At 31.9% G+C, this 60,948-nt stretch overlaps 2 protein-coding genes and 1 long non-coding RNA gene across 3 annotated transcripts in view; all 3 read left to right on the forward strand.

The window, feature by feature from the left end:
* The window catches only part of LOC143246503 (uncharacterized), a 272,362-nt gene extending 246,023 nt beyond the window's left edge, over positions 1-26,339 (forward strand). The window contains exon 2 of the long non-coding RNA XR_013025999.1: positions 25,720-26,339. This is a non-coding gene — a long non-coding RNA (uncharacterized LOC143246503). The remainder of the gene's footprint in view (positions 1-25,719) is intronic.
* Positions 26,340-27,574: 1,235 nt separating this feature from the next.
* Positions 27,575-38,096, forward strand: LOC143246504 (uncharacterized). The gene is made up of 5 exons (XM_076493329.1): positions 27,575-27,830; positions 32,379-32,461; positions 34,124-34,195; positions 34,632-34,782; positions 37,794-38,096. The coding sequence occupies exons 2-4, from the start codon at positions 32,418-32,420 to the stop codon at positions 34,702-34,704; spliced, it is 189 nt and encodes a 62-aa protein (XP_076349444.1). The 5' UTR covers positions 27,575-27,830; positions 32,379-32,417; the 3' UTR covers positions 34,705-34,782; positions 37,794-38,096.
* A 178-nt stretch (positions 38,097-38,274) lies between these two features.
* Positions 38,275-44,698, forward strand: LOC143246498 (solute carrier family 23 member 1-like). The gene is made up of 3 exons (XM_076493325.1): positions 38,275-42,228; positions 42,512-42,686; positions 43,971-44,698. Exons 1-2 carry the CDS (start codon positions 41,994-41,996, stop codon positions 42,667-42,669), a joined length of 393 nt encoding a protein of 130 aa, XP_076349440.1. The 5' UTR covers positions 38,275-41,993; the 3' UTR covers positions 42,670-42,686; positions 43,971-44,698.
* Positions 44,699-60,948: the final 16,250 nt, after the last annotated feature.

Genomic DNA, 60,948 nt, shown 5'->3' on the forward strand with positions numbered 1-60,948 from the left:
ATTTGAGATGCAGTTAAAATGAAATAGTACAACATAAAACTATTATACGCTTGTATTTCTAAGGCAGTTAACTCTTAAGTTACAATACAGCATTTCATATGAACTTCCAGAGCAAGAAATAAAAATAATTTTCTCTTTACGCAGATCAATTCCGAGGATGCTACGAAATTACACCTAATTTTTAAAATACACCTTGAACTTTTCTTGAATGTTTTCTGATATTAAAACAAAGAGAAAGAAAATTACAAACTTCCAAACAAATGCCCTGGAGTAACATATGATCACATGATGTTCAAGAACTTTAGATAACAGAAGAATAGAAACCCTTTAACCCAAGAGATTTTGAAAAGTGGACATTTCTTCTTCAATTCGCCAATGAAGAAAGAAGGTCCACCATTATTAACACTCGGATTATAGGATTTCCGTTTCATCAATATTAATAGGTTGCTGAATATAATAATTCCAACACTATTCTAAACAAAAGTATGTAAATTCTCAAAGTTAACTGTTCTATGTTATTTTTAATATATGTATAAACTATTGGTATACACAATACCTTTCAGTATCCTAATAATTTACTATCGCTGTTGTTGTTCTTTAAATATATCCATAAAGGTATTTAGTTTCTTGGAAAATATAAATCACCCGAACGAAATGCGACAGAACAGATGAGGTAGTTGACATGTTTATTTTATAAACTAATCATGTTTACTCCTAGACAACCTTTAATTTGAACTCTATATCTAATAACTGAATATCACGATTGTTTTGCAGAATCTCTTTAGAAGGCTACGTGAGTTGGCAACGTAATACCTTAGTTAAGAAATTAACAATATTAGAGGAAATAAACATTCATATATAAACTGTATCTTTGAGATACCTAATTAATGCGAAAACATCATACCATATGTAAGACAAAGAAAGAAACAACATTAACGCATGATCTAAGCAATAAATTTATCACTAAGCGGAAGTTGTACTTAGAATTTGTTTCTTTTTCAAAACGGCACGACATGGCCAGCTGGTTAAAGCACTCTACACGTACGTAATCCGAGGGTCGCGGACTAATCTCCATGTTACGCCAAACAGGCTCGCCATTTTAGAATGTTTTAGCCGTAGGGGCGTTATAATGTTACGGTTAATCTCGCTATGCGTTGGTAAAAAAGCAGCTTAAGAAATATGCGAAGATAAACAATTTTAAATGTAATTCATTGAATAACCTGAGCATTTGGAAATATAAAATATTTTCGACTATTTACTTTCATTAGAGGATTATATCATTGATACAAGATTTCGTGTTTGAGACATTTTCAGGCTTCAAATGTTAGTGACACTGCACAGTTGAAATTTTGGGTTCGATATGTGACATCAGATCTTCAAGTGGATTACGACATCCAACATGTGGAAAAACATCTTTGAAAAAACATCTGTTAAAAAATTCAATCTGGATTTTAAAAAATTGGTTTCTGTCACAACAGACGGTGCTCCCACCAAAACTGGGGCGAAATTATAATTTTTTTTCTCTTTTGAAGCAAAATTTAATTAAAAATAATATGAAGTCAACGAAGAGGTAAAATAATACGCGAGCAATCACAGTCTATTCATTAATTTCAATTAAAACTAAACCTTATTGTGGAACAATTACAAAAGCATGATTTCACATATTTGGCAAAGTTGAGTAATTTTCTAGAAATAATAAGGACTGTGATTTCTCTGATGCTAAAGATGATCTCTATGTAAACTGGATCAAAAATCTTTCTCAAAAATTTGAACTACAATGGTATTATTTTGTTTGTTTGTTTGTTGCTCAGCAGAAAACAGTAAAATGATATATTCTTGCTTTGCTCAACGCAGGATGAAATTGCTCTTTGTGTAGCTTTTACTCTACAATAAAGAAACTAAATAATTAAACATGTATTTAATAGTATGCACAATAAAGTTACAAACATATTATTAACCAAATTATAGTAGCTCGTTTTACATTATACGTGAAGTAAGGTAGAATTAAGTCAAGATTTTATCTAAATCCATTCTGGTGACTATGTGGATTATATTCTTGCCTGTGTGTTGCACATGTTCCGCCTGTTCTCCAAAGTTGTAGAAGGTTCGTAAACGTAGGAATCAACAATGTTTTCTATACTAAAGCGTGCTATAACATTTTTGAAATTTCTACACACTCAAATGATTCTTATAAAAAGCAACTAACCGAGAGACGGAAGAGGAGTATTATTATTGGTTGGTCAGCTACAGCCAGTGTGCTATAGGCCTTGGAAGCTATAGTTGTGATGAATGCCAAATAATCGGAAAACTACAGAATTTGACCAGGAATATTTATATATTTCAACTTCAATGAATTACGTCGGACGTTATTATATCTTCAAGAACAATGAATATCTTCTTTGCTGAGAAGTGAGCTTCTCTTCGGTGATGGGTTGGCCAAGAAAGACATCGTTAGCTTAAGTGCGGTTCATGACAATATCTACTCATAATTAATTTGCTTATCATGGACCTGGATCATCGATAAAATATTCAGTTCTAGACTAAACAGTATTGTTTGTAAGTTTGTAAAACTCTTGTATATAAACCATAATTTGTAATAACTATTAGTAATAAATATTATTATAAATGGTATTGTTTTATGTTGGTATATTAAGATACAGTTGTGTTTAAAAGCGAATTTGTGTGTATCAGTATTGTTGGCAAGTAACAAAAATTTGATACATATTAACATTTTATTAACTTGTATATTTAAATTAAAATTTCTCGTCTGAAATAAATTATAATACGTAACAACACTTTGCACGCAGAATTGTCACATACAGGCCAGTCAATAGATTTGGCATAAATCCTCAGTTGTAACGAGTTTTCGCACAGTTTAATAATGTGCCAGAATACTTAATAGCAACTAGTATAAAAATGTTCTCTAAAATCTACATCTGACACAAATAAATCTATTGATCCTAAACCACAAAACAAGGTAATCAACAGTAAAAAAATTACAATTTCTTTGCTCAAAATACTCAGATGCACTGCTTTAGTTAACGATTTTGATAACAAAAAGAAATCCCTGATATATCATTTATAAAATCATCCGAATTCATCATTTTCTAAGTGAACTAAGGTTAAATAGTGGGTTTTAGGCGATACAGTTAGTTATGCTAAAGATTTATTATTTGGAAGGCTGCGATAGTGTCTGGATTTTACATTTTCTATATAAGTTTGATTTTAAACTAAATCAAATATTTTATACGAAAATCTTGATAAATTCCTAAGGTAGTGTTATAGTATACGATTCTGTATACGATCCAATATAAATATACTTAAAATAGGAAAATATAATGACATTTCAAAATCCTCACTTTGGTTTGGAGAAAATATTGGTATAGTTTTTAGTTCAAGTGCTTATATAATCTGAAGCGAGAGTTAAAAGTGTCATAATTGTATCAAGGATAATATTTATGTAAATAACTCTTGAAGTTTTTTCATGTGTTTAAAGGATTAATTAACACTAAACATCCAATATTACTTACCAAAATTCACGTGACGTTTGAAGAGTGTAACAGCCCTCTTTTGAAATTACGAAAAAGAAAAGTTGGAATATGCATTAAAATTATTTGAAACGATTTCATTTGCTCGTGCGAATAATATATACCAAATAAAATAATAAAAGGTAAGACATGTTCGTTGACAGACTTACAACTTTGTATAACAAACATAGTGGAATGGTTCAATACATATGTCTTTTCGTATAAATAAATAATACTTTTTAAAATTATTTTAAGTTCGAACGTTGGATTGTGCTGCTTCATGATGACGAAATATTTTATGAATAATCTCAAAAGCAACAGATATAGCTCTGGTTGGGAAGTGTTTCTACCAATCTTAGTGAAGCTGTTGCCAGATATCATCGGAAGTGACGAAAATATCTGTAAGTTCTGAATTTCATGCAAGGCTACACGAGGATGATCTACGCTAGCCGTCCTTAATTTAGCAGTGGAAGACAAGAGGGAATTTACTAATTAAATCCATTTTCTCTGTTTAAAGTAAGAATAAAAAACTCTATTATATCTACAGATTTGCATTTAATGGGTTGCTGGGGTTGAATTCACGATAACTTCTTTGGTATGTTATAAACGAATTCTTTTTCGTTGTTTCGAGATATGTATTCCTCGACTTCTTAGGAATTAGGCTCAATTAATTATCTAGGAAACGTGAATCAAACTCTCTTCGTGCATCACATTAAGAAATTTGAGACTGATATTTGTGATTAGATAAATATGTGTATTTAATGATACATCTAGAGACCAAACTACAAAAAAAGGTAAACGTTTTTGTTTTTAATTTCGCACAAAGCCACTCGAGGGCTATCTGCGATAGCCGTCCCTAATTTAGTAGTGTAAGACTAGACGGAAGGCAGCTAGTCATCACCACTCACTACGAATTCTTGGGCTACTCTTTTACCAATGAATAGTGGGATTGACCGTCACGTTATAACGCCCCCACGGCTGAAAGGGCGAGCATGTTTGGTGCAACTGGGATTCGAACCCGCGTCCTTCAGATTACGAGTCGAACGCCTTAACACACTTGGCTATGCCGAACCCCAAAGAACTGATATGTTGCGATATCTTTACATCCGATTGCGCTTTACCTTTTGCTCACTGTTGTTGGCATTTCTTTTTCTGTGATGTATTTTTCGTTCTACATATAAATATTTACACATTTCAATACGTCAAACAAATTCAGAAAATTTTCGTTATCTTTTGCTAATCCTCGTATTCACTTGTCGTGTTCTACTTATAAGATTATAACACCAACAGTATTCAAATCAAATGTTGTTTTTTTAGTTTTATGAGTTAAAAAAATCTATAATAAGACTGAAAAAAAGCTCCATTGTCTCAACACGTGAGAAAATCTGAATTGGGGACCATTATTAACAGATGCTTTTCAGTATTATTGTTGTTCACTACGGGTGCCTCTTTGTTAGAATTAAAAATTTAAACACAAATATATTAAAAGCTTATATTTCTAAAACAGCCCTAACATGGCCAGGTGGTTAAAGCAATCAACTCGTAATCAGAGGGTCGTGTAGCTTTGCGTCAAATTAAAAAAAAAAATTCTGAAGTAGGTGTTTTTACATTTCTTTTGGATCAAATAATTTGATTTTTTGCCTTTTAAATATATACCGATACAAACTTAATTCAAAGTTGATCTTTAAGTATTAAAAAATCCTTAATCTCATACTTGTATTTATTTCAATTTGTTCATTGTTTCACTTTTTAATACTTTATGAAAACTTATACCCGAGTCGCGCCAAACATGCTCGCCCTCCCAGCCATGGGGGCGTTATAATGTGACGGTCAATCCCACTATTCGTTGGTAAAAGAGTAGCCCAAGTGTTGGCGGTGGTTGGTGATGACTAGCTGCCTTCCCTCTAGCCTTACACTGCTAAATTAGGGACGGCTAGCAGAGATAGCCCTCGAGTAGCTTTGTGCGAAATTCCAAAAAAACAGAAACAATGAAAACTTATAAGTTTTAATTTACCCGAACCATTCGCATTACGATATAGTTGTGTGTTGTCTGTCAGTCAGTCAGTAAACACTTAAATGACACCAAGTAAGGGAAGCTAATTGTTACAGGTTGATAATGTCGCTACGTCAGTTAAAAGTACACGTGCCACGAATCACGTTAATAATTATGAATTATATAAGTTACAATATAGTGTTACATATGAGCTTTAAAAACAAGAAGTAAAAATATTTGCTCCTTTATTTTGGTCAAATTTTCTCTTAAAACAGAAATAATCCGATGACGCTGAGAAAGTACATATAATTTTTAAAACATACCTTAAACTTTCGTTGTTGATTTTTAAAATATTTAGAAAATGTCGATATATGTAATAACATTCTGTTTCCTAATAAATAACTTACCTTTGCTGTTATTAAATGAAGAATCCACAAATGTATTTGATTTCTTGGAAAATATAAACCACTCAAACAAAATGCCATAAAACATTTGAGGTGGTCAATATCTTTGCTTTACAAATCAGACATGCCGATCCTTAAGAGTTGTAAATGAAACAATAAACACTGTAATTCGTATTACATAGTATAAAACGCCACGCCCAGCATCTGAAAACACCAAACTAAACATTTAATAGATTGAGATAAATCAGAATGAAGAGTCTGCTATACAATCATTTTTCACATCTTGAATATCAATCTGAATACAAATGTGACAGACATTTTAAGCCGTAACGAGTTTTCGTGTGTTCTGACGATTCATAAAAAAAATCAAATTACTTAATGAGTAGTAATTTAAAAATGTTCTATGAAATCTAATCTGACGTGAATGATTCCATTGATTTTACACCTGAAAACAAGTTAATCATGAGGAAAAAAACAAACAAAAATTATTTGCAGTCTTGTATCTCAGAACGACTGGTATGGATATTAACACTTTTACCGATAAGCAGAGAATAATGTTTCAGCCTTCCTCAGTCATCTTCAGGTAAAGAAAGAGAATGTTTGTAACTGACCGTTGCTGGGCACATATCCTAGAGACAGGAGAATAAACGGGCAAGGGATTGTAGGGGGCGTTGCAGTGAGATGTTAAGTTATTAGTTAATTAGTATAGGTATAAAAATGTTGCTTTTTATTGGTTTAATTTTGGTTTTCGTTGTGGTATAAGTAGGGCTTTGATTTTGCGTTTGTTTATATTGGTTTCTCTACTAAACATCTGGGAGTTTTCTATGGTTATGTGGTTATGTTGTGTTTATTTGATTTCTAGTGTTCAGAAACGTGTGAAGGTGTTTTTCTTTTCTTTTTTGTTCTTTGAATCTGGTTTTCATTTTTCTACTTGTTTCTCCAATATATAAGTCATGGCAGTTATCACATTGTATTTTATAAATAATGTTTGTGTTCTGTTTCTCAGTGTAGTTTTTACATAGTATGGACTTCAGTTTTGTACATGGCTTTTGATTAATTTTGGTATTTACCGAATGTTGTGTTTTGTTACATTTTTTTTCCGAAATGTTGGTTATTTTTTCGCTGATGTCAGCAACATACGGTATGCAGCAGTATAAGGTTTTGTAGTTTGTTGTATCTTGGAATTTATTACTTTTTGTTGGTTGTTGGTCTAGGTGTGTGCGTATAAATTTTCACAGTTTTTGAGGAAATTTGTTGATGTTGATGAAGTGTTGTTTTACTTGGTGGATTTAATTAGTAATTTTATCGGGTGAGTATAGTTTTGTGGCTCTATTTATTCGGTTTCTTGATATGTTGAGTTTTTGTTTTGTTTCATGTGCTGAGTCCCAGAGAGTGTATAATCCAGTATGTGTGATTTTTCTGTGGATTTCTGTTTTGAATTTTGTATCAGTTCTAGTGATCTTGAGGTTAAGAAATGCTGTTTGGTTAGACTTTTCCTGTTCACAGGTGAACTTAATGTTGGAGTGTATGTAGTTTATGTGATTGAAGAAATTAAGTATGTGTTCTGTAGATGTGAATCCAGCAATTGTATCATCAACATACCTGTACCGTTATAGTGGTGCGTATAAGGCTTAATTGATCTTTTCAGTTTTGGTCATAATATTATTTACTCATAATTGTATAAATGAGGCTCGTTCGTGAACATGCTTACAACATTGTATAATACATATAATGTAATGGTTTAATACAAATATCTTTTCGTATGAATAATTGAATCTTTTTAAAATTACCTGTAATTCGAAAGCTAAATTGTTCTTTTCCGTGATGGCGAAATATTTTATGAAGAGTTTCAGAAGTAACAGATACAAATACTGAGGGGACATATTGACCACAACTATGGAACTGTGGACATATTTTCCAACTAATTTTAGCGTAACTGTTGACTGAACTAGATGTATCGCCTGTGTTTCATATATATATATATATATCAAATTTATGATATTGTCCAAAAAGAATGATAAACGCAGTTTTCTTTCTTAACACAAATATATGTTAATATATAAACAACAAAGCAATTGATTGTAACAGTTATTACAAATAGTCATTACAAATAATGATTTATATACAAAAGTTTTATAAAGCTACAAACAGTACTTGGTGTTTTATCTAGTCTGAAACTGAATATTTTATCTACAGTTTACAATGAGCGAATTTCTTTCGAAGGCATATGAGTACTGTTCATTTACAGGTAGCAGCTAGTTCTGTTCTTTGCTGCTTTCACGTAAGTTTTTAACAGCCGAAGTTACATAATAAAATGTATTTCTTAAGCTTTATAGTTTATAAAGTTTTTCTGCCAAGAAGCACTAAAACAAAACACTCTAGACGTTTAATACTATTGATAAATCTTCATATATTAACGGTACTATAAAATATATTACATACTGAAAGTTGATAGTGTGTTTGATTGTTTTGACTCAGAGCACAAAGTAACAAAACGGCTGTCAATGTTCAGTCCATCATATTTCGGAAACTAGATTCTGACATTGTAAGTCCGCATTGATACCGCTAAGCCATACTAAAGGATAAATAAACAGCTTATAAAATTGTCATGCGATTCATATTATAACAATATTTTGCTATATCCAGAAACTAGTCTAAGATAAAATCTTATACTGATAATCCTACTTATACAGCGGCATTTAGTGGCAAAGGTTACAAAATATTTATGTGAGTTTTGAACTGTTTGTTGCTTTGAACATAAATCAGTTCCAAACGTACTCAGTTGTTCAAAGTACAGTGGTTTTGAAAATAATACTATAAAGGAAAAAAATATGCTAAAATATTATTTGAGGTTTACATTTTTGATTTTCAAGTATTAAATTAAAAACTGCTTAATCAAAGTTTCCTATAGGTTTGTTGCCAAATAATCACGTGTGAGCGATTTACTAAAGTTTGAAAGCTAGCCAAATTTTAGGATTATGCTAGCCACGGCCACAACACAACGATTCATTATTGGTATAAAGTTTGTCTTTCACCAAATCATTCATAGATTTTTGTTGCTCGTCCGGTGAAACTACTAACACCTGGATAAATTTTCTAAAAGTATTATATGTTCTTTGGAAATATAATAAAATGTAAGATACTCTGATTCCTAACCTTGTTTTTGCTGTTGGTATAGTTTTTATTACATTATTTAACTTTGTAAATATACAAGACGAGATTTAGCTATTTGACACACAAGCGATATTTTCTACTTGCTCTTTTGCAATTAAGTATTCATGTAAAAAATAATAATGTTATGTATATATATATATTTATAAAGTGGATAATAATAATTACTGTGATAGAAATGACACAGTGATAACAGGATTTTAAAAGGGATACGAGTGTCATCTTTATTGGGTGCAAAACCATTTACTAGTGTTTTCTTCCGCAGTTCTACCTATGACTAACAAACTTACGTAGAAGTTTGATGTTCAGAGATTATTAAATACTATTAAATGAGTCATTAACTAAAATATTTGATAATTATAATCTTTAATAGATATATTAAGTCGTAAAACAAGAACGATCTTACTATGTCTCATTATATCAAACCGATTATACATTTATACTGACTGATATGTTAATTGTTGTAACTGAACAAAAGACGACCGTATCGTTACATTACAGAGTCAATGTTATGATTATTTTTCTTTTGAGATTTAAATATTTTAAATAATGCTCTCATTATTTAAGAGTTGGCGGTGGTTGGTGATGACTAGCTGCCTTCCCTCTAGTCATCACCACCCACCGCCAACTTTTGAGCTACTCTTTTACCAACGAACAGTGGGGTTGACCGTCACATTATAACTCCCCCACGGCTGAAAGGGCGAGCATGTTTGGTGCGACGGGGATTCGAACTCGCGACCCTCAGATTACGATTTGAATGACTTAACTATTGTGAAGTAGAAGCTGTACAATGAGTAATTTCATCAAAACAAGAATCTTTCATTTTACTGTGAAGAGCAACAAACAAAGAAATAAAACAAGAACATTGTTACAGATAAGATTTACTTCAACATCCGTACTGGCCTGCATACAAAACATTACAATCGATTCATTATCTCTAACTAAAAATCACATCAATGTAAACTAAACATTGTAATCACGTCGTACGAATAAAATTTTTCCGAGTCATCATTGACATGCTGAAAGTATGAAAATTAACAACGAAAATCTAGTTAAGGTTACCATTAAATAATACTTTAGTAAAGTAATTAATCATACTATCAACTGGTGGGTATACCGTAACTGTTTTGTTGAAATTTCTAGGAGAGAGTGATCGCCTTTAGGAACAACTTTCTTAGAACTTAACCCGAAATGTTTGTCTTACAACTGTTTGAAAAAAGCAGATTTTAACTCTATTAACATAACGACGAAATCACACATCATACAGAGAGTAAAGTAAATTTTAATAAATTAATTACGTCTGTATATTTCAGGCATATAACATCAAACAAGAGTTTCATTGTCTTTTGACAAAGAAATGAATTTCTAAGTACAACTTCTGCGAAGTGATAAATTTATTTGCTGAGATCGTGCGTTTATTTTGTTTCGTTCTTTGTCTTAAATACAGAATAATGTTTCGCTTTAATTAGGTATCTCAAACACGCTGTTTATATATGAATGTTTATTCTGTTTAATATTGTTCATTTCTTAACTTGAGGATTACGTTGCCAATTCATAGCTTTTTAAAGAGTAAACATATAAATATATAAAATAAATTTGTTAACTACCTCATCTGTTTTGTCGCATTTCGTTCGAGTGACTTAGAAACTAAATACCTTTATGAATATATATTTTTAAAAACCAGCGAATGTAAATTATTGAGAAACTGAAAGGTCTTGTGTATACCAGTAGTTTATACATATATTAAAAATAACACAGAATAGTTGACTTCGCGAGTTAACATTTTTTTAGTACAGTGTTTGCATTATTAATTCAGCAGCCTATTAATACAGATGAAACGGAATACCTATAACCTAAGTGTTTACGAAGGGTGAACCTTTTTTCTTTAGTGGCAAATTCAAGTAGGAAGGTTAACCTTTTAAAATATCTTAGGCTAAAGGGTTTCTATTCCATTGTTATAAAAAATTCATAAAAATCATGTGATAATATGTTACTCCAGGGCATTTGTTTTGTGGTTTGTTATTTCCTTTTTCTTTGTTTTGATATCACAAAATCTTCAACAAATGTTTAAGGTGTATTTTAAAAATTAGATACACTTTCGCAATATCCTCGGAATTGATCTGTTTCAAAAGAAAATTATTTATTTCTTGCGTTTGAGGTTCTTATGACACGCTGTACTGTAACTTACAAAGTTCACTGCCTAAGAAATACAAGATTATAATAGTTCTATGTTGTACCATTTTATTTTAATTCATTACAACTTTTACCGAAAATTGATGCTTCCTTATTTAAATATGTAGACCCCGCACAGCCAGGTGGTTAAGGCACACGACTCGTAATCCGAGGATCGCTGGCTCAAATTCCCGTCACATCAAACATACTTGCCATTTCAGCCGTGGGAGCGTTATAATGTGACGATTAATCCCACAATTCGTTGGTGAAAAAGTAGCCCAAGAGTTGGCGGTGAGTGGTGGTGACTAGTTCCCTTCCCTCTCGTCTTACACTGCTAAATTAGGTACAGCTAGTGCACATGGCTTTCGTGTATCTTTGCGAGAAATTCAAATAAAAACAAACAAACTATTAAAATATACATTTCTTAATAAACAAGTAAGTTGGAGACCGTTTCTTAATAGGCGAAACCAAATCCAGCTACTATTCTTTGTTAATTTGTTGTGCAATTTTAACGCAAGTTAGTCTTTCTAACTGCCAGAGAGAATGCACTTTAATGGACCAGAGTGAAATTTGGGGATACAATATTCACCCCATCACTTTTACCCAGAAATTCACTCACTAACGAAATCTGATGAGCTAAGTCTAATCAGATATTTTGAATGTGTTTTACTTTGAACAGAGATATGTTTATATTTTAACACGTCTTTAAAAGGGAAAAAGGCAAGTGGGAACGAGGTTGAGCAGACAACAGACTACTATACAATGGTGCAATTGTTTAAAACAGATGAGTCCTTCAAATAGTGTATGGTCTTGAAGCGGTCTTTTGTACCCTTTCGGTTAAATTCAGACTAAAAATTTGTCATAAAACTTTGAATGTGGTTACAATGAATAAACTGGAGAAAATACAACTTTAGGATTAAGGTTACTTTATTTTAATACTTAAAGATTAACCTATAAATCTAATGTTTACATAAATATAGATTTAAAAGACTGAAGATCGGACCAAATAGAAAACTCAGCACTGTTATTATGTTCATTGATCTATTTCAAAAGGTATTTATTGATTTATATCTGATATGACATTTATTTTTAAAAGGCATAATATTTTCTCCTATTTCTCATGTGTAGGTAATGAATATTATACACATGACAGACAGGTCGTTCTATAGATTAGACACTTGGTAACAAAAAGGAACTAAACAGACTTTCTTCGATTCTATATCTGTGGTCAGTAAAAACATGATATAATACACGAAAAATAGAAATATGAAGGAAAATTAATTTCTTGTATGAAAGAGGTTATCTTAACTTTTAATTTTCTTTATTATTATGTACGACTTTATACAATGAACTATCTATTCTGTGCCAACTACATATATTAAAACCTGATTTTTAGCTCCATCAACTATCAGACTTAGTGTTGAGTCTCTGGAACTTTTATTTTCTACTTTATTTTAACATGAAATAAATATTATGTTAAAGGACGGTGAAGAGGATTCGTGAATATTTTATAAACAGACTTTTTTGATGTTTTCAAATAATACATGTAAGAATGAAAAATATAAAAGGAAAGTTATTTTTAGCGAAGAACTGACATGTATTTTACTTCCAAGTGTTTGTGTCAATATTTCTTTTTATTTTTGTTCATCTCTTCTCAATCACTCACGGGTGTTCGAGTATGTTCGATGTTTTCGCCGAATAAACATCTATTTATATAGCCACCTTGTGGCTTATACATAAACATGAGACGCTAAAAATCGTGATTTGAGACCCATAACGATGGTGTTAATCTTTCTCATATTGTGGATTTAAACATTCAAATTATTTATAACGATTTTATTTTTTCATGCCAGGAATATACACCAAATGAAATTATACAGTACATACTCGTTCGTTAACACGCTTACATTGTTGTATAACATACATAGTGTAATGGTTTAATACAAATACTGCTTCGTATAAATCAATTAAACTTCGAAAGCTGGATAGTCCCTCTTCAAGATGACGAAATATTATATCAACCATTTTAAAATTAATAGATACGTATACTGATATGTTGTCAACAACAATGGAAGTGTGTGCAAATGTTCCCACCAAACTGAGCGCACTTGTTGACAGAACTGATTGTACTGAGTGTTTTTCACATACTGTTGCGTTCTTGAGCAGTTAGAAGATAGCAGAAAGCAAACAAACGTAATATCAACACATGTGACAAAACTATATCTCATAAAATTTAAATTTTGTTTAACTTAGAAACAGATTTATGTTTTGGTGATGATTGAATATTGTGATTTATCTAATATATCTATTTTAATATCGATGGTTCTTTAAGTTAAACATATATTTAAAAAATGTATTTAACTTATATTGTTAAAAGTGTATTCAAAATTTCCGCCTCTTCTCCAAGTCTTTAAATGTTTCTCGATTGTAAGAATAAACAATGTAATGTGAGTGTATGTAAATACTAGTGACCGGCAGTATTGTTCCAACCCAAGTAAACTTCTCTGAACTTTCAACGTCACGTGAATCTTGTTAAGTAATTTGAGTTGTTTAGCATTAATTAAACATCGAAATAGAGGGTAAAAATTTCAAACATTATTTACACAAATATTACCCTTGGTATAATTATTATACTTTCAACTCTCACTCAAAATTATATTAGAAACTGATCTGAAAACTACGCCTATATTTCGATGAAATCAAAACTGACTAGTTACTTGGTAAATTTGAATTAAAACGTTTTTTACAAAGTATTAAAAGTTGAAACAATAAAAAAATTGAGAAAAGATGCAAGCATGAGATTAAAGTTATTTTAATACTTAAATATTAACTTATAAATCTAAAGTTTGTATCGATACAGGTTTAAAAAGCTGAAAATCAAAGTACTCCTACTGAATAATATGCCCCTAAAATAAATGTAAAAAAAAAACGCTTCGTTAGAAATATAATCCTGCAATGTATCTGGGTTGCAAACTTTTAATTTTAATTTAATCAAACATTTTAGCTAAAGAAATGTCATACATTCTAAACGCTGATTAGCAAGCGATAATATTTATATTGGAACAGTGGAGACTGTGTTGAATGTTATGCATTTAAAAATTCATAAAATTTGAAGAACACTTGCTTTGAATGCTGAGATGTTTACGTGAATATATATTTTAAAACAGAACAACATATGTGGGTACGAGGTTTAGTAAAATAAAATGATTTTTTAATTTTTTTTTACATATTAAAATATATATGTATATGCATTTATACTTAGGACGAAACAAACAGTGCAGAGAAGAAATTTCAAAAAACTATAAGGAGATTCCATTAGAGTGGGTCTGGCATGTAATCCGAGGGTCGCGGGTTCGAATCCCAGTCGCACCAACCATGCTCGTTCTTTCAGCCGTGGGGGCGTTATAAAGTTTTGGTCAATCCCACTATTCGTTGGTAAAAGAGTACCTTAAGAGTTGGTGGTGGGTGGTGATGATGACTACCTGCCTTCCCTCTTGTCTAACATTGCTAAATTATGGACGGCTAGCGCAGATAGCTAGCTTTGCGCGAAATTCAAAACAAACAAACAAACCATAAGATTGTCGAATTCATTCCGGCAAAATTCTTTCAAGGATCTAAATGAAGGACGTTGCACATAAGAATTTCAACTAGCCTAAAACTAAGTTAGGCTAAGATTTAAGATTTAAACTAAGATTATTTAAATGTACAAGTTAGACAAATGTCGATGTAATCTAATTTGTACTATTTGATAACAAGATTCATACACACAGTTTTTAACAAAAATATATGTTAATATACAGAAAAGTGAATTTACAATAATTGATATTACAAATAATGATTTACATAAAAAGGTTTTCACAACTTCCAAATAATAGATAGTCTTCCAGGCCTTGATGAACGAATTAATTTCAAGTTGATGTTGATACAATTCACTTAACAGAAATCAAACTAGATTATCGTTCTTTGGTTTTCACACGCCGCGTTTTAAACTGTTTAGTCCAGGGGTGTGCAACAGGCGGCCCGCGGGCCACAACCCGGCCCGCCAAGCCATTTAGTGTGGCCCTAGTTGTTGTAATCTAACCATGTGGCCTGATCTGTAATCCAACGCAAATGGAATATTTTTAAAAGCATCGATCCTACGGGATTCCCAGGCTTCGACTCGACAAACTTCTAAAATTATCTTTGCTAGAGAGGAGCAGGCCGAATTCGATTGGTCGGCCTCCTTAGGGCATGAATAGGTGACGTGCACTAGCACTATTGTCTACGACTCAACGTCATGTCCTGAACCTCGCCTTCGCCCGCTGGCGACAATTTTCCCTAACCTCTGCTGTCCGTCATTCATTATTGGTGAAAATTTTATTACCTTTTACAGTTACTACAAGAGATTGAAGGTAAATTGATTATTATTTAGCATATTGTTGTGACTTTACTGAATTTATTAAAATTTTTGCTTTCAGATGCATCTGATTCTATGTACAGTGTGACCTCGTTATTCGCGGGGTTACGTTCTTTACCCTCCCGCGAATAGCGAAAACCGCGAATATTGGACGCAGTTTTAAAACGTATATGTATGCGATTATATACTATATGAAATGCTTCCCAAACACTAATGATACTTATACTCATTGATGCAGTAATAATGTAGCAATATTGCATACTGTTATGTATTTCACTAAATTGTACCGTGCGTTACCGGGCTGTGCTTTGCCGTTTGCGTTGTTGGGAAGCTGAGGCAGTCAGCCAATAGCAGTCAATCTTTTTGGTGAAGACGACAATTGATAAAACGGCTTGATTGAGTAAATACAACAGAAATCTCCTCGAAAAGCCCTTTCAGTCTCTGTGACCTACAAAACGCAGTTCGCGCATAACCCGCGAATATGCGGGGCCGCGAATGGCGAACCGCGAATAGGCGAGGTCACACTGTATTTTGCTATTCTCAATTAATTTAAGTACCGGAAGGCTATGATCAGGATGCCAATTTAGAAACATGTGTTTCTGTCCATAAGAGGTTCCATGTGTAAATAAATTCTATGTTTTTTCTACTTTGCTATTTTGTGAGAATAATTTTTGTTTTGATTTCAGGGCTAGTAAAATGTCAGCAGTTAAGAAACGAAAAATTGATGATGAGGGAAGGTTATTCAACAGTGAATGGTGCACAAAATATCTTGTTGTCCCACATAATCAAGGTGTTGTCTGCCTCGTCTGTCAAACTACAATTGCAGTCATGAAAGAGTACAATATTAAGCGACATTACGCAACTAAGCACTCCTCCCAGTTTGATGAAATTGTTGGTCAGGCACGAAAGGACAAAATTGAACATTTAAAACATCCATTGAAAAGCAAAAGGTGTTTTACCACTTTCAAGAAAAATTCAGAACTGGTGACAAAACTGAGTTTTAAGCTTTGTGAATGTATGGCAGAAAAGGGAAAGCCTTTCAGTGATGGAGAATTTATTAAAATTGTTTAACAATATTCACAGAATATGCATGTCCAGAGAAAAAATATTTGGTGGAGCAAACTAGCCTTTCCGCTTTACTGTCTCACGCAGGACAAAAGATCTTTCAGAGGACATCAAAGAAACTTTGAAAGAGAGATTGAATTCGTGTGAAGCTTTCAGTCTGGCTTTGGATGAAAGCACTGATATCAATGACACATCCCAACTTGTCATTTTCATCAGAGCTGTTACTGCAGGCTTTGATGTTTTCGAAGAGTTTTAGATATGGCAAGCCTTTCCTCCACAACCACAGGACAGAATATTTGTGAACAAGTGCTTAAGGTTGTAGAAAAGTTTGAACTGAATCCTTATAAATTATGTGGTGTTACAACAGATGGTGCTCCTTCCATGACAGGTAGGACAAATGGATTCACCAAGAAATTTCTAACTGCAATTGGAGCACAAGACGTAGTTGTAAGCCATTGCATTATTCACCAAGAGAGCTTGTGCACCAAAGTTCTGGATTTTGCAGAAGTCATGAAAAATGTCGTCCAATGCGTAAATTATATTCGAACACGAGGATTAAATCATCGACAATTTAAAACTTTTTTAGATGAGCTGGACAGTGAGTATTCAGATGTTTTGTACTTCTCTGCTGTACGTTGGCTTAGTAGAGCTGCTACTTTGAAGAGATTCTGGAATCTGCGAGAGGAGATTAAGTTCTTCATGGAGAGCAAACGTCAGAATGTGGACTTCTTGAGCAATGAGAACTGGCTGAATGACTTAGCATTCCTCACAGACATTACACAGCATCTGTCTGATTTAAACTTAAAACTACAAGGGAAAAGTCAACTTGTGAATAAGTTGTTTGAGAATATTTGTGCTTTTGAGAAGAAATTGGAACTTTTCAGGTTCAGTTGAGAAGAGCCATATTGACCCATTTTACATGTCTTGCAACCAGGAAACTGGAATTTCCTAATCTGGATTGCACCAAATATGGAACCAGTGTACAAAAGCTGCGTGATGAGTTTGCAAACAGATTTCCAGATTTCAGACAAACTGAAATTAGATTGAAATTGTTCGCTCAACCTTTTGATTTGGCAGTGGAAGACAGTCCTGATGATTGCCAAATGGAACTCATTGAACTGCAGGCTGACATGGACACTAAAAGGAAATTCTCTGAAAACAGTTTGCTAGACTTTTACAAACTCTGTGTACGTGAAAAGTTTCCCAATTTGTCCCGTCATGCACAAAGAATTGCCTCCCTTTTGGTAGCACCTACTGCTGTGAGCAATTTTTCTCCAAAATGAAGCTCATCAAAACCAAATGTAGAAGTCAGCTGACTGATGAACATTTGACCAGTCAGTTAAGAGTGGCAACCACTTCTGTCAAAGCTGATATTGACAAGCTCTGCAAGGACTCTAAATTTCAAGTGTCGCACTAAAATGATCACTCATGCAAAAATATAAAATATTATTGCTTGCATTTTGAGAATTTTTTTAAATTTATTGTGCATGTACACGAATAAGCTTGTTTTTAAGTGGCCCCCTTGATTGATGAAGTTGGTTATATGGCCCACCGACGAAAAATGTTGCACACCCTGGTTTAGTCCCTCGCTGGTATAGCGATAAGTCTGCACAGTTACAACCCTAAACTCAGGGTTTCGATTGCCCTTAATGGACTTAGCAGATAGCTCGAGGTGGCTTTACTATTGAAAAGACACACACGCTTCTTCGTTGAAGTAGTATAAAGTTTTCGTAAAAATACTTATGTCTGATGTGAATCCGCTGAAATTAAATGGTTTGTAATGCTCGAATTTGACAAACGTTCCTCGTAAAATAACTAAAGTTTCCGATCAATAAGTGTTAATAACGGTTTTAGTTTCCGAAGCTCATACTATTCCAACCATAGTAAAACATTAACATATACTGTCATTTGCCGTGAGGCGTTTGTTACATTAATAGCAGCAGCGTGACTATATAAACGATACATTAACGTTCAAGAACACACATATATTGTTGACTCTTACAGTCTAGAATCATCTACACATTTAGTGAATAGGCGGGAATTTCGAAATACAGGTTTAACAATATACGTTACGTTAAATTCTAAATATAACTTTAGACAGTAATATTTTAGTAAATCTGTTACGAAAGGTGTGTGTGTTTTCTTATAGCAAAGTCACATCGGGCTATCTGCTGAGGAAAATCGAATCCCTGATTTTAGCGTTTTAAATCCGTAGACATGCCGCTGTACTAGCTGTTACAAGAAGTGATACAAACACAGAACTAGCTTAAAGAAATATGGGGTTTTTCACTCTAAAAATACACGTACTTCTAAAGTTACTTTAAAATCACTTCATTATCTATGTTTTAAGTCATCTAAATCATTATTTTACCAAAAAAACAAATAGGAGTCTATAGTGCAGCCCAAAGACGAAGGAAGAGTCAGGGTTGACATATTATACACAGTGAATGAAGCTCCTCGTTGGTACCTATGTGTCGTACTTGGTAACCAGGTGAGAACAAAGAGTTTAATGTCGTTATTTTATTATATAATGTTACTTCAATCAGTAATATTTAACGTTATTACATACATATAAAATCTTATTTTATTTTATAATTATTATTTTTTTCATTAAACCCTTCCATATTTATTCATCCTCATAAGACTCGCATGTTGATAATGCACTTCACGTTTAACAATGATGATGAGGTTTATTAACACAAATTATGTAAATATTTCATTTTATTTTTGCAGTACCCTGTGTTGTTATCTATAGTGAGCTACATTCAGTGAATCGCTCCTACACATAAAAAATGTTTACTCCTCTACATAAAAAAATTTTCTCGACCCAAACCAGTCGTTTTTACAAATATATTTTTCTCTACAAGTGGGTTTTCTCGTCATCACTGAGTAAATCGTTTATTTATTTTTTCCAATACTGTTTTAAAAGAATATCACAGCTGTAGATATGATGTTTCTATTGCAACATTTCACTTCAACATTAGTAATTCCTTTATTCTTGAAAGTTGCATTCCAACATTAACATTGTTTTTATTTCTAAATAGAGTTTGCAACCAACTTTATTTCCAAAAGTCACTTTCACAGTGTATTCTTACTACTAGTCTCCATATTTAAGTTTTTTGTTTCTTAACTTTACCATCAAATTAAAGACTTTAGTGAGACGTCCAGTGATTAGATTTCATGGTAAGGAGGTCAATCTTCATACCTTCTTCTGTTTCCCACTATAAGAGAGCTTATTTTGATCTTTGGTTTGTTCCTCTTCAAGATTACCAGATTCCACAAAAATTATTGGACAATACAAAACGTTTTTCTTTGTGTTTTAGTTTTAATTATGGACACAATCATTTATTCCTAACTGGAAGACATACTAATATTTTGATTTGTTCGTGTTTCTAAAGGTATCGCATTGAATAATTGTCCTTTTTCAGATAGATAGATATAATAAGTTCTTTGATTTATCGAAATAAATACACACGTAGATATAATTATAATGAACTGTACTTGTCACTGAATATTATCTTGGTATTGTCTTATTCTGCGTTGTTGAGAATTTATTTGTTTCAACTCGTAAAAGCATGTCATACATTGAGCTCTCTCAATTGCTAGCACTGTGCATTATTATAAGTACAGTTACTATAGTTTATTATTTATTTTACATACAGTTTTATTAATTTGTTTGTTTGATCACGTAAACATGTTTCAAATAGAACAGGATTTATATATCTAATATGTAAAGCTTGTAAGTTTGTTTGTTTCTTTTTGACTATCGTACAAAGTTCCACAGGGCTGTCTGCGCTAGCCGTCCATAATTTTGCAGTGTAAGGCTAGAGGGAAAGCAGCTAGTCATCACCACCCACCGCCAACTCTTGAGCTACTGTTTTACCAACGAATAGTGGGAGGGATTGTCACATTATAACCTTCTCACGGCTGAAAGGGCAAGCATATTTGGTGCCTCAGGGATTCGAACCCGCGACTCGTAATCTTGACCCGGCATGGCCTTAACCCACCTGGCCATGCCGGGTCAAACCTGTAAGAAAGCTTAGTTTAGACGCCAAGCATTAAAATGAGAAAATAAGGAAAATTCAAGCAAAGGTTACAGAATATACCGTAAACGTTTTACAGGTCGCGGATACTAGTATTATAATTGAACTTCAACTGCAATATTCTCGTCGTACATTTTGAGTGTGTGTGTGTGTTTTTGGTATAGCAAAGTCACAAAGAGCTATCTACTCAGCCCACCGAGGGGAATCGAACCCCTGATTTTAGCGTTGTAAATCCGGAGACATACCGCTGTACTAGCGGAGGGCCGTACATTTTGAATTCGACGAGTTTCGCTGAATCAAAATATCATTGACCACAGATATGGCGGATTTATTGGGACTGAAATATTATCATTATACACTCATCTAATCTGTCAAATTGTTTTATGTAAATTTATAGCAGCTTGTCTACTGACTTACAACGCTGGAATTCTAGTTTCGATACAGACAGATCATTGTCTTTCTATGTGCTTTATTTCAAACTGTTCGAACAAAATTAAATCACATGTATGGAAAAATCAACGTTTTTATCTGAAACGTGATAGAAACTCTTAATAAAATCACTTTTATCACTCAATCTGAAACATACACAATATATGAAAGGGAAACATTAACTGTCAAGTTAGAAATAACATTGTCTCACACATAAACACTTCAGTTAATACATTTCCTTTTGTGTAAGCGTTTTATTTGTCCTAACTATAAACACAACTCAGTAACATTTAAGTCACAAATAGAGGTGAAATTCACAGGAATTAGTCAGTTGCTCCTCATTAAATACGTTTTTTCTTCAATTAAACCATCCACTAATAGAATGGAAGAATAAGTTAGAATGATTAGTGTTACATGTTGTTAAAACACCGATACAAAGAGGTAAAAATCCTATCTTTGAAGTTTAATTATAACACTTTACACTAATCTCTGTGAGTTAGAATGTATTTCAAATGGTGTTTGATTGAAACATGAATAGGAAGCTATGTTTTTGTTGATTTTACGATAACAGCAATAACTCATGATATTCGGACTGGCTGTGGCATATTGTTACTTAGTCACATCAAAGCTCTGCATCCAAGAATCTGACCATGCTAGAGGCTACATAACATCAACAATGTTTTTTGTGCTAGGTTTAATGACCCTAATTCAGTCAAAATTCGGTACAAGGTAGCATCGTATATCATCCATTTAACTTTAAAGGCTTAAAGGGGCGGAATATTAGAAATATCATAATAGTGTAATATTTTTGAACGAAGTGCACCTTACGTACTTACGCTAACGTATAGAATCGCAAAAATATTTAACCAAACCAGTTTTTACACATCAAATATTTAATGTCTTCTCGGTAAGGAACGTGAAAACAAGGAATTTTTTAAAATCTACTTTTGAACTGGAAGCCAGTAAAAACTGCAGCTGGTTTCACAGCTCCCTACTGTAACCTCCAACTGACACAGAGATTTATCGCCTTTGCGTCCGAAGACTTAACCGTTAAGTTTTTATATAGAAAAACATGAATACCCTATTACTTCATCTGTTTGTGGTAATAGTTGAACAAAACAAATATGTCATGGAAACAGTTTTAAATATGGCTTATATAGTGTATCAAGAAGGAATTCCACTTGTTTATGTTGATCGCTGTTGCTGGTTGCATGTGGAATGATTTTGTCCCTGATATTTGTGTTGGTGGCTTCTCTTCTGTTAAATGACGATGTACTTTACACATGGGATACGACTTTTTAAAAGTCTCTTTATGGATGTTTTTCCTAACCTCTGTTGATATGTTTTCCGTGTTTGAACAATCCCAATAAGTGTAGGAAATATAATCTTTTTGACGTCCCAAATCCTATCAGAACACATATTTTCATGTATGTGTGTGCATATCCTGTGCGAGACCATATACAAAAGAAATACATTTTCATTACCTGGGACATTAATAGCAATAAAAAAAATATAGTTAAAACACTATTTTTACCCCGATTTTGTATGGACTGTGGCTGTCTCATTACTGGGGGAATTTTATATTTAAGATTGTTTTAGTGTACTATATTTTATTCTTGCTATACATCAAATAAATTTATTTTATGTTATTGCTTTGCTTATCCTTTTTTTCAGTATTAGTCATCAATTAAAAATATGCCCATATTTGTTAACTTAAGTCCAAATGCATAAATCAGAGTAATCCTCACATAAATTTCGACAGAAATGCAGTTATTTCATGCAATTAAAAGTGTTATGCAACAATCAGGTTTTATTAAATTTGTTTTAACTTTGTGCTCAGACCTCTTACAGCATCCCTAGTTTATTACAGCCATTTCCAAATTAAATATTTGTACGGTTAGATTATTCAGTTGTATTCGGATCAGCGATTTATAGTTCATCAGATAGATATTTTTCTCTCAATTAATGACCATGATAAAGTTTGTTTGTTCATTTTTTTGGAATATCGCGCAAAGTTGTACGAGGACTATTGGCGCTAACCGTCCATAAATTATCAGCGTAAGATTAGCGGGAAGACAGCTTGTCATCACCAACCTCCACCAACAGTTGAGCTACTTTTTATCAACGAATAGTGGGATTGACCATCACGTTATAACGCCCCAACAACTCATTGGGCGAGCATATTTAATGTGACAGAGAGTTGAACCTGCGACCATGAATTTGCGAGTCGAGTGCACTAAACAAACATCGAACAATGTTGATTCTTACGCTCGAGAATCTTCTACAAATTTAGTTCGCAATACACGTCTAACAATATACGTTACATGCAATTGACTGAGAGAAACAAATATAAAAAGAAATGTATAGCAGTAAATCCGTTACACGCTTTAAGTGGAATAAGTAATGCCACGGCATGGCCTCGCGGTTACGGCGCTTGACTCGCACTCTGAGGGTCCCATGTTTACAATGCTAAAATCAAGGACTCAGTTATCTTCAATGGACTGATATGGCTTTGCTGTAGGAAAACATATACACGCTTACATTAAATTGTTTTTAATAAATAATATAGCTTTATTCGAGAAAAAGATATACTATAAAAGTCGTTTATTTCGGAAGTTAACTTGCTTTCACTAATTCTTAATAAATAGTCCATGACTTTATTCTGGAATATAAGTAAAAAAAAACAAAAAACGCGTCTTTTTTTTCGATCTTAATCAGCTTGCGTTGCTAAATGAAAAGTCAAATATATTTCTATTAAGGTTTTAAAAATTATTCTGAACAATTACTTGTTACATGGGATCATATTCATTCCTCTTTTCGTATTACTTACAAAATGATTTATCCGAGCTTTTTAAACCTGTAATTATAAGTTACGTAGTTTACTTATATTGATAAATAAATAATCAGCACATACATTACAAGCATCCAGCACTGGAAAATTATTTGGGCTTCTTGAATATTCAGTGCTTTGATTTATTTGTGATATAATAAACAGTAAACCCTGAAAAGAGTGTAAGTATAGTTAATTCTGTTTTACTTTCCAAATTCATAAGACTAACATTAATACACAACTGTTATCTTTAATGATTTATCCTTAATGTTTTGTGAAAAAAATACTTTTTAAATTTCTAACATGACTTTTCTGATAATTCATCCACATTTTTGCGTTTCAAACTACCAACATCAGAATAGTCTTCGAGCTGTTTAAATCAAGCTATGATGTAATGGTGTTATATTTACATATTGCTCAGTTTGTTCTCAAAATGTGCTTTAGAGACAAAAATAAATTATCAAAACATATGAAATTTTACTTTTTAAAAGGCCCCTGGTGAAAAAGTGGTATTCTAAGGACTAACTATGTTATCAATGTTAATTGCTGTAAACCGGGTTTTGATACCCATGGTATAGTTTGGTGCTTAATTCCAAACAAACAAAATAAACAAACTATTTCAGTAAACTAGGGTGTATATCAATTGTCTTTTAATATTACAATAGCAACGACCATAATGACAAGAGACACGAAACGTCTCGAAAACATTTTCAAATTTCTGCAACTTAGAAAGAATAAACAACGTACACAACAGCCAGGAAACCTCTACGACAAAAGATGTATAAATATATTACACTTGTCTAGAAATTTGTTTCCGTTGCTGATGTTAATCACTATGGTACACAATGGGCCTTCTATGCAGTAGTTGTTATGGGTATCAAATCATGAGTTAAGCGTCTCAGATTTGAGAAAGCCACTGGGGAGCTTTATACAAATAGATGTTCACACGACGAAAACAATCAAACATACACCAACTTGAGAAGACATCAACAAAAGGATAAAGCTCAATTCTTAGGCAGATCAAATGACATGAATGCATATCAGTACTGAATAAATGTTCTATTGTACCCTGTATTAATGGTCCAGAAAAAAGAATGAATTCCTTTCTGATAGAATACAAATATGAACATCACAAGACGATCACTGAAATAAATCGATAAGTTATAACTGATTCCTTCTTTAAGTCGACATAAAACAATTTAGAAACATAACTTATAAAAGTTTGTATAATGTGATACTGTGTGTTTTACTCGTTGATTCATATTGTTTAAGAGACAGATATCTCACTCAGGCAGCTTTCTAAATATTTACTGCAAACTAATTGTGATATTAGGTACAGAGTACAAATTAAAGGTTTTGTGGCAGTAAATATGATTAGTTTATAAAATAGATACGCTAACAATCTCATCTGTTTTGTGGCATTTCATTCGAGTGATTTATATTTTCCAAGAAACCAAATTCGCTTATGGATCATGCGTGCCATTTTTCCGCTGAAACGCGGATTTCCGCGGTTTTCAAACGACCAACGATCACTCACGAGATTCGTGTAAATTCGAGGAGAAAATATGAGCGATTTGGGGGCCGGGTAGGTGGTTTTTGAGGAGAAATCGTATTTTTTCAATGTTTATTGCAGAAAAAAAAAAAATCTGACCGCCATCTTGGAGGCAGTCTCGTTTCGTCTCGTTGTAGGTCTCGTTGTCTGGTATCGTGTGCATACCAGACGATAAAATATTCTCTACGCTCCAAAGAAACAACAGCGATTGAAATGTTTAAAAGGAAAGATGTTCATTTTGATCCTGTAGACAAGAGAATGTGTAAGGACATTAGATCAGCAGCTTCAAAGTATACCTCAAAGCTGAGGGAGAATCAGAAGAAAAGGGCAGAAAGGCTTGAGGCCTATGGTTCTGTGAAATCTGGCCCAGCCACCTTGGCTAAAGAAAAAGTCCAGAAAGCCACAGAGGCACAGAGAGCTGCCCATTCAGAGAAGGGGAGAAAAAAAGCTCGGAAGAGAGCACTGGAAACCCTTGTCTCGATAAAGAGGAAAGTAGCCAAAATTGATTAAAGGAAATTAAGTGATTTGAAATTTGACTGTAATTTATGCAGCAGAGCAGAAGTTGATATCAGTGACTGAAAAACATTTTATTATCTGCAGCATAGAGTGCCAGTGATTTATTTTAAAGCATATCATTAATATTATTTTGAAGCAATGTCAAAGCTTTCCTTGATTTGCTGTTTCAGTTTATATTGTGAAAGAATGAAAAATATACTGATATTGAGGTACCAGTAATTTACTGACAAGATTGTATAGATGAACGAGTTTTACTGTAGGTAGTCATGTAGAGTAATTTTAAGTAATTTGAAATTTTAATGGAATACATGCAGCAGAGCAGTAGTTGTTGATGTCAGTGACTGTACAAAATTTAATTTCTGAGGCATATCACTGATATCAGTAGTTTAATATTGAACCATATCAGTAGTTGAATTTTTAAGCAATGTCATAGCTTTCCTTCATATGCTGTTTTAGTTTGTATTGTCAATTTGTGAAAGAATGGAAAATTCACTGACATTAAGGTACCAGTAGTATAATCACAAGATTGCATAGATGAACAATTTGAACTGTAGGTGGTCATGATTAATCAAAAGAGTAATTTTATGTGATTTGAAAATTGTATGGAATATATGCAGCAGAGAAGTAGTTAGTGGCAATGACTGTAAAACATTTAATTGGCAGCATACCAGTAGTTGATGATGATGATGTTATTGACGACAAAAAGGATAATAATGAAATGATTTGTATTTGAAATATTATATGAGTTATTTTGGCTTTATTAACTCATATTACTAATATATTTTGATTTAGAAAAAAATTAAACTGAATAAATAGCAAATAAACAATCTTAAATTTCAGTTATTTGCTTTTTATTTTATTTGTTAATTTTAGATATTTTGATATATCTTCTAAAAAATGAATGCAAATTAAAAGAATAAATCAATCTGCTAAAAACTGTAAATGAAAGTTATAGTTTTTATTAGTTTGATTTAGTCTTTTAATTTCCTTTTGTTATTTTATATGATATATATTGTGTACTTTTCCAACATTGCAATGTCAAAAAACATAAAGAAATTATGTCCCAGATTGCACCAAATCACACCAAATAGCATCCATTTTTTTAAAATTTCCGGGGGGGGCATGCCCCCGGATCCCCCTAGTCAGGCGCGGCTGCGCCGCGCTGTGGCGCCTCTTGCGCCAGGCTATATACCTTTTCCTCTTTTTTCATAAATTTCATTGACATGCCTGATGGATAGCACTTAAAACAGCGAATATAAATTATTAGGAAACTAAAAACTATTGTGTATACTCCTATCTTCTTGATGTATTAAAAATAAATCGTATCTTTGCAAATCGACATAATTTTTGTTTTCCCTAGTGTTGACATTACTAAATCAGCGGTCTGTTAATATAGCAGAATACATTTTAAACTCCATTAAGTGTCACAATATAAGTAACTAGAAACCTTATAACTTCAGCGCTTTCGAAAGATAGACCTTTCTTTTCCAGGGGCAAGTAATTTCGTCACTTGCGGTGAAAATACGTTTTCCATCTCCGCCTGTCTATATGGCTCAAGACCGCAGCAACTTATACATGTGCATCAACGGGTACATTGATAATATTTTCATGGCCTGTTTTATAGAACTGTGCTCGATATATCCCATCTTGTTCTGGACATGTTACATGCTGGAGGAAACATTAAAAGTACTTTGTTATCATGGTGGAGGACAATCCAGTTTGTGAACTTAAGGTAATTTCAGAAAGTTACTTGTTTTAAAACATTGCTTTATTAGAGTTATATAACATTATAACTTGATTTACCAGTTTTGTTTTATAACACTGTATTAACTAACTGTCCACCGTACAGACAATTTTATTCCGTTCCAACCATTTTTTTCATAGTTAGTAAAAAATAACCGTAATATTCTTGAAATATCGTATGATTTTTGTTAAGTAATACTGGATGTTTAGAAACAATTAAGCATTCTTTAAGTATTCAGACACGAACAAACTTTCAAGGATTAGTTACGAAGATAATTCGTTTGAAATAAATGTCGGGCTTTTCAATATCATCGAAATGTTTATTAACAATTATATTCATAACACAGTTTCAAGACTTATATTAATAAAATGTCTATATGCCGCTAAAATCAAACTTGGGTTTTACAACTTCATTATATTTTTGTGTTAAAAATATTTCATATAGGTATATCGAATATTACATAGAAACTCATATTGTAAAATTACCTCAAGACCTTACTAAAAGTAAGATTTCTGTGTAAAATATTTAATTTTCTTGATGACATAGCTTACAAAGAAAGTGAAAAGTCCGAATATTTTCAGACTTTTCTCAGGAATTTACTACATCTGGCATAACATTTTCAAATGTTTTTTTTCAAAACCTGTAAGCAGAAATTACTTCAAATATTTACCTATTTTTATTAGGAAAAAAAATTTTGATAAATCACAGAGATTTATATTTTTAATAACTTGTATATTTCTAATTGAGGATGTGTTTTTTTTCCTTATAGCAAAGCCATAAAGGGTTATCTGCTCAGCCCACAGAGGGGAATCGAACCCCCTGATTTTAGCATTGTAAATCCGGAGACATACCGCTGTATTAGCGGGGGGCATTTCTAATTGAAAACTATCATTCAACTTGAATATCTATAACTTTGTAAAAACGGACTTGTTTGGGTCTAGTTGTAGGTGTCGGTATGAGATAACGTTATTCCACAAATTATTATAAATGTTTTAGAATAATATAAGCTGGCCTTCACTCCATAATATACTCTATTAGTAACTATTATAGACGGAATTTGATATAATTTTTTTCCATTGATTAACAAAAATATCAGTAAGTTAATATCCATCTATTTAAAACAATGATCCTAGTATAGTTTAAGAAATATCAAATAGGTAATAAAATCGTGTATGTTTCGATCGTAAAACTGACTAAGTTTAAAGGGAAAAAAATCGTATTTTATAGAAAAAGATATCGTTATAAAGATCGCTTCTTGAAGAATAATATTCTAAAATACATGATATAAATGTGACGGTCTTTAATTCATTTTCTCTCAACCATTGTCAATTACTACAAACGACACATCTGTTTAAAGTATATTTAAAGGATCTTCTTAACTATTTATATTATACTATAATGGAATTCTTGCTTAAATGGTACTGAAAAAAAACTTTTTTATTACGAGATGTGCAACCCCTAGTTTTACGATCTTGTGTTTTTCTTATTTGCATGTGGACTTGCAATAGGAACCACGATTTCCTGATTTCACCTACGTTTTCCATTGCCGATATTTTTATTTTTCTTCACATTCAGGGCGCAGATGTGACGTCATAAATATGCCACATTCAGATTTAATGCACTAGAACCACGGGAAATTAAATATAATATTTCAGACTAATTTAATAAAAAAGTTAGTATTACACTAAATACGTAAAAGTAGACACATCATGACGATTACTTTAATTTCGACGTGACAAAGAATGTTTTAAAACACAAAATATTATTATTATATAAGAAGAAACACATGAATCTTCTTGTACAAAATATAGCTACAATTCCACCTTATAAACTCATCTCAATCAAAAGATAATAAATTCGGTTGATCACACTCGTCACTGATTACATAAGTGAAACAAAAAAATATATATATTCGAGTTGTTATAAAGTACGTCAGCTAAAGAATCGAAGTACTGGGCTTTCTCATTTTAAAACTGTTATAAACAATGCATTTCGATACGCATCGTAAGCAGACTGAACAATTAACGATTGGTTTCAAAGGCAACGAGTAATTTGTTGCACGAAAATAATAATAATTAATAGTTGTTTTATTCTATCTCTCCATCTTTTATTTTCAGTTTTACCAAATCTGATTAATTATCGTTCTCACATAGTATATTTAGTTCGCGTCCCAGAACCTACCTGTAAATTTTAGTTTTATCTTTCATTTAAGATTTCAATCTCGCTTTTAAGAATCAGTACTAAACCAATAAGATTCAGAAATAGTTAATTTTCAAAATAGAACAACCTATCATCATGTGTATACCAATAAAGGTATCAATTATCTTACATTATCACAAAATTTACCTGGAATTATGAGAAGATTTCCGAAGTTGTTTTTAAGTTAAACTTAAACAAACGTATTTTCTTTTACACAGTTAGTTTTATCATTCATAGGTTTGTAGCATATGACATAAATTGTTTTCTAAACACCAAACATGCTAGTCTATTCAGAAGTGGGGACATTATAATGTTACTGTCAATTCCATTATTCGTTGGTAAAAGAGTAGCTCAAGAGTTGGTGGTGGGTGGTGATGACTAGTTTCCTTCCCTCCTAGAGATAAGTAGCGCAAATAGCACTCGTTTAGGTTTGCGCGAAATTAAAAAAACAAACAAACAGTAAGTATGATTAGTTTTCATAACAGGTGCGACGTTTCAACCACTAGTGCGATCATTAAAAGTGAGGGTACTCAACCGATGTAATGATGCATTCTAATCTTTATAAGTAAGAAGTTAACGTATATTTAATCAACTATACTGACTGTTTTGTTGATTTTTCAGTTTCTCTGTAAGTGAATAGCTTGTTAGTGTCTGTTACTTTAAAACAGGCGTATGTGACTTTCTGACTTTACTGTTTTGTTTTAATAACCAAAACAATATTAACTAAACATTTCAAATATTTGAATTGAACAGTTGGAACAATCTGTGTCTTTTAGCCAACTCTATATATAAGTACTAAACAAATAACGAAAAAAAAGTCAGAAATAACCTTTTAAAAATGTGTTGTAGGCGTTTAATTTCTATGTCTTCCAAAAATTTACTTTAAGTTAAAACAACCAAAGATTGATTATATCAAAATAAGGTTAGCTACCAATCTTTTAAACATGTACCTCTTAATAAATAACCGAAATTTGAATACCGTCAATACAAGAGTAGATTGTTTTTTTAATATACGACTCCGAGGATGAATAGAACGAAACCAAAATGCTTTTCATTTGTTTTCACTTTGAATATTAACATGTTTATGAATGTATATATATATCTTCACTTAGATAGAACAAAACGTCCTAGAAAACAAAATTCAGAAGAAATCGATGAGCCAAAAGTAAGAGAATTGGCGTAAATATGTCGCAACAAATATATTAGATATTTTTTAGGTAATAAATACTTTAAAAAGAAAAACACATATAAACGTACAACAACTAGAGTGTTATAGGGTGTCCAATAATATTACAATAGTTTGTTCAGGATTTTATAGTCTCTCAAAAATTTTCTTAATACGTTGGTTTTAGAAGTTATCAGAAAAAAAAAAAAAATTAGCTTAACATTAATACTAAATTCACAGTAATGCTTGGTTAAGTTACTATGACAGTTTATCTGTATTCCTCATGTATACGATTCTGTTTGAGTGAAGTGCAACTTGACTATAAATAAATACAACAAAACAAATAAATTAACTTCCGTGCTAATCATACGCTTCCCTTCACGACATAGTGGAATAAAACTTATGTTCTATTACATACTCTAACGTTAGTTCTATTGGCTATAGGTTCAGTTATGATAGCTCTCCATGTTAAAAAAAATGAATAAAAGAAAATTTTATAGAAAAATTATTTAATATCTCTTGTTACTTTGTTCGATTTTAAACACAAAGATGGGTCTAGTAGGGCCAGGTGTTTGGAGCGTACCGCTCGCATTCCATGAATTGTGGGATCGAACCCCTCTCCCTACAAACATGCTTGCCCTTTCAGCCGTTCGGGCGTTATAATATCATGGTCAATTCCACTATTCTTTGGTAAAACATTAGCCCAAGAGCTGGCAGTGGGTGGTTATAAGTAGCTTCCTTTCCTCTAGTTTTACACTACTAAATTAGGGACGGATACTGCTGATAACCTTTGTGTAGGTTTACGCGAAATTCAAAACAAACAAATAAGCACAAAGCGACACAATGAGCTGATTGTACTCACCAAAGCTACTGAAACCCGGCTGGTAGCGTTGTAAGCCTCCAGTCTTAGCCATTGGGAAGTTGACAAATGTCAATATTATGTATTATTTACAAGACCAGTGATGTCTGGATACTATCATATGTACCACGTCATTTGTGTGACATACCTTGTGAAGGACTTTCAGTGTAAATATGAAGGAATTTTCCAGCTCATTTCGTGAAGCAACACTATTTCTACAATAATTAAATAGGAAGTAATTAAAGAAACAATTATCTATCTTTAAAACCATCCATTATTTTTCACATGTATGTTTTTATTGTGGACATCGAAGACGAAGACAGAGTCAGGAGTGACATCTTATACTCTGTAGATGAAGTTCCTCGTTGGTACTTGTGCATCCTACTTGGGTTTCAGGTGAGAACATGGAGTTTATTTTCGACTTTTACTAATCGTATTGTCTAAGTCAGAAATGTCATATCGTATATTTACATATAAAATCTTACTTTATTTTAATATTATTATTTTACAATAAACTCTTAACAACCTTACTTTCAAAAGTTATTTTCACCAAATATTCTTACTGGTAGTCCCCAATAGTTTTATTTTGTGTTTTAATATTAGATATCATCTGATACAGTAAATCTCAATACGCCTTTTGATTTGAGACATGTATATTTATGTTTTTGGAGCAAAACGTATAGAATGATTATACTTTGCTCGATAAAAAGATATAATTAAATCTCTTTTATATATGAAAACAGATACATGTGGATATCACAAAAATCTATCTTACCGTATTTGAAAACTATATTTATACAACATTAAAAGTAGCTTTGAAGAAAAACAGTTTAGAGATCATATGCGCAAATTATACTTTTAAATATTTAGTTAATGTCTCCTTAGTGTAAAACCAAATAAGGGCTGTCTACATTCTGTCTATCCTCTTTCCACCTGATTTTGTTTAGTGTTGATAGACTATAAATTCCCGCCAGTAACTACTTAATGACTTGGAATATAAGAAAATACACAGTTACAACTCTTTTATTTCATTCTTTACTAAAATAGTATAAATTTTATTCTCCGGAATAAAAAATAATCTCTTTTACAAATAATGAACAACTTAAGCACTTTAACTGAGCGTAAAACCACCTTTCCTACAAATAACATAACATTGTTTTTGATTTCCTTTTTATCCAGGGTTACTGATGAAGGGCAAACTTCTACCAATTTGTAATACGACAGTAATAAGTTAAAATTAGATGGATTTCACTGTTGTTTTTTTTTAGCTTTTTTTACCAATGTCTACAGTTTTGGTGACGAAAATGAAAACTTACAAATTTAGTTTTGTCATTCTTTCAAATAAATTATAAGTAGTTTATGCCTAAACAAGATACATACAAAGTAAGTCCAACATTAAACAATTTCATAGTATTTTTATATTTCGAGCAAACGAAAAGTCTGAATGATTTGCGTTTATTTTTGTGAATACATTTACACTTTGAAACTCGAAATTCATTTGCAAATTCTTAATGTTTCAATTTAAGTAACGTAGATGGAGAAAACACCATTCGAATCTGAAAAGTGAAACCTGTGTGACTCAGTTTGAAACACCTATAACTTATTAAAGGAAAACATTAACTGTTGAATTAGAAATATTGGTAACTTAAACTAAAACACTGATGTCTTGACTTCAGTTTATTAACTCATTTCCTTTTGGGTAAGCGTTTAATTTGATTTATCTATAAACATAATTCAGTGGTATTTTAAATCACAGATAGCGATGAAATTTACAGAAATCAGGCATTTGCACCACATAAAATACGTTTTTTCTACAAATAAATCGTCCACTGCATAAAGTGGAAGAATAAATTAGTTTTGTCAATGTTACATGTTGTTGAAACCCCATTATAAATGTACTTTAGTTCCCATCATCAGAGTTTAATTAAAGAACTTTACACTTATCTCTATTACTTAGAATATATTCCAAGTGATATTTGATTGAAATATGAATAAGAAACTATGTATTTATTAATTTTACAATAATAACACTATCTCATGATGTTCGGACCTGTCTAGGGGCTACATAACATCAACAATATTTTTTGTGTCAGACTTAGGAACCCTAATCCAGTCAACTTTCGGTATAAGGTAAGAGCCTATATCATATATCTAACTTTAAACGTGTTGAATCTTTGAAATAAGTATCACAAAACTGCAATATTCTGAAATGAGGTCAGTGTTATGTACTTACACTGACATAGAGAATCGAGACAATATGTGACAAACTTTTTATCTTTGTTATATAGCTACTGCTTAATATTTGTCTGTAATGAACGTGCAGACACGGAATGTTTCAAAACCAACTTTTGAATTGAAAGCATGGGAAAATGGCAACTAAACAAATTAATTACTGGCATTTCTTTTACATCGAATAGTATTGCATGACCGTCCAATATTAATACGAAAATGTATACATTCAAGATAGTTTTTGTATTGTTTATTGTCGCTTGAACCCTCTGTTCAATGATATTTGAACAGTATTTTAGTATTTAGACGTGAAAACGTATTTTTCTTTTTTATGTAGACTTCCGATAATTCAAGGCCCATCTTCTACCCTTCTGACTCCGATATTTGCTAGTTTGAGTTTACCTCAGTGAAAGTGTCCCAGCGAAGAAGAAATGTTGTCAGCAACAGAAGAAGAGCTACAAGAAATCTGGAAAATTCGAATGAGAGAAGTGAGAAAATATATTAAAAGAGTTTCTTGAAATATTATGTATCAGGTATAACAAAAAAGGATTTTACTAATTAATGGAAAAGGTAAACAATCATTATCACCAAATCTTAAATTATTTCTCTCTAATTCGCTACTGAATGAGAACATCTGGAAACTAATAACAATGTTAGTGTTAACGACGAAGATTTGGATAAATATTAATAAATTATTACTATAGTAAAAAGAACTATTTTATCTTAAGCGACTTTATTAATTTTGTTAAAGTCAAAGATTTTTACTCGACGTGTTAACATAACAAATCTTATTATTAAAGTAAAAAAAAACAAAAAAACGCTTGTTAACTGCATGGCCAGGTGGTTAAGGCAATCGACTTATAATCTAAATGTCGCAGGTTTGAATCCTCCTTACACCGAACATACTTGCCAATTCACCCCTGAGGGCGTTATAATATGCGGTCAATCCCAATTTTCGATGATAAAATAGTAGCCCAAGGTGTGAAGAACGTTAGTGATGACCAGTTAGCTGCCTTCCTTCCAGTCGTACATTGTTAAATTAAGTGCAGCTACCGCAGATATTCAAACATATTATGATTTATCTCGGATGTGTCTCCGATTTATTATTATTTTTTTGCACGTTAGGTATTACTCTTTCATATAGCCTAAAATTTAATTTTAATTTAAAAGTTAATTAGATATCAGGATGTATCACATTTATTATATTTGCCAATAGTACTGGTATACACAACATTTTTCTTTCACACAAATATATTTAATAGACAATCAACAACACAGTTTATGAAAACAATTATTACAAGTAAAGATTTATACAAAAAAGTTTTACAAACTCACAAACATTACTCAGTCTTCTATTTAGTCCGGAAATGAATCTTTAATTCACGGTTCACGGAGAGCGAATTAATTCTATGTTGATACGCAGGTAAAATACACTTAACGGGGAAGCTAACCAGCTGCTTCATTGAGCGCACGTAAATTTTTAACTGACTAGCAAAAAACACAAATGTTCAAAGTTAATTCTCTAAAGTCAAACAGCTTCTAATATTCTAAATCTGTGAATGTTCTTCATCAAATGTCTGTAGTGTGTGATTACTGAGCGTTTATCAGAATTATAGCTTCCGAAGTTTAGAATATACTGACTGTAACAAACCAACAATATTAACTGTCTTCTCGCGTGTTTCGATTTCTATCTTTTTACACTCATTAGGCGAGGTTCTCGAAAATTCGGCTGGCAATAATATTGGCAATCACTACTATTTTACTTACATACATCAAATATTGTTGACTTGTACGCTCGAGAATATTCTAGAAATGTAGAGAGCAGGCGAGACTTTCACAATACATATTTAACAATATACGTAGCATGCATTAAATTAACACAAACATAAATATAAATATAAATATGTAAAAGTAAATCCGTTACATGGCCACGTAGACAGGACACTTGACTCGCAATTTAAGGGTTGCGGGATTGAATCATCTTCCCAATAAGCATGCCCTTTTCAGCGTTATAATGTGGCAATGAATTCTACTATTCTTTGATAAAAGAGTATCCCAAGAGTTATCGATGGGTGTTGATGACTATGTGTCTTAACTCTTGTCTTTCACTTCTAAATTAGGGACGATTAGCACAGATAACCCTCGTGTAACTTTGCGTGAACTTTAAACCATACAAAGCAACAAGTAAATCTCTTACTCTGTTTGGCAAATTTTCTCTTTTTATATATCTTTATATTTCAGCGAAATCATTAAACATTCCAATATATAAATAAATAATAAACTAGTTTAATGTTTTGCGACTGAATTAAACCCAGAAAGTACTAAGCTGATTTGAAGTGGACTTATAATTTCCAGTAATTGTTTGAACATAATATCTTATATTAATATAAGTTGTTATAAAACAAGTACATTGGAAAACTTGAAAATCAGATGTTAAAATTATATATATCGTGCAGTTGTTTTCTCAAAAATTTAGGGTTTTATTTTTAGAGAGAATACTTACAAAGAATAGCCTCTACATTTTCGAATAATTCCTACAATAAACTTCAGCAATTACTATATAAAATATAATGTATCTTCGCTGCGTTTAAAATATAGTTTTTAATACATTCGTCTAGATATAAAACGCTATTACTGGAGCATCTATCTTTGAAATGGTTATTTGACTCACAGGTATTATTGACTCGCAATATGAGGATCAGAATCCTCCTCTCATTAAATATGTTCCTCCTTTCAGCCGTGAGGACGTTATAATGTGGTAATAAATTTTACTATTTGTTAATAAAAGAGTAGCGCAAGAGTTTTTGATGGGTGGTGATGACTAGCTGCTTCTCTTTGATCTTTCACTGTTAAATTAGAGACGGCTAGCGCAGATAGCCATTGTGTAGGTTGCGGGAAATACAAACCAAAGAAAGAAAGAAACGAATAAAGCCGTTACTCTGTTTGGTGCATTTTATGTTTTATCGTTTGTTTAGAACAAAGCACAAAGCTACAAAATGGGCTATCAATGAACTGCGCACCACGGATATCGAAACGCGGCTTTTTGTAGTGTGAGTCCGCAGACATTTCGCTGTTCCACTGGGGCCCTCTGTTTTGTTATCGTCATATTTCATCAAAATTATTAAACGTTTAGGAGATAAATAAATCATAATCTAGTTTAAGGCTCTATCAAGAATTTAAACCCAGATAGTACTACGCTGATTTGAATGTAAGTGTTTGAGCATTTTATTATATATTAATAAAAGTTGTTACAAACAAGTACAGTGAAAAACTTGAAAAAAAAAAATAATTGTTAAAATCACGTAGATCGTGCAGAACTGTTATTTTCCCAGAAATTTAGTTTTTTGTTTCCAGAAAGAATATGTCTGATGAATATTCTCTACATGTTCGAATAATTCCTATAATAAGCTTTAGAGACGCGTCACTAGTTTCTTATCTGAAATAATATATAATATTTCTTTACATCGTTTAAAATCTAATTCTTGATACATTGGTGTAGATACAAAGCGCTATCATTGGGGCATCAATCTTTGAAGTGGTTATTGGACTTACAGGAGTTATCGGAATAATACTTCAGTGATTAACACTATTAGTTATCGTCCCTACCGTATCGTTGATAGGACTATCACTCTTCGAAGAAGCAGCTTCTACAGCTAGTAAGAACTGGGGAATAGCAATTATGTAAGACTTGTTTTATAATGGACAGTTTTTCTTATTGATAGGTAAAGTGTTTTTATTTTATTTCATCTGTTGTTATTTATCTAAGATTTAGTAAACAGACGAAACGTCAAGAGTTTTAACATTAATTTGTAACAAATAATTCAGGATATTATTCTAGAAAGAAATATAAATTAGTCGTTAGTTTTGGAAATTAATATGTTTAATTTGTAATAAATAGTTTTATTGTTAAGAAATTTTAAAGTAATTCTCGTACGCTGAATACAAAAATGATATCTATTTTTTTTCTATTATGCACAGAGTTTCACTAAAAGTCATATGTATTTTTACATGAGCGAATCATTTTCATTTAAATCGTGTTACATTTTGTTATTGCTATAAGGTTCTGGCCCGGCATGGCCAAGCGCGTTAAGGCGTGCGACTCATAATCCGAGGGTCGCGGGTTCGCATCCTCGTCGCGCCAAACATACTAGCCCTTTCAGCCGTGGGGGCGTTATAATGTGACGGTCAATCCCACTATTCGTTGGTAAAAGATTAACCCAAGAGTTGGCTGTGGGTGGTGATGACCAGCTGCCTTTCCTCTAGTCTTACACTGCAAATTTAGGGACGGCTAGCACAGATAGCCCTCGAGTATCTTTGTGCGAAATTCAAAAACAAAACAAAAACAAACTATAAGGTTCTCTAGACCAATCTCGACGTGAGAGTCTTATCGATCATTTTACAATCCACGACAAACACACTGTCAGTAAACGAACGGTTAACAGGCAACATCACGTACCATTTCTGCATATTATTTGTTTGTGTGTTACACATTTTTTTGTTTTGAATATTACTTATTTGTCTCTATGAAAACAAGAGGTTGCACTGGATTATAGGTAAGAGAAAGTCTTTGCCTTTTGGAATTTGAATGGTCTGGCGTGAGCCAAAAACCACTGAAATAACTGCTTTTTTTTAATTATGATTTTTTCAAGGCTACAACAGTCGAAATAAAAAGGAAATTTCTTATCCGAACCTTCATTGTGTTTTAAGGTCAACAGGTGATCCTCATGGACCTGTACATACCTCTTCAAAAGACTCTTCATAAAGTTTTATGTAATTCTGAATCTGATGTGACTAGAAATGATGACTAGGATTCTTTTCAACCTGACATGTCTGTTGAAGTTAATGACTTAGTAAAAGATTGGGACCTGCATAGATTTTGGTGATCAGACTTCGGATTAAGAATTTCCTTTTCCTAGGAACATACATGCTTTTACAGGTACAGAAGTCGCGTGAAAAGGTTTATACCATACTTTTCGCATTAAGGTTAACCTGTTTATTGCATCAATATTGCTGAATTTAGACCAATAATAGGAGCTGCAGTCTATGATCTCAGGGTGTTGCGATTGTTCATTGGCTCGAATAAAAGAAGTAAAAGAGATATTTTCCTTTACAATGGTAACATATATACTTTTGTTCCTGTAGCTCATTCGGTTCATTTAAAGAAAAGTACAAAATCTGCAAGTTATTAATAAGTTGAAATAAAAGCAACATATTTGGCATCATTGTGGATACTAAAACGTCCTTTGCATGTTATTGGATCAACAAATCGTTTTCATTAAGTTTCAATTTTTTTGTGTGAGTGTGACAACAAAGCAGGATATCAGCACTGGATAAAGAGGCAATGTTTACACAGTGTGATACGAAGATCGAAACACATCAAGAAAGGTGGACTATCAGTATAAAAGCTGATGATTGAAATGAAATGTTCCAGACGCCGTACATAAAAAATGACCACAACACGTATTTTACGTACGAAATATTGTTGTTCTATAATCACTAGATATCTACAAAAATTTTCTCTGATAAGCGACATGTGTACAGACAAGGCAAATACTATTTTAAACGTGGACCGGCATGGCCAGGTGGGTTAAGTTGTTTCACTCGTAATCTGAGGGCTGAGGGTTCGAATCCCGGTCGCACACGACAGCTTTGCCCTTTCAGCCGTGTAGGCGTTATAATGTTACGGTTAATCCCACTATTTGTTGGTAAAAGAGTACTTCAAAAGTTTGCTATGGGTCGTGATGACTAGCTGCCTTCCCTCTAGTCTTACACTGCTAAATTAGAGACGGCTAACGCAGATAGCTCTCGAGTAGCTTTGTGAGAAATTCAAAAACAAAACAAACTAAAGGGATACAGAGAAATACTGTTACTGCCTAAGATTATAAATAATCACAAACTTACCCTGCACTTAACACTGTAAAAGGGTTAATTAGAAAATTAAATACTAAAATCAAACTTATTAATTATTACTGTTAAACAGTGATATCAAATAGGTTACAGTAAATAGTATTTCCACTTTAGTATTCAGTGTTCTAACAACACAGTGTCAAAATAACTGAATCTTGTTGTTTGTTTTCAGAAAATTTTACTTCTTTTGCTCTTCTCTCAGTACCTCGAAAATATTAATATTCCTGGATGTAGCTACAGTAGAGAAAGAGGATGGAAGATCGAACATCTGCCGTTTTTCAAACTTTTTCCAGTGGATATAGGTTTAAAAAACGGTTCACACTCATTTCACTTTTAGATAAACACACATCAAACTCCTAATTATAAAGTTTAATGCTAAAAATATTCTCCAAATAATTTAGTGTTATTGAGAAATGTTTTGCTGTATAGTTGTAAAAAAAGGGATTTAAATACAGCCAACTTCTACTGTTGTAACGTAACTAGATATTACAAAATGATAGTCACATGGAACGTATTATAAAACAGGTACCACGAAGGCAAGATCTCACAGGTTTACATTTTATGTATGACATAAATATTACAGCATCATTTCAAAGTAAGTGTCTTTATTCTTATGTATCATGCATTTGTCTTTTTACCACTTAATTAAAGAGTTAATGTCTACCTAACTTCAGATGTTAACTATTTGATTTGTAACCTATTTAGTAAGTAATATATTTTGTCGCTTGTATCTAAACCAATTTACAATGATATCAGAGTTAATGCTAATATACTGCTTTGTGGTATATCTGAGACATTAATAATAAAAGTGAAAATACAACAAATGTATAATTGTTAGAAAATTTATCTTAATGTTGAATAGCAATTAACTGCAAGGCTACTTTCAGGTGTTGCTTACCATAGTTACTGCGTGGGTTATTTGTTTCATACTAATTGCTGCTGGTGCCCTGGGACCAACCAACGCAGCCAGAACTGATCTTCGTGTAAAGACGATATATTCCAGCCACTGGTTTAGATTTCCTTATCCAGGAAAGTAGTTATAAAAATACACATTAAAATTTAGATTTTTTGTTTACGTAAGGAATTTATGAATTTATCTGTTGATCGGTTCATTCAATGTAGAACCTTATTATCCGTTCAGTTATAATTAAGCTAATTTGATTAAACCCATTCTGAACATACACTATGTTGAAATCAAAGTAAAACTGATTAAAAGTAATATTGTGAAAATGTATACAATATTTATTCTCTACTGCACATGAATTTTCATAAAACAGTCGATGTGTTACATTTTATATTTTGAATCTGGTCTTTCAGAACAGTGGAGTTTACCAACAATGAGCACCGGTGCTGTTTTGGGAATGTTTGCAGGAATATTGACATTGGTTTTGAAATCACTAGGAGATTACTACGTATGCCCGCGACTAGCTTGCGTATCTACTACTCCACCTAGCGCTATAAATCGTGGAATATTTGCAGAAGGAATTTCTTGTATCGTCTCTGCAGTTTGGGGATCTGGATTTGAAATGACTTCTTACAGTCAAAACATTGGAGCAATCGGAATAACAAAAATATACTCATGTGTCGCCCTTTTAAAATAGATTAAGACCATTTGTATTACAATTTTGAATGTTTGTGTAAATTGCTTAAATTTATTGTGTTATTATAGTTGTGTATGTAAAACAGAAGTGCTGATATTTCAGAAACGTAAAACTCAGTTCATTTTTCGTTTCCTTGATTTTCACACCAATAGGTGGCTAGTCGACGGCTAATTCAGTATGGTGCTGTTGCCATGATGATTTTTGCAGTTAGGGGGAAATTTGGAGCCTTCCTAAATACTATTCCTGAACCCATTATTGGTGGAATCATATGTGTTATGTTTGCAATTGTAACGGGAGTTGTATTATCCAATGTCCAATTTATCGACCTTCACTCATCGAGAAATAGTTGTATCCTTGGGTTATCTTTATTTATGGGGATTACCATTCCAAAGTGGTTTAACGGCCATCAAGGTGCTACTGATGTAGGTACGTACACTTACTTTTATGATCGAAGTTGGGGAAGGAAATTCGTTGAACGTTATGAAACAGTTTCTCAAACAATTTCTTATATAACACAAATGGTTCAATGCTCCACAATTTACAAAACGTGGTGCACCTAATTTGTTAAAATATATCATAGCTGTTTGTCTTATAAAAAATGGAAGGTTTTTATAACATTAGATGGTTGAGATTTGTCTAGTTACCCAAAACAAATCATCAGTTCGTAAAATCTTCTTTTAGGTATTAAATTTTTTATTGTTTCGTTTAGGTAATGACGTAGTAAACCAACTCATTACAGTTCTATTGGACACCAGTGTATTTGTTGGTGGACTCATTGCGTTTGTGTTAGACAATTCCATACTAGGAAAGGGAACATTCCTTCGAAAGCTCGTGAATAAACCGAATACTTTTCAATGTGATTTGTAACACCATTAAAATATTACGTAAGGTGTTTTATTAGTTTGTTAGCCACAAAATATTCAGTTACTTTTATTTTCTGTAAAAGGTGAATAAAGAGTACAATATTGATTTACAGAACTTTCGAATTCGAGACAAAAAATCCAACTTGCATCTGAAAAATGACTTTTATGATAATTAATTAACAAATATGTATATCCATTTTAACCTTCAAATTATAAATATATGTTTACACAGCAGAAAACATTGAACATACTCCCACACTTGTGAGTGACTTGAGAAGACATGAAAAAAAATATTGAATGTTAGCTAGAACCAAATGACAGGAATACTATGAAGTAAAATACATTGCAGTACTGAATTAAGGTTTTACTGTATCCTGTATTAATGGTCCAGAATAAGAATGAAATCCTTACTAGTAGAATACAAATTTGAACATCATAAGACAATCACTGAAATAAAACCCAGTGTACGATAAGTTATATGTGATTCCTTCTTTAATTTGACATAAGATAATTTAGAAACATTCTTTATAAATGTTTGTATGATGTGATACTGCTTGTTTTACTCGTTGATTCGTGTTGTCTGATATATTGTTCTGTACTAGTATTTCTTCGCTAACGATAATTTTGTTTTATATTTTTTATTGTTACATTGTATTGTTTGATAACATCATGGAAAGTCTGCTTATTCAATCTTTACGAATTCTATTGTGTCTTGTTTCACAAAATGTTCGCTTTATTTCACGTGAAAGACAAACATGAAAATTCCAGAGACTCTGAACTAAGTCTAACAGCTTAAAACATTAACAATCAGGAGTTGACATAGCATTGTATGTGACAATAAACAAAATTTAAACTTAAAATAACCTCTTTCATATAAAAAGCTAATTTTCCTTCATAGCTCTATCTTCCATATATTATATCACTACAGCTGTAGAATCGAAGAAAGTCTGCTTTAAATTTTTTTGGTTAATAAGCGAAAAGATATACAATACCTATCCATCTGTGTCTTTCACGAATATCCAAGTTCTTTATTCAAAGCTGAGCAACTGGAAATCCCCCGGAAAAAAACAACAACTGCATGAAAAAATGGAAGGCTATATTTACAATCTTTTTATCATTCTGACAGGGTATATAATATATACAACCTACACATGAGAAACAGGTGAAAATATTATGTCATTCTAACTATAAATGTGACATTAGATATAAATGAATAAACACCTTTTCATACAGATCAATGGAAATAATAAAATATTTAAATTACCCTAAAAATATAGAATAATAATAAGAATTTATCACTTTCAGGGACGGACGAAGAAAGAGGACTTATCAAATGGAGAGAACAAGGCTTTGAACACAACATTTCTGTTAGTGATCGGTTGACACTATAATCATCTTTAACCTATGACCTCCCATTCGGAATGAATGTAATTAAAAGATATAAAATTTTCAAGTTCATTCCCATCAGTCCAACATACCACCAGAATATTTTCCTTGATAAAGTGAGACCATCATTTAAAAGAATTAAACCTCAAAAGAATAATAAAAATAACTTTGCCTCTGTAATGTAACGATACGGTCGTCTTGTTTAATTACAACAATTAACATATAAGTCAGTATAAACATATAATTGGTTTGATACAATGAAACAAGAAAGTTCATTAATTTCACAAGAAGAGATACATAAACTGAAATGTTACAATCATGTTTCTACAGACGTAGATATAAATCAAATCATTATTCGATGTCATTGTATAACCCATATTGTAATAGCTTAGGTTAAATTCGTGTATAACTGAAACAGAAAATACTGTCAGGTATTTTACTTAATGACTCGTTTAATAGCGTTTAAGATTCTCTGAACATCTTCCATGTTCTAGGTTTGTTATTCATAGATTGAACTGAGAAACGAAACACTAGTAAAAGATATGTCCAATAAAGATGACACTCTTTTTTTAATGCCATTAATACCACGCTATTAATGTTTCACTTGTGTCATAATAATTATTATTATCATCCACTTTATATAAATATAAAACACTAAATTTCTCATGAATACTTAATTGCAAAAGAGCAAGTAGAAACTAACATTTGTCAATCAAATAGCTAAATCATTTCGTTGTTATATTTACAAAATTAAACTACGTAATAATAACGAACAGCGAAAACAATGTTAGGATTCAGAGTATCTCATGTTATATGATATACATCCAGAGTTTGTATGATGTTTAACCAGTTTGTATGATCTTTAACCAGCTTTAACCAGTTTCAACAGACTTGCTTTAAAACCGACGAATGATTTTGAGCTTCGGAGACAAACTAATGAGTCGATACATTGTGGTCGTTATTAGTATAAGTTCGAAATACAACTAACTTTCAAACTTTAATAATTCGATAATATGGTTATTTTGAATCAAACGTATAGAAAACTTTGATTGTGCACTTTTAATTTAATACTTGAATCTCAAAACAATAAATCCAATATTAAAATTTTAATATTTACAGATTATTTTTGCTCCAATAAACAGTTAAAACTGATTTGAACATTTTGTAACTTTTGTCATTAAATGCCGCTGTATTAATGGGATTGTCAGTGTGAGACTTATTTTAGTTTCTTTAGATAGAAGCACATTTGACACATGTTACACTTATTTATTATGTAATTTATTGTGAACATTAGAGATCATTTTATGGGAGCATTACTAATTATGGTGTTAATTCCGTCATTTAACTTCAAGAAACAAAACAAGTAACAATATTATAATATGAATTGCAGAACAATATTATAAACTATTTATTTGTCATTTGGTGTGGCCCTACAGTAGCACAGCGGTATGACTGCGAACGTACAATGCTAGAATTCGGTTTTCGTGATGTACAGAACACGGAGAACTTATTTTGGTTCTTTGTGCTTAACTTCAGAACAATCAAACATTCAATCAAGATTTAAAATGTAATTTCTTTCATAATACTTACAAATTCATATTATGATAAAATCAATAAAGCTGTAAGTGATTCTTGTTATTAGCTACACAACTACTGTTATTAATACATGACGATTTAGTATTAAATGTATGGAGTGTTTTCGTTTAGTGCTTCTAAGCAGAAAATCTCTAAATTACGAAATATGAAGCTTAAAAAATATACTAAGATAAACACTTTTAAATGTAATTCACTCAATAATCTAAACTTTTGCAAACATAAAATGTTTTAGAACATTTACTTTCAGTACAGGATTATGTCGTTGATACAAGATTTCGTGTTTGAGACATTATTCAGACTTCAACGATATTTTACCGTATAAATAGAAATTGTAAAAAAGGTATCAAACTTGTTATTTCTGATATTAAATTTCTTCTGTATAAAAATAAAGATTACGTTGTTGTTAATGACAAAGTGTAATCATTATTTAATACATCAAAGGTTCTACAAAAAATAAAAACAGCAAATCGCCAATAATTAATGAAATACTCGATTATTAATCATTAGATGTCGCTGCAATTTATTTCACAAATTTCTCGCAAAACATGTTTCTTTTGAATTTCGCGCAAAGCTATCGAAGCGCTATCTGTGCTAGCCGTCCCTAATTTAGCAATGTAAGACAAGAGGAAAGTCAGCTCGTCACCCATCGCCAACTCTTGGGCTACTCTTTTACCCACGAATAGTGGAATTATTCAAGAATAATAATAACACCTCCACGGCTGAAAGGGAGGGCATGTTTGATGTGACGTGGATTCAAACCCTCACATTACGAGTCGAACACTTCAACTCACCTGGTCATGCTGGGCTATTGTAAATCTACAGAAGTACACGCTAGCCATCACTTCGTTTTAACTAACATAAAAGTAGAAGGTAGAACTCTTGAGTTACTTTCCACAAGTGTTATTGTGGAATATGATAATTACTCTTGTACCTTTTCCAAGACCCACAGTTGTGGAATGCGTTTGGTGACTACTTTATACACTGCTAGCCAAAATCTTAAGACTAATGAACAAAAAGAAAAAATATGCATTTTGCGTTGTTAGACTCAACCACTTATTCACTCAACCGTGAATCACTTAATTCAGAGAATGCCAATGTCACATGTCAACATTTTGATAGGGAATTACTATCAGTAAAATCATTAAATGGTATTTTCCTTGGTATGGTACTGCTCCGTTTTTTTATTTTGTTTACGTGTAGGTGTGTTTCTGACTATATTTTATAAACTGCTGTATCTAGGCACGTACATATGTGTATAGTTTTGACAGAAACTGCATTTATATCAGGTTGCTTGTACAGTAAAAACGTTTTTAAGATAACGAATGCACATCATACTTTTCAATATATAGATCTTATGTTCTTTATGCAAAACCACAAAACTGAATTATATGCCTTGAAGTTCATCCCGTGAACTCTAAATGTTTCAGTTTCTAGCCACTCTCATTGATGTACTGCAGGTTGTCTACACACTTATAACGCTAGGATCCAGTTTTCGATACCCGTTTTGGGCAGAAAACAGATTGTCCTCGTGTAGCTTTGCGCGAAATTCAAAATCAAAACCAAACAAAAAGCATAGACGAATTTGGTGAAATTCCAAAACAATTTTAATGTAAAATCTTCAAACTGTATATATGAAAGAACGTGTGTGGTAAAAGGTTATTAGACAGAAATATAGTTTTAGGTAGAACACTAAACCTGTTTAAAGTTTTTAAGTATAAATATGTATATATATATACACACATTATCAAAATATTTTCTGTGTTGTATATTGTCGCTTGGACTTTCTGCGCAATTGTATATAAAGCAGATATAATATTGAGACGTGTAATCTTAGTTTACTTTCGATGGCTCCGATATTTAATATTTTGAGTTTAACTCAGTGGAATGTCCTAGTGAAGAAGAAATGTTGTCGGCTACTGAAGAAGAGCTACAAGAAATCTGGCAACTCAGAATGATAGAGGTGAGAAATTATATTAAAACAGTTATATGTATCCGATATAAGAAATAAGCATTTCGTTAATTAACAGTAAAGTAAAAACAATTATTATCACGAAATTTTAAATTATTTTAAAATGATTCGCTATGAAAGACTAAAACTAGGAATTACTAACAACGTGAATTTTAACGACAGATGTTTAGACAAATAATAAGAAATTATTACTGTAATAATAAGAACAAGTTCAACTTGAACGACTTCATTAATTTTATTAGAGGTTTAAAGATATTTACTCAATGCAATAACGCAAAAATCTTATAATTAGGTCTTGTTACGTATTTCGATTTATCTCGCATGAGTCTTCGATTTATTGTTACGTGCGTTAAATATTACGATTTCAAATGGCCGAAAATTTTAATTTTAATTTAGAAGTTAATTGAATATCAATATGTATCAAATTTATTATATATGTTAACAAAATTGCTAAACATAATTTTCACTTTTAACACAAATATATTTTAATATACAAATAACAATATAATTTATAAAAACAGTTAATAAAAATAAATGTTTATACACAATAGTTTTTCATACGTACAAAGAGTATGAGTTTTTTATTTGGTACGAACTCAATCTTTTATTGACGTTTAACGGTGAGTGAATTAATTCAGTGTTGATACACAGGTAAAATCCACTTGACCGGGAAGTTAGCTCACTCCTTCATAGAACACACTAAATTTTTACAGACGAAAATATCTAATATCCTCGTAGAAAGAGTAACATCGAAATTTAATTCTATAAAGTCAAAGAATTTGTAATTTTTGAAATCTATGAACTTTTTTCGCCAGTTATCTGTGATTTTTCGATTAATAAGCGTTTATTACAATTATAGCTTCAAAGTTTCATAATATGCTGACTGTATCAAACCTTTTATACACATTAGGCGAGATTCGGCTAGCGGTAATACTGGCAATCACTACTGTTTAACATACATACATGGAGTCTTCAGTCTGCTATAAGACCAACAGAAGATGCTCATGAACCTGATGTACTTGTACCTACTCCATCGGACACTCTACATACAGTTTCATGCGATTCTGAGTCTGATGTCAATACAAACGACAATGGGGATTATTCAGAACTTTAAATGTCAGGTCAGGTACGTATATTTACAGGTACAGAAGTCGTGAGAAATAGTTTATACTATACTAATCGCAAGAAGGTTCACCTTATATTGCAATAATATTACTGAATTAACAAAATCCTATGAGCTGCAGTCAATGAATAAAGAGAGTGATTATTGTTCATTGATTTTCTCTAAAACAAGTTTCCTTTACTATGGTAACATATATATTTCTGTTCCTATTTTTCATTTCGTTCACTTGAAGGAAACGTACGAAAATGTGGAACTTATTAATAAGGTCAAATACAAAACCTGATTGCTAACACTGTGGATACTAAATAGTCCTTTGCGTGTTGTTGGGTCAACAAACCGTTTAAATTAAATTTCACGTTTTGTATGTATGTGTGAATGTGACAGCAAAGCACGATATCAGCACTGGATAAAGAAGCAATGTTCACACAGAGTCAGCCTGATACCAAGACTGAAAAACATCACGGAAGGTCGAATAGCTGTTCATTGAAACCAGATACTGCAGACGTCACACATAAAAAAAAAACAAAACACACCATAAAGCTTAGTTTCAAGGCTAAAATATGTATATTTCAACACACACACAAATCTCGATGACTAATGATGCATATTCGTTTTACACCAATATTTTTTTCAGTTTCTTCACTTATATTTATGTTAACAAACTTAATAATAAAAATGTTGGTGGTTGTAAGCGAAATAATTATTTGATCTAAGTAAAGAATTACTTTATTCTGAAAGATAAGTAAAAATCATGTTCTTTTTTTTCGAATTTAATCTGCTTACTTTGCTGAAGGAAGTTTTAAAAAAATTCTATTAAGGTTTAAAAAGATATTCTGAACAATTATTTCGGGTCATATTTATTATTCTCTTCATATTACTTACAAAATGGTATACGCAAGATTTTTAAGCCTGCTGCTATCAATTACGTAATTTATTTATCTTGATAAATAAATATTTAGTTCATACATTACAGTCATCCAGTACTGGAAACATATTTCGGAGAAACTTCAAGTTTTTTCAAGTTTCAATACTTTGGTTTGTTTAAATAAACAGAAACCTTTGAGAGAAGTTTTTATATGATTCATCCTGTTTTAGCTTTGGTGTTTAATAGAACTAACGAAACGCAACTGATGATGCAGAATATGTCAGAGAAATACTAAGACTTATCCATAAATGACAGTAATACACCTTATCCTGCTTAAGATATGCAGAAGTTACACAACTTTATTATATTACCTAAGAAATATCGTTGTTCTATATCATCCCTAAAAAAACTTCAAATTTTTCTCTGAAAGCGAGTTATATGCAATTAACGCAAATGCTATTGAGAGGGAATACAGTGAAAGACATTTACTGTCAAATATTACAAATAACCATACTGTAAAAGGGTTATTCTTCAGAATATTAAATGCTAAAATCAAACTTCTGTCAATTATTACCCTTTAAAACTCATATAAAATCATTGTAATAAATAGTTTTTTCAGTTTACTATTCCGTGTCTTAAAAACACACTATTAAGATAGCTGTATCTTGTTGCTTGTTTTTCAGAACAATTTTCCTTCTTATGTTCTTTTCCTAAAACCTCGGAAACAGTAATATTCCTGGTTATAGCTACGGTAGTGAAAGAGGCTGGAAGATCAAACAACTGCCTTTTTCAAGTTGTTTTCAGTGAGTATAGATTTAAAACACTGTTCACACGCATTTCACTTTTGGAAAAATACTCACCAAAACCTCAGTAATATAAATATTATAGTTAAAAAAGAAACATTATCCAAATAATTGAGTGTTACATAGAGAATGTTTTTTGTAAGGTTGTAATTAACAAAAGAGTTAACGTCCACCTAACATTACATGCTAACTCTTTGATTTTTAATATATTCAAACGTCCACCTGACATTACATGTCAATTCTTTGATTTTTAATATATTCAATAACCATTAATCATGCGCTTGTTTCTAAACGAATATTCACGCACATCACATTCTCTGCTAATATACAACTGCTTTGTTGTTTATCTGAAATATTAAAAAGAAAAGAGTTTGTTTGTTAAGAATTTTCCCACAAAGCTACACTCGGGCGATCTGTGATAGCAGCCACTAATTTCGTCGTTTAACGCTAGAGAAAAGGCAGCTAATTTCCTTAATCTAAGATTTAAGCACTGTTATCCTTATCGGAATTTAGGTTTAATTTTTTATGATATATTTGTTCTTTTTACTGGTGTTAGAATTATGAGAGGCCAATCCTATTCATGTGAGTTTCTTCTGTAACTGAAAGTTTTACCACTGCTAAAGCATAAAGTCTCATTAGCAAAAAATGAATTAATTACGAGCTCAGATGTTTTCTCGTGAATTTAAATATTAATCTTTGTGATAAAACTTCCTTTCAATCCCTTACATTATAATTCGACAAATTAGAAACAACTCTATAATGATTGTCGACATAAACTGTTTCTCTTTGCTGTTCAATTCGAATGACAGATAAATGTACATTTTTTCAATCATTTTGTTTGACCTTGACCTTTAAGCTAAGTTCACAAAAGTTAACAGTTAACCATTTAGTTTTGCGGGATATTCAAAATTTATAACAAAGTCATCAAAAGCGTATGAGAAACATTAAAATTAAATTGAAGGAAACCCTTATCAAACGCCAACATCTTGCTTCTCTATTTTTTTTATCTTGATAAAGCTTATGATATCACGTGGAGGTACGTGATCTTGCGAGACCTCAACTCGTATACGTTGCGAGTTGATATACCGATTTTTATTAAACATTTCTCAATGCATCGGCGGTTCCAGGTCCGTGTGGGTTCAACAATTTCCTCTTCTTTCCCACAGATACTTTGAGTCCCTCAGAGCTGTGTCTTGAATATTATAATTTTCATTATAAAGATTAATGGCATCAGTGCACAACTACCCCCTACAATTGCAAACAGTATCTTTGTCGACGACTTCTACATCTCGTGCCAGTCATCAAATATGAGGGATATTGAGCGGCAACTACAGACTGCCTTCAATCATTTTCTGACGTGGACCACAGCAAAGGGTTTTAACCTTTCTCTCTCCAAAATTATTTGCATGCATATTTTTGCTGTCAACGGGATTTCTCATAGACCTTGAACTACGTACTGGTGAAGCTGTTCTTTCCTTGATCCCTGAGGTCAAGTTCTTAGGGCTTATATTTAACAGCATGCTGATCTTTATTCCACACATCAAGTAGAAATGTTTGAAGTGTACAAGAGCACTGAACATCCTCCGTGTCCTCTTTTTCACCTTTTGGGGTGCGGATAGATGTTTCATGCTAAAACTCTATTGTGCCCTCATTCGATCAAAACTAGACTCTAGGTCTGTGGTCTATGACTCTGCCAGGATTTCCACCTTGAAAATGTTGGACCCTGTTCACAATTAGGAGTTTTGGTTCTGCACAGGGGCTTTCTGCACTTCTTCAGTCCAGAGTTTGCACATCTCATGAACCTCTCTACACCTTCGTCGTTTGCAACTGTGTTTAATGTATGCTTCAAAACTTCGATCTTTACCACAGCATCTGGGGTTGTGTTTTCCTTACTCAGTGGGCCAAACTTTTTCATCATAGAAGGTTTGTCACTGTTCCTTTTAACCTTCCTCTCCAGGTGCAGTTGGATGAATTGGCTCTATTTTTGGATGACATTGCGGTACCCACAGATCACCATTGCTAATTACTATTCTCAAATGTAACCTTTCTTTGAGTCATCTGAAGAAGGCAAATACTCCTGATAGAAAGTATCATCTTCTATTTGCCAAACATCTTTTGAACTATCCTTCCATTCCCACTTCTCTCTTACTGCTGTACACTATATATAAAAAATTGAATTTCACACTGTTAAAATTTTAATTCAAAAATTAAACTTTGTTTTGTTTTACCTTGATTCATTTTTTAGAATTTTAATAATTTTACTTTACTTTTAACTTTTTACCTGATGTTTGGCGCAGATAGCCTCGTTGCTTTGCGCCATAAAACGTGAAACCCACCACCACTCTCTTGTCGAATGTAGTTATTCAATATCACACTTTAAGAAATTCCATATCGAACAGTGCATGAAATTCTACTCATTCAATACCGTCATAAATATTGTAATTAATACATTTAATACAAGTATGTTATAAATCTATTTTCCTTCGTATTAGTTGGATCAGTAGAAAATCTAAGGAACTTTTTAGTGTCACTGGAAAATTATTTAATTCTTTCAATTTAGTTCCCTTAAACTACGATTTCAATAGTTCCCTCAGTCTAAGATTTCAATAATCATTTTAATCTAATATTTAAATAATTTTTGCAATGTTTAAACCAGGAGTTCGATTCTCTTCGATATGAATTTGCTATAAGAAAACACACTGTTCCTCTAGTATTAGATTTCAATAGTTTTCTTAATTTAAGATTTCAATAATTCCTTTACTTTGAGACTTCTGTAGTTTCCTTAATATAAGATTTAAATACTGTTATTCTTATCGGGATTCAGATTTAATTTTTAAGGCATCTCTATTCTTTTTATCTTTATTAGAATTATTAGAGGCCAATGCTATTGATGCGAGTTTCTTCTACTACTGAAAGTTTTACCACTCATAAAACATGAATCTCTGTTTGCAAAGAATGAATTAATCACGAACTCAAATGTTTTTTTCAGGAATTTAAACTTTAATCTTTGTGATAAAACATATCTCAATCCCTTACATTATAATTCGACAAATTAGAAACAACTCTATAAGGATTGTCGACATAAACTGTTTCTCTTTGCTGTTCAATTCGAATGATGGATAAATGTACATTTTCTCAATCATTTTGTGTGACCTTGACCTTTGAGCTATGTTCACAAAAGTTAACCAATTAGTTTTGCGGGATATTATAAATTTGTAACAAACTCGATCAAAAGCGTATGAGAAACATTAAAATTACATTGTTGTCGTACAATGTGACATCAAATTTGATCATAATGAAATTAAAGATTTTGAAGAATAATGTTTACACATGAACACAATTGTAGAGAGTAGTAATTGAAGGCGATGTTATATTGGTTTGACTACCTAATAAACAGTTAATGTGATAAAAATCCGATTGAAATTATCTGTGCTTTTGCAATTCCTTGAACCTGAGAATTTATATTTCGTTGCCAAAAAACTCGCTTTGCTCTTTGGAGTCTTGGGTACGCTATAAAAATTATGGAAAAATTCCAGTAACTGAACAAATAAGAATAGTCCACAAATTGGCAGATGGTGCTATTTGACTAGTTGTCTTTTTTTTTTTTTTAGTAAAATTTCTACAATATAGTCGGATTTGTACAAATAGCTCTATTGTATTTTTGGGCAAGCATTTTACAACAAATCTGTACTACTGGCGTGATTGGAGGGCATAATTATAACTAATAGACTGTTGTATATGGTCGTAGTGGAGCATTTGATGTATTAAATAGTAATAATATTTTATGAACGTCTTTGTTTTAACATCAAGAAAAACACAAAATTCCTGATCATACATAGAACACTTTTAATAAATTAACCAAACATGGGATTGAAAAATATTCTGTATTTCAGTTCATATGAAATGTTCAGCGCGTACAATAATAAATTAATTTAAGATATGTCAGCTTTTAAACTATGTTTATCATTTATATTAAATTCAAATTTTAAAGGGTTAAACTAATTCCAAATGCGAAGTAAAATATTTTCGTATATGTCATGTTTGCGAAAGTGAACTGCAATAAAACAAACTGCTTTCATAAAACATTTATCGTTGTATTTGTTTTCAGCTTGGAAGTTCTTTTATTGAATGAAATATGAACACAACGTAACGTTTAATGACGGAAGACGTCGATCAGTTTACACTTAAATGTATTCAAATGATCTATTTTTTTAAGCATTACCAGCCAGAAGCTTTCTAATAAGTTGTTCTAATTGTTTGAAAGTGAATCTTCATGTACTGAATGTTTGAATTTCTGAACTAATTTAGTGATTATCATAGTCACAATTACTCATTTCAAGTAAGAAACTCGTTGATTTGTTTATGTTACACATCGTGTGAAACAAAGAATTATTAAATAAAACTTATGTATTATTTAGAAGCACTAGTTAAGTGCACGCGAATTTTTTTCATAGCAAAGCTACACTGGGATATCTACTGAGTCCACCGAGGGGAATCAAACCGCTTGTTTTAGCGTTGTAAATTCGTAGACTTACAGTTGTACCAGCGGGGGGGACACAATAGTTTTTTCAGCTAATTACATAAATCATTCTGGATTAATACTTGTTATTTTATTAAATGGTTAACTTAACACCAGCAATTCCCTGATGCAAGTGTGCAGTGTAACGTAGTAAAATACATAATATTAAAAATTAGTATAACTGATGGTAAATGATGTTCTGAAAACTAAATACTAACACCGAGTAAAGTGTCATTAAAATTATTTCACCGACATCTAGTGACAAAGGTTGAAACATTTTCTATAATGTTATCTGCATGTTGTTGTTGTTTCGCGGGGAAAGCTGCAAAGGATTAAATAATTAATATATTTACGGTATTTAGAAACCGTTTATAAAAGTACCACATAATTTTTCCCACGTATTGGACACTTTTCATTAACACAATCTTGCAGTCAGTCCACAAAATTTGTAGCTTTCGTTTAGTCGTTTATAAGTTCAACTTTGTTGACATTTTAGTTTGTGTCACTTATGAAACATTATATCAGTGACACATTTACTTCTTTAAATCCAAATATTCAAAATATTTCACGTTTTAAAACGATAGTGCACAGGCATTAACTGAATTCACAACATTTTTATGATTGTAAGTTTCGTTTCATATTTGAAGTTCTTTAATAAATGGAACACTAAACAATATATTACTTAAAAGTGAAATCACTTTTTCTGAATGAGGTAGATTGGTTTATGTTTAAACTTATTGTATTGTGTAAGAACACACTGCATTTCAAAATGATATTATAAAGAAAAAGCAAAACAAACAAAAAACAGAGAAACTGAACTATTATTATAAGATTTACAGTTTCAATTTTCAACTGTTAAACCAAAAACTTTTAGCTAGTTGCATTTCGGAATTGTAACAGCAACGACAACATTGTCAAGAAATCGTAATACGTATAAAGTTTGTCTTTGAAGCAGGAAATCATACATTAGGTTTTGTTACACGTGTTGTGAAACTGGTGACAGCTAATTAAACTTTCTAAATATTTTATAGGTTACAGAACTAGGTATATATGAAATAATATGAAATACTTTCAATCACACATTTCCTGTCGGGTTATTTTGGTTTTTATTTCGTATGATTGGCAGATAATAAATATAAAAAACAAATCAGTCATTTTGAAGAATCAGTTAACTGATATACATACGTTATTTTTAGTTTCTTCCTTTACAATTAAATATTCAAATAAAAAACTTGTAGTTATATATGTAGATATATGATATATATAGAACATCAATATACCTAAAAGAAAAATTAAAATACGTAAGTAGTACTAACGAAAGTGCAATGAAACATAGTCTATATAATGGAAGAAATTTTTTTACTAGTTTGATAATTATAACGTTTTATTTAGCAGTTATTTCTATTAATAAGAAACTTAGATTATGGAAGATGATGAGAGAGTATTAAATCTTTATTAAATACATCATTAAGAAAGAAACATACTTAACAATTTTAAATTTTAATATTTTCAGTCGTAGTCCAAGAACGATTTTTCGAACAACATGTAACAACCAAAGGTTTCAACACATTTTGTCGATTATTGTTTGTCTAAAGTGATTATACGCGTAAACTGGACAATAGGTGACAAAATTTATCACACAGCGAGTTCTACAATGACCTCGAACATTGGTAACATTTAGATCTGCCTTAGAAGAAACATGATTGTAGTATTTCAGTTTTTGAACATTTCCTAGTGACATTAGTAAACGTTCTAATATAAAATATATTAAAATAACCAAGTCTTATCGTATCAAACTAATTATACGTTTATACTAACGTATAGGTTAACTGTTGTAAATAAACTAAAGACGACAGTGTCGTTACTTTTCTGAATCAATGTTATCGTTATTATTATTTTGAGGTTTAAATCTTTTAAACAATGGTCTCACTTTACGAAGAAAAATATTCTGGTCGTATGTTGGACTGATGGGAATGAACTTGAAAATTTCATATCTTTTAATTACATTCATGCCGAACGGGAGGTCATGGGTTGAATGTGACGACAGTGTCAACTGATCACCTTCAGTCATATTATGCTCCAGACCTTGCTCTCTCTATTTCATAACTCGTCTGTCTTCGTCTGTCACTGAAATTAATACATTAATATTATAATTTATTAGTTTTTAGAATAATTTAAATGTTTTATTATTTTGTTGACCTATTTTGGAAAGTGTTCAGTTCGTTTATAAATACTTCCGTATTTATTATTTTAATACATTAACCTTTGATATGTTCCTCATTTATCGATTGTTCCAATTCCGTCTCTTATCAGTATGCTAATACGACCATTAAAAACAAACTGCCAGTTATTATACACAGATATATTTATCCACTCTCTCTAATTCTTCAGGTGTGGCGAATGCGTAACATTTTATATCATATTAATGAAAAGATATGGACTATTATCAGTATTTTATATGATAGAGGTTAGGCTAACTTTTCTTGGACAAACCTAAATTAATAGGTAAAGACGTTATGAGCATAATGTACGCTGAGCTTTTGAGTGTTTTAAGTTTTATTTTGATGTAATTTGAAATGAACATTTTGTGAAGCGAAAGTAAATAGGGTACACTTCAGTATTACAGTGTACAAACTTATATAAAGAATGTTTCTAAATTGTCTTATGTCAAATTAAAGAAGGAATCAGATATAGCTTATCGCACACTGGGTTTTATTTCAGTGATCGTCTTGTGATATTCACATTTGTATTCTACTAGTAAGGATTTCATTATTATTCTGTACCAATAATACAGAATACAGTAAAACCTTGATTCAGTACTGATATGTATTTTACTTCCAAGTATTCCTGTCATTTAGTCTCACTAACAATCAGTCTTTAACTTGTTGTTTTTAGAAATTCAAATATGTTTAAAGTTTCAAACTTTTTAATAGTTTATCTGTGTACCAATGTAATTTGTTCATAAATGACTAATAATATCGAATTCTATGATTTTCTATACCTTATTTATCATTTATATAGGGAAGATTAGAAATTTTCTATTTACAGCAATCTTTGTCACTATTATTGCAATACTAAAAAGGTATTTAGAGCTCCAGATGGCAGAGTAACTTTCAAATACATATTAAAATTTATTAATTGCACATACATTAAGTTCCCTCAAGACGGGAAGGGGAGACAATTGGGGAAAATGTTCTGGCTTCGGGCCACAAAGGAAGTCCAAATTATAAAGGTGGAAACTTGTGATTTTATGAGCAACAAATTTCGATAAATTTACAATTTATTAATGAAATACATAATTTAAAATCACGTTCGAAGAAAGTTTTTATCTTTTCTAACATGTGGCAACCATAAGTTAAACCAACTGTACGTTGTGACTCCAAAGATACAAGTTCGCAAATTGATGTATTTAGCAAACATAGTCTTCTGTTATTTCTCTGTGTTACAAATATTTGCTTTCTAATATGAACACTTTTAAATATAAATCTGATGCTATTAAACTGCTAGAAATACTGTATTTAATAGTTAAACGACATTAAATATTTCTAAAGTACTTAAATAGTACCATTCGGTAAATTAGTATGTTTATAAAGAAGTTAAAGAGGCTCAACCAATTAAATTTACATAAACTACTTTTTAAAGGAGCCCAGAAACATTTTATCTCAATCCTGAAATTTCTCTTTAGGTGTGTGAGTGTGTTTATGCATATCTAGTTTTTTTGTCTGTCCTGTGTTAATTCAGCTTTTCACACAGTTCCGGAGTTAACAGAATGAAACGTGATAGGAGAGTTCGGGAGGGAATTCGTTATTTATATGGTGTTGCATTTAAAAAAAAAGTGCTAAAACGCAAGCTGAAAATCACCCAAACATGATGAGGGTCTACAAGCTGGTCCCTAGGGTCGTTCAGACAAATATGGGCATAGGATTTTGGGGCGACATGTTTGAAACTGTCTTCATGTCCAAACTCACAACCTAGCAGAATACAAAGTTTCGTACATATGCTCGGGTACCACTGAGGTAGTTATGCAAATAACTGGGGGTATGTGTAACATGTGAATCATGAGGATGAAGAACAGTTGAGAGGGAATATTGTTTGCTAGTAGTTGACACAAACCAATCATTGTAGCATTATAGCCTGATTTTATTTGCCCGAAAGCAAAGTTATGAAGCTAGAAAAATAAAAAACAAAATAACTGGGTGGATATTTATTCGGAAAAGTTATTTCATATTGCAAGGTGTTTTATGAACTCAGCAGACGATATAATTATAATATATCACATATCTATTTCAATAAATCCGAAGAGATGAATATTTGTAACTTAAACACTAATAAAAATTTGACATAATACTGTAATGGAATTACTTGTAACGTTGAAATGTATTTTGTTTAATCACAAACTCTCAAAGGAATGTCTCCTTACCTGATATGTGCCCACCAGTGGCACAGCGACATGACAGCGGACTCACACCGGTAGAAATCGGGTTTTGATACACGTGGGGGCTTAGGTAGTCCATTGTGTGGCTTTATGCTTGAATTCAAACAAACAATCCTTATCTGGTATGGAATTGTCTAACAAAAACGCAATGAGTCCACCAATAAACGTACTGGTGTTCAAGAAAACTGTGATGAGTTGGTTTGCTGCGTCATTTCCTAAACGAAATAAATTTGTATTATTTTTTGTGTATGTTTCTGTTTTTATTAAAGGCTACCATGCTACATAGTGGGTACTACAAGATAGTAAGTTTTAAAGGTTTGTCTTGTAGTTTGGTATGTTACGTCACTTTCAAACATGACTTCAGTTCATCAGATGGAAAAACAGAGGTTACAAACTTGTGATTGATAAAAAACATATAATAAATATAGAAACGAGTGATGTATATATAAACAAGATAAATATCAAACACTCTGAAAATTGAATATTAAATCGTTACTAATCAAAGTCTGTATGTGTGTTTGTCTTCTCACTACTAATGAAACATAAATCTGACCTCCAGTAAACAATACGTAAAGTCTTACAGTGGTAGAGCGATGAGTCTATGGATTTACAACGCTAAAAAATGGTTTCAACTTTCCTTGGTGGACTCATGAGATAGCCTGATGCTATGAGATAAAACAAACTCACAACGTAAATGCTTCGTTCTCTAAGTGGAGCGTCAGGATTTGAAACTGTATATCATTCTCGCTGTCTCTTATGTTTTCAAAGTTCATTGAACTGGTATGGCAAAGTGTATAAGTAGTTCACTTTTATAATAATATGTCAAGATACTTTCAGCTTTATCTGCCTGTTGTTATTTAACGGATAAGTTGCAGAATAAAATGGTGATTCTCTAATAAGCAGAAAACCTTAAAATATAAACATTCTTGTAAGGATAACCTTAAAACTGGTTTATCTTGGCAGCGACCAGGGTGTCATCGGCATATTGATTACTTATTATATTTTAGCTTTTATATATAATAAACTGGTTTTGTATCATTCTGTAAAAATATATATATAAACATTATTAGATTTGAATTGATTTGTCGTAATCGTCATTTTATTAAAAAATTAGATAAAGTTGAATCCCCATCACAAGAAACATGCTCGTCCTTTCAACCGTGGGGGCGCTATAATGTGAAGATCAATCCCACTATTCGTGGGTAAAAGAGTAGCCCAAGAGTTGGCAGTGGGTGGTGATGACTATCTACCTTTTGTCTAGTCGCACACTGCTAAATTAGTGAGGCCTACTGAAGATAGCCATTGTGTAGTTTTGCGAATTAAAAACAAAACAAACGAAATCCTTTCCTTAAAATAAATAATAGCATATGTAGATGAAATTTGCAAGCTAGGAATAACAGATTTTACAATGTTACACTACATTCATGTTGAATGACTTTCTATATCTAATTCTGTTATGAAATGCGAGCAGATTTAATGCTCATTTTATTACTACTGGAAGTTATTGGTATGTATAGCATCATACTGATTAGACTATATTCTATCAATTGAAAATTATTAGAGAGTATGTGCAGACAGTACGTGTTT

The sequence above is a fragment of the Tachypleus tridentatus genome, chromosome 3 (assembly GCF_004210375.1).
Source record: "Tachypleus tridentatus isolate NWPU-2018 chromosome 3, ASM421037v1, whole genome shotgun sequence".
NCBI classification, from domain to species: Eukaryota; Metazoa; Arthropoda; class Merostomata; order Xiphosura; family Limulidae; genus Tachypleus; species Tachypleus tridentatus.

Excerpts from the sequence above, each read along its gene's own strand:
- LOC143246504 (XM_076493329.1), top strand. The coding sequence starts at position 32,418 with ATGAAGTTCCTCGTTGGTACTTGTGCATCCTACTTGGGTTTCAG. Across the intron at positions 32,462-34,123 it reads GCATCCTACTTGGGTTTCAG|GGGCTACATAACATCAACAA; the intron begins GTGAGAACATGG and ends GGACCTGTCTAG. Across the intron at positions 34,196-34,631 it reads CAGTCAACTTTCGGTATAAG|ACTTCCGATAATTCAAGGCC; the intron begins GTAAGAGCCTAT and ends TTTTTTATGTAG.
- LOC143246498 (XM_076493325.1), top strand. The coding sequence starts at position 41,994 with ATGATGATTTTTGCAGTTAGGGGGAAATTTGGAGCCTTCCTAAATACT. Across the intron at positions 42,229-42,511 it reads TCAAGGTGCTACTGATGTAG|GTAATGACGTAGTAAACCAA; the intron begins GTACGTACACTT and ends TGTTTCGTTTAG.